The sequence below is a fragment of the Phaseolus vulgaris genome, chromosome 2 (assembly GCF_051622355.1).
Source record: "Phaseolus vulgaris cultivar YP4 chromosome 2, ASM5162235v1, whole genome shotgun sequence".
NCBI lineage: Eukaryota > Viridiplantae > Streptophyta > Magnoliopsida > Fabales > Fabaceae > Phaseolus > Phaseolus vulgaris.
The window spans coordinates 6,651,138-6,712,085 of record NC_143499.1 but is presented as its reverse complement, the minus strand read 5'-3'; the positions used below and the strand labels follow the sequence as shown (position 1 = coordinate 6,712,085).

At 37.4% G+C, this 60,948-nt stretch overlaps 1 protein-coding gene, 1 long non-coding RNA gene, 1 other non-coding gene and 1 pseudogene across 4 annotated transcripts; all 4 read right to left on the bottom strand.

Moving 5' to 3' along the window:
* Positions 1 to 17,780: 17,780 nt before the first annotated feature.
* Positions 17,781 to 17,932, bottom strand: LOC137813155 (U2 spliceosomal RNA; annotated as a pseudogene).
* Positions 17,933 to 21,085: 3,153 nt separating this feature from the next.
* Positions 21,086 to 22,234, bottom strand: LOC137809599 (uncharacterized). The gene is made up of 2 exons (XR_011080784.2): positions 22,046 to 22,234; positions 21,086 to 21,521 (listed from the first exon to the last, which is right to left on the bottom strand). It is a non-coding gene; the product is annotated as an uncharacterized LOC137809599 (long non-coding RNA).
* On the bottom strand, positions 22,051 to 22,245 carry LOC137813146 (U2 spliceosomal RNA). The gene has a single exon (XR_011081380.1). It is a non-coding gene; the product is annotated as a U2 spliceosomal RNA (small nuclear RNA).
* Positions 22,246 to 27,110: 4,865 nt separating this feature from the next.
* LOC137810507 (uncharacterized) lies at positions 27,111 to 30,867 on the bottom strand. Of its 2 annotated transcripts, none has more exons than XM_068611837.2 (8): positions 29,901 to 30,867; positions 29,690 to 29,784; positions 29,453 to 29,556; positions 29,253 to 29,353; positions 29,023 to 29,126; positions 28,232 to 28,669; positions 27,987 to 28,118; positions 27,111 to 27,526 (listed from the first exon to the last, which is right to left on the bottom strand). In XM_068611837.2, exons 1-8 carry the CDS (start codon positions 30,141 to 30,143, stop codon positions 27,367 to 27,369), a joined length of 1,377 nt encoding a protein of 458 aa, XP_068467938.1. In that variant the 5' UTR covers positions 30,144 to 30,867; the 3' UTR covers positions 27,111 to 27,366. The 2 variants fall into 2 exon arrangements, with proteins under 2 accessions (XP_068467938.1, XP_068467939.1); XM_068611838.2 differs by having other exon boundaries at positions 29,677 to 29,784; positions 29,901 to 30,721.
* Positions 30,868 to 60,948: the final 30,081 nt, after the last annotated feature.

Sequence of the window (60,948 nt, the reverse complement as noted above, 5' to 3'; positions counted from 1 at the left end):
ATATGCGTGGAGATGCTTGGTCATGGATCTAGTGATAGGTCCTAGACGCTCTAGTCTTCCTCCTAGACGCTCCCTTGCTAGACGCCCTTCATCTTGGGGTAGACGCTCTTCATCTTGGAGTAGACGCTCCCCACTTGGCTCTAGACGCTCCCCACTTGGCTCTAGACGGTCTAGGCTTGGCTCTCTTCCATCATCCCCTCCCTATTGAAAAGGATTTGTCCTCAAATCCAATGTTTTTGCTTCCTAGGGGGGATGGTTGTGGCTGTATGGTGTCCATCATCTCCTCCTTCTTGAGAAGATCTATCCTCAGATCTACAGGCTTGATTTCGAATAGCAGCCTCTTGCTTCGTCAAGGTGTGTCCTCCCGGATCAAATGTCAATCTATGGGAATCTTGAAACAAAGCAAAGGAGTTAGTGTGAGCATTTGGAGAAAACTTAATTGTGTGAAGTTTCCATTTTTGTTTTTCTTTTGTTTTTGGCAACTTCTCACAATATTTCCCTTTTGATGGTTGTATGTGTCCTCTAATCCTCTTATGTTTTCTAAAAGTTCCAATAGTAGTTACTTTTCCCTTAGGCATAATTCCTTTAGGAGGTGGTAACAACTTTAAAAGGCCAAGAGGACTATGTTCACATACAACTTCAAATGTAGAAATATGAGTAATCTTGTGGACTACTCCATTGTATGCATGCTCAATAGGAAAAAGATTCTTATCCCAAGAATTGTGGGTGTCCCTCATGATTTCGTGAAGCATGGAAGGAAGAGCTATGTTTTCAAATTTTGGAGCTCTATCCATCAATATTTTTTAAGATAAATCATGGAGACTTGTCACTTTTCTTAGGAAGAGTTTATCCACATCCATGAAGAAGAAATCAAAACCTTTTGTTGTCCTAGGAAGCTCTAATATGAAATTTGTGTCTTCCCAAGGATCATTTACAAAAGGTGAAGGAGTATAGAGTTCTTGAGACTTTGCCTTAGGTGTAGTTTGAAAACAAGAATTGTACCTAAAGTAATGTCTTTAAACCTCTTTTCTCAAGGGTGACAAAAGTTTTCCTTTTAAAAGCTCTAGAGTTTTATCAACTCTAATTTGGCCCATGAGTTCTCCTTCATGTAGACTTTTTCTCTTATGTGTAAAGATAGTCTCGTTGTTACAACCATTGTTTATGGAATTTTGTACACTTTGCAATGGTTGTCTCAATAAGACATGACAAGTTGCTCTAGGCACTACTTTACACAAAAATTTGTTTTTGTAGATGCTTATAGATAACTTGACATTCTCTTGGTGATATCCTAGCACATATGAGAAATAGTCTTTATCTATGCAAGCTTCTTTTAAAGACTCTTCTTTTTTGCTTATGCTTGCAAGTGTTCCTTTACAAGAGGTAAGGCTAGGTTGTTCAACAAGAAGCATGTTTTCAAGGGTATTTTCAATGTGCTTGTCTTGTTGAATGACCTTGTGGGAAGGAACACTCTTCTCCCACGCCTTTTGTTTCCCAAAAGTTTTCTCTTTTTCTATTTTCTCTTCATCCCTCTTATGTTTCATTTTTATTTGGTCTTTTACCACTTGGGAATGTGGTAAAGGGCTAAGTACAAACTTTTTGTGCTTGTGGATGAAGGAAATCTCGTTAGTTAGACCATCATGCAAGGTTTTCTTATCAAATTGTCATGGTCTACCTAATAAGATGTGGCAAGCTTCCATACGTACTACATCACATAAAACATTGTCTTTGTAGTTACCTATAGAAAACTTGATTTCCACTTGTTTGTCTACACGTAGTTCCCCATTCTCATTGATCCATTGTAAATTGTAAGGTTTTGGATGAGGAACTACTTGTAGATTTAGTTTCTCAATCAATCTAGTGCTACAAAAATTGCAGCATGATCCACCATCCACAATAAGAGAGCATATATTTTCTAAAACGTTGCATCTAGTATGAAAGATGTTCTCTCGTTGTGTCTCGATGGATGCACTAGGTTGATTGTGGAGGATTCTTTGAATCATCAATAAGTCCCCCTCCAAAGGATTTATCCTCTCTCCTTCCCCCTTTTCTTGTGTACTAGGTTCATCCTCACCACTAGTGTACTCATCTTTTCCTTTTAAGAACAAAGCCCTTTGGTTTGGACATTGCGCTTGCACATGCCCTCTTCCAAAACACTTAAAACACTTGGTGTCCCTAGCACGGATGGATGGGGTGGAGGCATCTTTCACTAAAGGTTTGGTAGTTTCCTCGGGTTCGTCTCTAGATGTGCTACCTTCCCTTTTAAAGTCTTTCTTAGGATAAAAGTTGGAGTAAGAACCCACCTTTTGACTTGAAGTTTTGCGCAAATTTTGTTGTTCAACTTTAATGCAAAGTTGAACCAAGTCATTCAAGTCTTGGTAGGGTAGAAGTTCTACTCTATCCCTTATCTCAAGGTTGAGCCCACTTAGAAACCTAGATATGGTGGTGATCTCTTCCTCTCTAATGGATGCTCTCATCATGTAGAGCTCCATTTTCTACCTATACTCTTCCACACTCATGTTCTTTTGTTGGAGTCTTTGGAGCTTGTCCATTAACTCCCTATGGTAGTAGGAAGGTATGTGGCGACGTCTTAGGGCTCCCCTAAGGTCATTCCAATATTCTATGGGAGGCTCCCTATGAAGACGTCAGTCTCTCTCTAGAGAGGTCCACCAATACATGGCATTACTTTGGAAACTAAGGGTTGTTAAGGGTACCTTCCTTTCTTCACTCACCCTATGGCAAGCAAAGAGTTGCTCTACTTTCATCTCCCAATCTAGGTATACCTCTACATCTTCCTTACCATAGAAATGGGGTAGGTCTACCCTTACTTCCCTTGGGCTCTCTTCCTCTCCTCTTCTATTTCTCCTAGGGGGTGGTTGGTAGTAATCATGGATTCTAAGGCTTCCCTCACCTAGAGACTCATTACTTTTAGAATGGGATGTATGAGTATGAGATTTTTTTTATTTTTGAGACTTCTCTTCCTTGGCTTTAGTCAACTCATTGATTTTAGTCACATTCTCCAATTGTCTAAATGAAATCATTTGCACAGCTTGTGAAACTTCTTTCAAAAGAGTTTTTAAAGATTTTACTTCACTTTCAATAGACTTTGCAGAATGAGAAGAAGAAGACATGACTAGAGCTTTGTGTGTAGAAGTATTTTACTTTGAGAAAATTTAAGGAAGTCAAAGAAGGTAGTCTTCCAGGTAAGGGAGGTGAGTCACAGTGGACTACTTAAATACCAAGTCTTGCCTTAGCCAAAAACTATCCCTCAATGTCTTCACTCAAAGCTTTCTCTTGGTAAACCACTTAAAACACAATTAAGTTGGAGAAATCAAATTTTAATGCAAGAAAACAATGCAAACTATCTAATCAACCAAGCAGATTTAACAAAGCTTAAACAATACAAAACAGTTTGATAAGTGTAGCTAATTAAGGCAAAAAGATGCAATTAAAGACAATTAACAAAACTAGGCTAGATAGGTCTAACTAGTCGGCCCTAGGTGAGGCTTCTTGGACACTTGGAGCCCTTGAAGACACACTCACCGTCTAATTACGTAATTAAAGAAGTAATTAACAAAAGTTAAGTTGCAAAGAAAATAAATGAAACTCCCTTTGTTGATTTTTTTTGTCTATTGGCACTTCCTTGGTTGTCTCTTCTTTGTTGGGCCTTCCAATGTATGTGGTGTTTTTGGTAGGTGTTTGTTTCTGCCCTTGCCTTTGTTCCTCTTGGAATTAGGGAATTAATTCTCCAATCCAGCACCTATCAAGCAAACTAGACCTCACTCAAGTCAATTTCCACTCAAATAAGCACCAATTGAGAATCAATCCACCACCAAACTTAGAGGTCAAAGAATTAAAGCAAGAAACAAATTAATTTGAAAAACAGTACCACACAAAAGGAATTAAATGTGACAACTAGAAAGAGTTCCAAAGAAATTAGACAAGCAAATAAAAGGTACTCAAAGAAAAGATGGCACACAAAATGGAACCTATAGAATAGCACTAGATTTGATTTCAAAATAAAAAACAGCACCATTGAAATAATTGTTGTGGTCCAGAGAGCGTGATTTTCACTGATTTATGTTGAGTTGGCCTTTTAGAATTTGCTTCTGAAAATTTATATGCAAATAAATCAAGATCTTAACAAAATTCTGGCGTTGGTTTCACTCCAAACGCATGCACCATTTTTTTTAATAAATTTTCTAAAATCAGTGTTCAGTTACGCCAGTTGTAGCGTCAAGATTGCACACTGTTTTTATAATATTTATCATTTTTTTCTATTGATTTTTTTGAACTGATTCTTTTTTTGTCTTTTCCCTAACACCTCAATCTTGCAAAATCCAGAGGATTCTTATGTGGGAAAATAATTTTCTTAAGCAAAACAGCTAGCACAGAGTTATGCAAAACAGGGGATTCTGTAAATCTGGAAAAAACAGCAAGATATACCAAAAGAAAAACACAATGGAATTGGTGAAATGGAATTTGTGTAGATCTAAACACAAATATGAACTCAAGCTAAAAATAAAAAGCACCAAAGGATCAAAAACACAGCAGATTTAGATCAAGCATTTATACCAAAAACAAGAAACAAATAAGCCAAACAAAGTACTACTATGATTTGATGACATTTTGGAAGAACATGACTAGACAAAACACATAGATTCAGAAATTAAAAGACTCAAATGAACACAAAATGAACCAAATAAAATTGCAATAAGGACTCAAATACCTAAAATAAAACAGCAACACAAACTATATGGAATCCTACCAAAAATTGCACAAAGATTGCTCAAGAACAATTGAACAAGATGCATCGATTGGAATTTCCAAACAGCACAACAATTCAAAACAAAAATTAAAAAGCAGCAAGACAAATATGGAAGATGAAGAACAACACGGATTCAAGAAGAACTCAAAAAGAAAATGATAAAGAGATACTCATCTTTGAAGAACCATAGCTCATGATACCAAATGATGGCATTCTCAAGGAGCTCTTCTTGGATGTTCGGTAATATGGTGCGGAAGCTCAGTGTAGGAGATGGGCAAGGTCCTCCTAGGAGTTGTGGTGACCTTGAAGGTGCATGAAGAGTGTGGAAAGAGGGGATGTTCGGCCAGCCCCTTGATAGATGGTGAAAGGAAGATTAAAACCTAGAAGCTAGGCAAGGAGCAAAGTATGGCTCTAAATGGGCAGCATAACATTACTCAATTTAATCTTGCAATACAAGTGATAGGCTTCTCCTTTTATAGACTAAGGAGGCCATAAATGTTAAGCTAATAGAAGATGAAATGCTAGCTAAATGTAATGTAAATGTGAAGCACATGGGCCACATGGAGCACATGGGTGCACATGGTCCTCCAACCTTCACATGCCGAACTTGATTAGTGAAGGCTTCTAGAAACCTTTAGCTAATCAAGGTTAACTCTTCCTTAATTCTAATGTGCAGAAAAATAATCAAAAGGTTCATAAAGCTAGGCTAATTACACCACAAAAATACTAAGCTACACGGAGTGGGCCTTTATGCAACATGTACAAGTTCCTTTCTCTACCATCCGTAGCTTGACCCAAATATGCGTGGAGATGCTTGGTCATGGACCTAGTGATAGGTCCTAGACGCTCTAGTCTTCCTCCTAGACGCTCCCTTGCTAGACGCCCTTCATCTTGGGGTAGACGCTCTTCATCTTGGAGTAGACGCTCCCCACTTGGCTCTAGACGCTCCCCACTTGGTTCTAGACTGATATGATTCCAATAGCACAATATGAATGATTCTTGACATTCCTAGGAATCATCTTGAGTTGGATATGAGATAGGCACTTTAAGATAGAATTGGATCAATGTTCTATAATCAAGAACTCACCAAAACTAGTACCAAAACCCAAACTCATATGGAAGTTCCTTGTATTGTCAAATTGAATCGATTAAATTGGAAGAAAAGGCAAATGCACCGAAAAAAATGTATAAGAACTGAATTGCACCGAACATATAAGCTAGAAAATGAAAAGGAAGCAAAGATGAATCGGCATAAATCAAAAGACCGAAGCAAAAACAGCAAGAACACTATGAAACCGAACTGAAAAACACAAGGAAACAAGCTATGACATGAACATAAAAAGAGAAGGAAGGAAGGAGAAGAGAAAGCTCATGAAGATGGAGAAATGGTTGGATGATCACGCCACTTAGAGGATGGTGACTCCAAGATGAGTGTGCAAGCCGCCACTTGAGGTAACCATGGAAACTCTCAAGATAAGACTAGTGAGGAAGGCACAAATCTCTCCAATGCTCTCTCAAAAATTGAGTATAGTTTCTCTAATCAAATTTCAAATCTGAATTGTACAAGCTAAGCACCTTTATTTATAGCCTAGAGGTGCTGAAAAATAGGTGGGAAAATTCAAATAAACTCATTTGAAATTCCCACCAAAAACAAGTCACATGGGAGGTGTGACCTTTTTCTACTATGACACCTCCTAAAAACTACACCTACACCACTCTCCTAAGTCACATGGACAATGAGGTTGGATATCAAAACTATCAACAGACGTTTTAGCCGAATGAAAGATACACTTCACCAGTTTCAAGACAATGAAGAACATTGATTGTATTTTTATTGTGTTATTATTATTTTTAATGTTGAACTTATTTTGATTATCAGTTAAATTTAATGTGTTATTGGACATTATTATGTTTGTCATTTTTTTAAATTATGGCACAACATCATTTAGGATTCTAATGTAATGACTTCATCTATTTATTGCAATCACCGACTATTTCATGTTCATCCAATGTGTATTAATGATAAGCGAAAAAAATTATTTTACTTTCTTTATTTTATTGGATACAAATTGAAATAAAAAAAATATACATCAAAAACTTCATATATATATATATATATATATATATATATATAATTCAAAGAAACTTATATTAAAGTTATACTCAAGAAATCAACTAAAGAAAAATTTGAAAGAGAATATCAATGAACACAAAAAATGGTTATTATCTATTGTAAAAATTCATATACTATAAGAAAAATATTAAATAAAAATTAATTTTAAAAATAAAGAATAATTAATTATTATATTAAATAAATCAAATACTAATTTAGAATCTAAACAAATTAATAATATTTAAATTAATTTATATTATATATGATTGAATTCGTTGTTACACTTTTTTTATCTTTGATATTATAAAAATAATTTAATATAATATTTGAGTATTTAAGAAAACATAATACAGATTTCATATCTGGAAGTATAAAAAAAAAGTATGAATGTGATTTTTTTGTTGAATATAATAAATAAAGAAGTATATTGATAGACATAATTTGAGTGTTGTATTAGTAAATATTAAATGAGGGGAGTGTAGGTTTTGTCGTGTCTTAAGATTGTCCCCCACCCAACATACACATTGCTCTATCTGTCTTTTCTCTTTCTCACTCTTTCTCTCTCACTCTAAATCCAAAACCCACATTGCCTTTTCATATAACTTTTTTAGAACAATTAATTCATCTCAGTGATTCCTCCTTTCCTTTGCCATTTTATCATCACTGTTATTGTTCATGCTTCTCCACCACATTTACTTTATCAATGATGGAGTCACATGCTTGTGTTCGGTTTCAAAAGCCCTCAGAATTTGAGAACGAGCTCTTTCTATCTGCTTCAACTTCAATGGAAGATAGAACAAGTTTTAAAAGACAACAAAAATCACAACATTCACAATAATTTTTTCTATTAAATATTGACTTGTTCTTTTAATCTAAAGATTGTATTGTTTATTTTTAAAATGAAATAATTTTAATCATTGGTAAATAATTATTGGAGTAATTTTATTACCTCGAATAATCGTAACGTATTAAATTTATTAATTTAAAAATTGAATATTTTCATTACTCATAAAAAAAAACAATTGAATGTTTTGATATTATTATTAACATACTACAAGAAAATTATTAAAATAAAATCAATTTTAAATAAAAATAATAATAATTTATCATTATATTGACTAAATTAAATACTATTTTAGAGACTAAAAAATTATTGATATCTAAAATAATTCTATTATTAATAAAATTTATAAAATAATTTTTAAATTAATATCTAATTAATTAAGTTTTATAAACCAACTTTAAAATCTAAATTAATTATTAACTAAAATTTTGGTAATTAAAACTAAATACTCATTTAAAAACTAATTTATAAATTTTGCTAATAATAAAAACTACTTTACATAATTTAGAATCTAAATATTAACTAATAACTAAGTCAATTAGATATCAAATTAAAAATTAGTTTATAAATTTTTTTTTTTAATAATAAAAACTCCTTTATATACTAATAATTTTTATAATCTCTACAATATTATATAGTTTAATTAATATAATAAATAATTATTTTTTTATCTAATTTTAGTTATTATTTAATGATTTTCTTGGAGTATATATACTTTATTACCGAAAATCATTAGGTGAATTTTGATTAATTTATTATTATATTATTTAATATATAAATAAAAGTTATATTATCTTGACAACGTATTTATTCTGAACTACCATCATATAATCCATTTAAATTTTAAATATTTTATTAGTTTATTAGTTTACTTGTTAACTAACTCATGTATATAATATTTCATTATTAGTGATGTTGTCTTGGGAAAAAGGATAATTATCCTATAAATAATTTATCCAATATATCATTTTCTTCATTGAGTTATTAAAATATTTCTTTATTTTTTTAATATTTTGCTGTTTGATGTTTGATTTTAATTGTTAATGAGATTATATTATCACTGCTTTTATTTTTTGTCTTCAGTTCATAGTTCTGTGTTATGTTGGCATAAAGAAATATAATGAAGCTGAAATTCTTTAATAGAGAGATGAAAGTTGTACTCTAAAGATAAAAGATTCCATTAAATATAAGTGTAGGAAGAAGAAATGTAGGAGTTCAAGTTTTTTGTCTGCTTGAGATGGTTTTAAGAACATTCTTATAGGAGGATGCAATGTATAGACAAATTGCAAGCACTAAGCAATTTCATGTTGTGGAAACCAAAACTTTGAAAATTGGAGTTCTAATTAATTTGGGAAAACTATACTTATAGATGAAGTACACAAGCCAAGGCATGAATGTCCTTTCGTTTTAAAAAAAGTATTTTCATGTTTATTTAAATCTATTATGATACTATTTTTTCTTAATTATACCATTGACAAAGTATTCAGCATTGATGACTAGTTCTTGTCCAAAATCTTATTACTTTTAATAAAATATTTTCTTATTCACAAAAATTAAATAACTAATTTGATTATTTTTTTATTGGTATCGACTATGGGTTTCAACCTTTGAGAATAATATTTCGTCATAAAGTTTTGAATATCTATTCAGTTGAGAATTTAATGATATATATAGATGACATAAAAAAGATACCATGTTAATGAGATAACATTCACTTTTGGTTATCTATTTTCCGAAATTAAAAAATAAAATTTAAATTTTTTTACTAAAGAAAACATTAAATAAAAAATAATTTTAAAAATTAATAATTAGTTGTTATATTTACTAAACTAAATATTATTTTTAGACATAAAAAATTATTAATATCTAAATTAATTTTTATTATTGATAAATAATTTTTAAATTAATATTTAATTAATTATTAAGATTTTATTTACTAATTTTAAAATTTAAATAATTAGTAATTAAAATTTTGATAGTACCAATTTAAAATATATTTATCAATAGTAAAAAATAATTTAGATATAATAATATCTAATTTTTTAATATAATAATTAATTATTTTTATTTTCAAAATTCTTTTAATGTTATTTTAGTAGTGTTTAATGAAATATGCCTTTCAATCATATATTCCATAAACGTTATTCTATAAATTTCATGAATCAGTGATTCTCAAATATCACTATTTTGGAATATATTTTTGGAAGTCAAAACTAATATTCTGAATATTCTAATTTAAACAGAGTTCTTTTCAGTAAACGGAGTTCTTTTTAGTAAATATCTTGCAGAATGTGTTCTGGAAATTTCTAACAGAAATTAGACGAATATTTTAAAATTATGGGAATACAATTAGTAATTATGGAAGTGCAAGAAAGAAAAAGCCAGATATTGTTATAGTTTCAAAAACAAAAAGGCTTTTCTCACACCAAAGTTTCTTTATTTAGGATAAAATGAACTTTGTTTCCTTGAAAATAACGGTGTAGGTAAAACTTTACTTATATATAATGGTCCTAACATAATGTTAATTATACATCTAACCAAAACTACTATATGAATAATGAAATTGTATTTGACGGAAGCTTTCTATCAATTTTCATTATTATTAACAAAAACCTAAAAATATATCTAATTTTTAAAGAAATGAATATAAATATAAAAAAAATAGAAGACGTATTTAATATATTTAAATTGTCAGGAACACAAATGCATTTTACACTTAAATACATTATTAGTTCCATCCTTTAAATATTACTCTTTCACAACAAAGTACTTCTAAAAATAAAATAAAAATATTATATAAACGATCTCCAATGTATAAAAGAATGTGTATGGGTTGTTTATATAATTTTATTATTTTAGAGACTGTTTCGAAAAATAAAAGAATAAGACTTTAAAAATTATCGAATTGGATCACGATGGACATTGAAAATCATTTTAAAAAAATAGAGTTCTCATCATAGTTTTTTCAAAGAAAAATATGATTTTATTTATTTTTTTAAAAGAAAATGGTCATCGTAGTTTTTTAAAGAAAACTGTGATTTTTTTTTTTTGAAAAAGAGAATGGTTGTGAAAACTGAATTTGAATATGGGAGTAACTGGGTGGAAGAGGTATTATACCTTTGGGTTCTAAACTGATTCCATCATCACAAGCCAACTCTGGAGGCAGTTTATCTCATGCATATACCACCTTTCTGTTGTAATTACAATCTTTAATAATATTTTGCTGTTATATCGTTTATGCTGTCTTACTTTTTTTTTATTGTTTTTATCCAAATTTATTATGAATTTTATCATATCATAATATATTTGTTAGTTCTTTATTATCATCAAAATATGTAGAACGCTGGTATCATGAAATCGGATTATTAATACACTTTTTTTCTCTCATCTTCATGAGGCTTTCAGTACACTTTTTTTTCTCATTCTCATGAGGCTTTCAGTATATTAGGTCCATCTTGTCAGTCCTATCAATGTCTTTCTTCTATTATCGTTTTGAAATACATCCCACTCAGGGTAATGTATTAATTGCTGGAAGTCACTATCACCATTCTGTGACAGAGAGCATCTTCCTTATCTTCCAAACTTTTGGCTTATCTGTTCCCTTATTTTCCAAACTTGGCTTATACTCAATATCAAATTGACAACCCAATAACTTTCCAGCCCAGTTCTGTTGATCCACAGTAGTGACTCTTTGTAAAGCAATGGTGATGGAAGAGGTCCAAGCACAAGTTCACATGCAAGCCCACCAAAGGGTAGATTTGGGTCAACCATATAGTTATGGCCAAGAGGATCCAAGAAGACGTTCTTTTACATGTTCAAATGCCATAAACTCTAGTGTAGAGTAGACTTTAATTTCTTGTCAAAATTAGCATAGGAACTTTATTTGTAATTTTCTTAAAATTAATTTTGGCACCTAAAACACCAACCTAGGTAAACTTAGAGTTTCTAAAAAAACCTCTAAATTTACCAAGGCCGGTCTAGAAAGCCCATGGAGGGGGTGAGCATAAAAACTAGACACACCCCTCCCCATGTGCTCATTTGTGCACCCATGTGCCATGTGCACCCATGTGCTTCACTTTTACATTTCATTTGGCTAGCATTAGGGTTGCATTATGGTCCTCCTTAGCCTATAAAAGGAGGAGCCTACACCTTGTATTTTCAAGTTTATTGTGAGTAAAGTTATGCTGCCATTTTGTGACAAGCTTTGCTTCTCCCTAGAACTCTAGGCTCTAAACTTCACATCCTTCACCTCTCCTTGGGCTGGCCGAACCTCCCAATATTCATACACATCATGCACCTTCAAGATCAACACCACTCTTAGGAGGATCTTGCACACACACATCCATAGCTTCCGCACCATATCTTACATGATTCAAGAAGACCTTCATGAAATTTGCCATCAAATTGTCTCAACTTTTCTTTATCAGTACTCACTATGAACTTCCATCCCAACAAATATGGTCTCCAATGCTAAATAGCTAAGGCCACAACGATGGCATTCCTATGAGTTCTTCTTGGATTTTTGTTGATGGTGGTGCGAAAGCTTAATGGATGAGAGTGGACAAGGTCCTCCTAAGAGGTGTGGTGACCTTGAAGGTGCATGAGAGGTAGTGAAGATTGGAGTGGTTCGGCCATCTCCATTTGGAGGTGTAGTTTGAAGACTAAAAACCTAATTCTAGAGAGAATTGGCTAAGGAGTAATTTGAATGGCACTTGGACAACATTTCATTACTCAAAATAGTCTTTCAAATACATGAGCCAAACCCTTTTATTTATAGTGTTTAGAGGGCTGGAAATTAAAAAGAAAGTGGAGGGAAATTCAAATGAGAAGTATTTGAATTTGGAGTCAATTCCTAGTCACAAGAAAAGTGTGACTTGGTTTCATTTTTTAGGCACCTCTAAATCTATACCTACACCTTCTTTTTATGTCACATGGAAGGTGTGGCTTAGCTTTATACATTTGAACCTCTTATATTTATATCTACACCTCCCTTTATGTTCTACTAAAAATACTCAAAAGTAATTACAAAAGAAACACATCCAATGATGCTTAGTTGGCCCATATCTTCTATTTGTTGGGCTTGAGCTGAAGCTTGAACTTGTATTTGGGCTTGGGCTTGGGCTTTTTCTATCATGGGCTTGGGCCTCTTCCATCATCCCCTCCCTCTTGAAAAGGATTTGTCCTCAAATCCAATGCTTCTTCTTCATCATCATTATGTGGATGTATGTGGCTGGATGGTTTCCATCATCCCCTCCTTCTTGAAAGAATTTGTCCTCAGATCTACAGGTTTGATCTCGAACAACAGTCTTATTCTTATTTTGAAAACTAGGCTCGTCCTCCAGGATCAAATGTCCATCTATTGGAATCCTGAAACAAAGCAAAGGAGTTAGTGTGAGCAATTGGAGAAAACTTAATTGTATGAAGTTGCCATTTTTGTTTTTCTTTTGTTTTTGGCAACTTTTCACAATATTTCCCTTTTGATGGTTGTATGTATCCTCTAATCCTCTTATGTTTTATAAAATTTCCAATAGTAGTTACTTTTCCCTTAGGCATAATTCCTTTAGGAGGTGGTAACAACTTTAAAAGGGAAAGAGGACTATGTTCACATACAACTTCAAATGTAGAAATATAAGTAATCTTGTGGACTACTCCATTGTATGCATGCTCAATAGGAAAAGGATACTCATCCCAAGAATTGTGGTTGTCTCTCATTATTTCTCGAAGCATAGTAGAAAGAGCTATGTTTTCAATTTTATTTTGACCATTCTTTTGAGGATGATAAAAATTTGAAGAGAATAATTTAGTTGCAAGTTTTCCCAAGAGAATCCTCAAATCATGGTTTGTGAAATTTGGAGCTCTATCCAACACTATGGTTGAGGATAAACCATGAAGATGTATCACTTCTCTAGAGAAGAGTTTATCCATATCCATGAAAATGGAATGAAAACCTTTTGTTGTCATAGGAAGCTCTAATATGAAATTTAGGCTTGTGTCTTCCCAAGGATCATTTGCAAAAGGTGAAGGAGTATAGAGTTCATGAGACAATGCCTTAGGTGTAGTTTTAAAACAATAAATGTATTTAGGGTAATGTCTTTGAACCTCCTTTCTCATGGGTGACAAAAGTTTTTCTTTTAAAAGCTCTAGAGTTTTATCAACTCTAATTTGGCCCATGAGTTCTCCTTCATGAAGAATTTTTCTCTTATGTGTAAAGGTAGTCTTGTTGTTACAACCATTGTTTATGAGAATTTGTACATTTTGCAATGGTTGTCTCAATAAGTCATGACAAGTTTCTTTAGGCACTAGCTCACATAAAAATTTGTCTTTGTAGATGCCTATAGATAACTTGTCCTTCACTTGGTGATATCTTAGCACATATGAGAAATAATCTACTTCATCTTTATCTATGCAAGCCTCTTTCAAGGATTCTTCTTTTTTGACTAGGCTTGCAAGTGTTCCTTTACAAAAGGTAAGGCTAGGTTGTTCAACAAGAAGCATATTTTCAAAGGTATTTTCAACTTTTACTTCTTGTTGAATGACCTTGTGGGAAGGAACACTCTTTTCCCACGCCTTTTGTTCTTCAAGGGTTTTCTCTTGATTTTCTATTTTTAATATGCTTGTAAGGGGTGTTATAAGATATTCCTCATTCTTTCTAGATTCACACCACCCCTCACTTGGTTTTTCTTTTTCTTTTTCTTTAGTTTCCCTTTCGTCTTCCTCTCTTTTCTTTTGTATCTTTCTTTCCTTCTTTTCTTTATGGGAAGCAAACAATTTTTCTACCCTCATTTCCCAATCTAAGCAAGCTTCTACATTTTCTTTTCCATGAAAATGGGATAGGTCTACCCTAGCCTCTCTTGGGCTTTCTTGTTCTCTTCTATCTCTTCTATATCTTCTAGGGGGTGCTTGATAATAATCTTTTATTCTAAGGCTTCCCTCCCCAAAAGAATCATGATATTTAGAGATAGATGCATGAGAAGGTAATTTTTTTGAAATTTGAGACTTCTCATCCTTTGCTTTAGTCAATTCATTAGTTTTGGTCTCATTCTCCAATTGTTTAGATGAAATTGATTGAATTGGAAAGTTGTTTTAAAAGAGATTTCAAGGATTTCACATCACTTTTAAGAGATTTAGAGGAGTGAGAAGACATGACTAAAATTTTGTGTTTAGAAATGTTTTACTTTAAGAAAGATGAAGGAAGTTAATGAAGGTAGTTTTCCAGGTAAGAGAGGTGAGTCACAATTGACTACTTAAATACCAAGTCTTTGCCTTAGGCAAAAACTATCCCTCAAGATCTTCACACAAATCTTTCTTTAGGTAAATCACTTAAAACACAATGAGGATGTAGAAATCAAATTTTTAATGCAAGAAACAATGCAAGCTATCTAGCAAATTATCAAAGCTTTAAACAAGGCTAAACAAAAGCAATTAAGCGAAACTAAACAAAAGCAAAGCAAATAAGCGTAGCTAACTAAAGCAATTGATGTAATTAAAACAATTAACAAAAGCTAAGCTAGATAGTTTTAAGCTAGTCGGCCCTAGGTGAGGCTTCTTGGACACTTGGAGCCCTTGAAGACACATTAACCGTCTAATTGCGTAATTAACAAGTAATTAACAAGAGTTAAGTTGCAAAGAAATTAGATGGAACTCCCTTTGTTGATTTTCTATTTTCACTTCCTTGTTGTCTCTTCTTTGTTGGGCCTTCCAATGTGTGTGGTGTATTTAGTATGTGTTTGTTGTTGCCCTTGCCTTTGTTCCTCTTGGAATTAGGTACTTAAAATCTTCAATCCAGCACCTATCAAGCAAAGCTAGACTCCTCTTAAGTCAATTCCCACTCAACAAGCACCAATTGATATTTAATCCACCACAAAGCTTAGAGGTCAAAGAATGAAAGCAAGAAACAAATTAATTTGAAAAACAGTACCACACAAATGGAATTAAATGTGACAACTAGAAAGAGTTTCAATGAAATTAGACAAGAAAAAAAAGGTACTCAAAGAAAGGATGGCACACAAAATGGAACCTATGGAATAGCACTAGATTTGATTTCAAAATCAAAAAACAGCACCACTGAAACAAATTGTTATGGTCCAGAATGCGTGATTTTCACAGATTTATGATGAGCTGGCCTTTTAATATTTTCTTCTGAAAATTTATATTCAAACAGTTCAAGATCTCAACAAATTTTTGGTGTTGGTTTCACTCCAAACGCATGCACCATTTGTTTTTAATAATTTTTCTAAAATCAGTGCTCAAAACCGCCAGTTGTAGCGTCAGGATTGCAAACTGTTTTTGTAATATTTATCTTTTTTTTCTATTTAATTTTTGAACTGATTCTTTTTTTGTCCTTTCTCTAACACCTCAATCTTTCAAAATTCAGAGGCTCAGAAATTTCTTATGTGTAAATTAATTTTCATAAGCAAAATCAGCCAAAACAGAATGGTGGAAAACAGAGGATTCTGTAAATCTGGAAATAAAAACAGAAAGATATACCAAAAGAAACACAATGGAATTAGTGTAAGGAATTTGTGTGGATCTAACACACAAATATGAACTCAAACTAAAAAATAAAAAGCACCAAAGGATCAAAACACAACAGATTTCAGATCAAGCATTTATACCGAAAACAAGAAACAAATAAGCCAAAAAAAGTACTACTAGGATTTGATGACAAATATGGAAACACAAGACTTGACAAAACTTATAGATTCATAAAACTAAAATAACTCAAGCATTAATATGAACCAAATGAAAATTGCAATCAAGACTCAAATGCCTAAAAATAAAAACACCAACACAAAATATCAAGAATCCTACACAATTGAAATAAGATCTTCAAGCACAATTTGAACAAAAACTACCGATTGAATTGAATAGAAAAGCATTCAAATCATATTAAAAACAGAAAAACAGCAAGACAACTTGGAAACAAGATGAACAACTAGGAAATAAGAAGAACTCAAAAGAAAAGACACAAAGAGAGATACTCATCTTTGAAGAACCATAGCTCATGATACCAAATGATGGCATTCCTATGAGCTCTTCTTGGATTTTTGTTGATGGTGGTGCGGAAGCTTAATGTATGAGAGTGGACAAGGTCCTCCTAATAGGTGTGGTGACCTTGAAGGTGCATGAGAGGTAGTGAAGATTGGAGTGGTTCGGCCATCTCCATTTGGGGGTGTAGTTTGAAGACTAAAAACCTAATTCTAGAGAGAATTGGCTAGGGAGTAATTTGAATGGCACTTGGGCAGCATTTCATTACTCAAAATAGTCTTTCAAATACATGAGCCAAGCCCTCTTATTTATAGTGTTTAGAGGGCTGGAAATTAAAAAGAAAGTGGAGGAAAATTCAAATGAGAAGCATTTGAAGTCAATTCCTAGTCACAAGGAAAGTGTGACTTGGTTTCATTTTTTTGGCATCTCTAAATCTACACCTACACCTTCTTTTTATGTCACATGGAAGGTGTGGCTTAGCTTTATACATTTGCACCTCTTATATTTATATGTACACCTCCCTTTATGTTCTACTAAAAATACTCAAAAGTAATTACAAAAGAAACACATCCAATGATGCTTAGTTGGCCCATATCTTCTATTTGTTGGACTTACGCTGAAGCTTGAACTTGTATTTGGATTTGGGTTTTTTCCATCATGGGCTTGGGCCTCTTCCATCACACAACCCTTAATTTCTTCTTGCTGACTTGACAAACTTCTCTCCCAAAGATTTGCTGAAATAAACAATTGGTATCCCATCTTGAATGAGAATGGCCTTAGAAATAATAAATTCCTCAAACATCACTTTCAATTAGAAAAACTTACACAGAAACAACAAGGAATTGACTAGGATCCACTTCAGGAAAAGTGGAAATACAAGTTACATGGGATAGAAGAGAGAAATCTTGAATTATAACAGTGTCATTTAAAAAAACAGTAAGTCCTACTACAATAAGACAGTTAATCTTACTATTGAATTTTTCAAATTTGCAAAATCTAACAGTAAAAATGAAACATTATTCATAAAATGAATCAGAATCAAGAGAAGGACAAATAATTAAACTGTTTGAGTGGGATGCACCGACCAAGTAGCAAGCTACTCTGATGGGCCTCTCCCTCAAAAAAATTAATTATCGTGTGAACTAATAGTCCACATATCAGATATTAAACTGATAAGAACAGATACTACACTTGATCTTAGCCAAAAGGTCGAGGAAGGTATGCTTACAGATTACCACGTGTTCAGCTTTCATATTACAAGTTTCAGCTGCTTGTCAATCCTGACAAGTGTGGGACTTCATAACTGAGTAAAACTAATTTACTTTAAAACTTAGAACTATAATTGGGTTCATGTAATTTCTGATGAAACTTGAAACTAATTATAGTCAATTCCAAATATTTGTTACTTATATTACCAACAATACTGTTCCTTCTCCATAGCACTGGTGATACCTAATTAAGGTTTAACAAAGTATTTCTTATATATAATTGTCTTTCATGTTAATTATTTTCTAACAATGGAAATATATATTAATAGAAAAAAAAACTCAGAAAACTATATATGTTGTGGTAAGACCATACAAATCTCTTAAGCTTTTGACCTGCCAAGTTCAAAAGTTAAAACTAATATTCTAAATATTCTAATTTAAAAAGAATGTTTTTAATAAATATCTTGCAGAATGTGTTATGGAAATTTCTAACAGAAACTAGACGAATATTTTAAAAATTATGGGAATACAATTAGTAATTATGGAAGTGCAAGAATGAAAAAGCCAGATATTGTTATAATTCAAAACAAAAAAGCCTTTCTAACACCATAGTTTCGTTATTTAGGATAAAATGAACTTTGTGTACTTCAAACATTACTAAAATATTAAATATATCTTTTAAAAAACTGTATTACTTTTTTCTTTTAAAATTTAAATATATATATATATATATTTAGGATTCTTGTTAATAATAACTGTATAGGTAAAACTTTACTTATATCTAATGGTCCTAAAATAATGTTAATTATACATCTAATCAAAACTACTATATGAATAATGAAATTACTATATGAATAATGAAATTGTATTTGACGGAAGCTTTTTCTATCAATTTTCATTATTAACAAAAACCTAAAAATATATATAAGTTTTAAATAAATGAATATAAATATAAAAAAATTAGAAGACGTATTTAATATATTTAAAATTTGTCAGGAACACAAAATGCATTTTACACTTGAATACATTATTAATTCCATCCTTTAAATATTGCTCTTTCACAACAAAATACATATTAAAATAAAAAATTATATAAACAATCTCCAATATTAGAAATAATATTGTTCCTGCCGGTGGACTGAAAAAGTCTTCGTGCGTGGTTCTAACTTGCGATCAAGGACTTCTTCAACTCAAATCTCCGCCTTACGCCGCCGTGAGTACCTGAAATGAAGTGAGCAAAGGGCGCCCTCGCGGCCGTTTGCACTCCGACGATCAAGTCAGCAAAGCAAGAAACATCAAAACCTCCGTATCGGAGCACCGTAACTGAATCGTAACTAACTTTGTTCTCTCTCTCCAACCACTCGTGCGTACGGTGAGTAAGCGAGCGAATGATCAGAAAGTGGGTGTGTAGAATGAGTAAAATGTGCAACTAATAAAACGTACCTTACTAAGCTTTCAGAGAAGCTTATATACCTTGATGTTTCAGTGCTTACTGCCATGTGTTCTTTTGACTTAACCGTGATTCCACGTGGAAGGCCTTACAACGTTGTAACCCAACTTAGGGAAACTCTAACGTGTAAGTCTTCCTTCTGCGGAGTGCATCTGACGCGAGGGGTGACTACCTGGGTGCCAACTCATGCGCCCAGCTTCTAGTCACTCGCTCTGGGAGTGTATTTGCCTTCCTCTCGTACCATGCACATGGTTCACCCCTAGGCATGCCCCTCTCCTGGGTCGTATCTGTCCCAGGGATTCTCCAGAGGTGGCGTGGGTACTTCACGAATCAGGTTACCCCCTACTGGTACTGGGACTATGGCCTTGAAGCCACCTTTCTCTTCTCTGTATTACTGTTCTGAGGTACCGGGACCCGAGGCCTCTTCGCCCGTACCGTGACCTCTGACTATGTCGCCCCCTCCACGGTCTTCCCTACCCGTGGGTATCGGGGGGTGACATCAACGATGCCTCAACATGGCGTCGCCCACACCTGGCAACGCCCAAAGTGGTCAACCTATTGACTTTCTCCCTTGAGCCCCTTGGCGGGTCCCACCACGTGTTCGACTTTGACTTTGACTTTGACTTTGATCAACGCTCGGGGACGGGACGGTACAAATACTAAATAGTCCATCAGTTATTTATAAAAGATTATTTATGGGTTGTCTATATAATTTTATTATTTTAGAGACTATTTCGAAAAACAAAAGTATAAGACTTCAATCACCCTTTTGCAAGACACTCCATAATATCTGCAATTAACTTAGGATTCATACTAAGTGTCCATGCGGTCAACGCTCAGGGAGCACAAAATTTCCTACTATGAATGAATTCATGCTCTATCTTCTTACTCGCTTCATTTATCATTTTGTTTTGACCTCGCTGCAATTCATACTTCACTTCCTAATAACCTCATCTCCTTTTTTATTGCCACCACCCTCAGTTCTCCAGGCACAAAACAAGTGAGTGTTGGAGGTTTTCTATCATAAACAACTTCAAACAATGTGTCCTTATGGAAGCATGGAAATTGGTGTTGTACCAATATTTAGCCATGACAACTCTGCACCGATGTCCTCTTTTAATATTTTAAACATTTAAAGTATTTCTTTAGTATAGACACAAAGGTTGAATCGTGTGAGGTTCTTCTGTTGGAAGCATATGTCATTGTTTTGTTTAACAACATTCTGTTCTTTGTATCGTCTATAGAGTCTTGTTCATCTTTTTTTATTGTTTTTGTCTATATTTATTCTTTGTCTCCTAGGACCCACTCTCTTTCTTCTAGTGTAGATCTGTCATGATTTCAGTATCACCATTCTATGTGAGGGCTTATACTCAATATCAAATCGACAACCCAAGAACTTCCCAGCCCAGTTCTGTTGATTCATCATAGTTACTATTTCTAAGAACAATTGTCTCAAACTTTTCTTATCAGTCCTCACTGTGAACTTCCACCCCAACAAATACAATTTGCTGAAATAAACAATTGGTTTACCATCTTGAATGAGAATGGCCTTAGTATCTTGTCCTGAAACATCACTTTCAATAATAAATTCCTTTTGAAAGTCTGGTAACAAGTGATCATTTAAACGTTCAGGAGTTGCACATTGAGCTTGTAAGTGTCCTCATACCAACAAACTTGAATTGCATAAGCTTTTTCTGATTTGGATCATAGTATTGAATATGGTAATCTGATGTGATATATATTATACAGAATGCATATCACTCAAATAAAGTGAAACTTTCATTAACGGATAAAAGGAATCCTCTTTACAGTAGGGCCACTTCACAAGAAGGAAAAACAACAAAATATAAGTTACATGAGATAAAAGAGAGAAATATTGAATAATAGTGTCTTGAAATATTTCCTCATTCCTGGATATCAACCAACATGTCACAGCAAAGACAATGCCTTTGCGTAGTATGATGCTGCAACCAAGAGATGTTTTCTGCATTATTATTGACATGAACATTATACTGTAACATACTGATGCTGCAACCAAGACATGCTTTCTGCATTATTATTGACCTGAACATTATATTGTAACATACTACAAAATCCTTTTGCTTTTTGGGTAGTCCCTTAGCAAATGGAGGATAGTTTCTTCACTTCTACACCTGAAACAAACAGTATCAACTATAATGAAATAGTAAGTTTGCAGATCTTATGAGGGAAAACAATAACAAATAAAGAAAAACTGACACAAAAATATTATCAGAAAGCAGAATAACCAGACCAACTGATAAAAGGTATCCTCTTTACAGACGTGTCACTTCACAAAAAGGAAAAACAACAAAATATAAATTATAACACTATCCCACAAGCTATAATGATGCTGCATGTTTTCTGCATTAACATAACATTAAATTGCAACCTATCATAAAATTCTTTTACTTTATGGGTAGTCCCTAAGCAAAAGGAGGATAGTTTTACACTCAACATCTGGAATATAAAGGTTCAACTATAATGGAATATAAAGTACTGAACTTAATAACAATTTAAGAAAAACAATTACTAACAATTTACTAAAAACCAGATAAGGACAAATATAGAAAACACAAAAGACCTGAACAATTGACAGCCATTTATTAATTAATGAAGAAAACTAAAAAGCTTAAGTTATCAAAAAAATTTGAACTACTTTGGTTGGGATGCACCAGATCCTTGCAAAAGTGCAACACAAGGACGATGCTTGAGAGACCAAGTAGCAAGCTACTTTGATGGCCCTCTCCCTCAAAAAATTAATTTAATATCGTGTGAACTAATAGTCCACATATCAGATATTAAACTGATAAGAACAGATACTACACTTGATCTTAGCCAAAAGGCCGAGAAAGGTATGCTTAAACACAAAGAAGTATTTGACTTTTATAATCAAAGCTTCAGCTGCCTTTTAGTATTCTGATGAATGTGGGACTTTATAACTTCAGTCAGATGCTCTCGAACTCAGTACCTAAGATCAAATGACTTCAAAATTTAGAACAACAATTGAGTTCATTTGATAAAACTTAAAACTACTTATTACAGTCATTCAATTCTTTTTTACTTGATATAACCAACTATGTTGATCCTTCTCCAATCGTACTGGTTCATGTCTAATTATCTTTTATGCTTGTGAAGATATGCTGGTAGTAGTAATTCATCTACCCGTTTATTCCTCCTGAGTGTATTCAACTATATTCTTCTCTCTCCATTTACAACTTTTCTTAGTAAGAGTTTATTCTTGCAACTATGTATTGGAATTTAAGGTCACAAAAAGTTCTTTGTGTATTGTTTATATAACTCGATGGTGATCCCCTAGAGTTAGTGCTCTAGACTAGTCGGTGGGGGAAAACATTAGATGCGTGTTTGAAGTTTTTTTAGCATAAAATTGTTAGTATTAACAATTAGATTCATTAAGAACTGAGTATCAAAATCTGTATGTGTATGTATATTAAGTGTGGAAAAAAAATCCAAATTACAAAATTCAATTCATAATGATCCAAATCCATATTAGTTTTAATCCATTTAAATGGATTTATATTAAATCTAAATCCATATTTTTGGATTTTAAATCCAATCCATTTAGTTGGATATGAATTAGATATGGATTGGATACATTTTTGGATTATCCAAATTGCATTTTTGGTTGAGTTTTGAATTGGCACGATCCAAGTTGAACCAAGAATATTCGGGTTGATGTCGAGCAGAGCAGACCCGAATCGATGTCGAGTCGTTCGGGCCTGGGTTGTTGTCGAGTGTCTGGGCCCAGACCGATGTCGAGTCATCTGGGCCGAGGCCAATTTCGAGCTGAGCGGGCCAAGGCCGATATTGAGCCGAATGGGTCCAGGCTGATGTCGAGTCGAGCGGGGTTGGCCCGTTGTCAAGTCCAGTGGGCTCAGGTCGTTGTCACGGACCCAAACTGATGTTGAGTCGAGCGCGCCCGGGCCGATGTCGAGTCGTATGGGCTCGGACCGATGTCGAGTCGTACGGGCCCGGGACGATGTCAAGTCGTACGGGCCTAAGCCGATGTCGAGTCGTACAGGCCGGGGCCGATGTCGAGTTGTACGGGCCCGGGCAGATGTCGAGTTGTACGGGCCCGGGCCGATGTCGAGTCGTACGACCCCGGCCGATGTCGAGTCGTATGGCCCCGGGCCGATGTCGAGTCGTACGGGCCCGGACCGATGTCGAGTCGTACGGGCCTAAGCCGATGTCGAGTCGTACGGGCCTAAGCCGATGTCGAGTCGTACGGGCCTGGACCAATGTCGAGTCGTACGGGCCTGGACTAATGTCGAGTCGTACGGGCCCGGGCCGATGGGCCTGGGCCGATGTCGAGTCGTACGGCCCCGGCCGATGTCGAGTCGTACGGTCCCGGGCCGATGTCGAGTCGTACGGCCCCGGACCGATGTCGAGTCGTACGGGCCCGGACCGATGTCGAGTCGTACGGGCCTAAGCCGATGTCGAGTCGTACGGGCCCGAACCGATATCGAGTCGTACGGGCCCGGGTCGATGTCGAGTCGTACGGGCCCGGACCGATGTCGAGTCGTACGGGCCCGGACCGATGTCGAGTCGTACGGCCCCGGCCGATGTCGAGTCGTACGGCCCCGGGCCGATGTCGAGTCGTACGGGCCCAGACCGATGTCGAGTCGTACGGGCCTAAGCCGATGTCGAGTCGTACGGGCCTGGACCAATGTTGAGTCGTACGGGCCTGGACCAATGTCGAGTCGTACGGGCCTGGACCAATGTCGAGTCGTATGGGCCCGGGCTGATGGGGCTGGGCCGATGTCGAGTCGTACGGGCCCGGGTCGATGTCGAGTCCCGATGTCGAGTCGTACGGGCCCGGGTCGATGTCGAGTCATACGGGCCCGGACCGATGTCGAGTCGTACGGGCCTAAGCCGATGTCGAGTCGTACGGGCCTGGACCAATGTCGAGTCGTACGGGCCTGGACCGATGTCGAGTCGTACGGGCCTAAGCCGATGTCGAGTCGTACGGGCCTGGACCAATGTCGAGTCGTACGGGCCTGGACCAATGTCGAGTCGTACGGGCCTGGACCAATGTCGAGTCGTACGGGCCTGGACCAATGTCGAGTCGTATGGGCTCGGGCTGATGGGCCCGGGCCGATGTCGAGTCGTACGGGCCCGGACCGATGTCGAGTCGTACGGGCCCGGGCCGATGTCGAGTCGTACGGGCCCGGGTCGATGTCGAGTCCCGATGTCGAGTCGTACGGGCCCGGACCGATATCGAGTCGTACGGGCCCGGGTCGATGTCGAGTCGTACGGGCCCGGACCGATGTCGACCACCATCTCTCCTAATGATGCCAACCAAGCCCCAAAATCAAATTAGTTCCATCCAGATCGAACAACACAGTTTCCATAGTAAATGTCAGTACTCCAATCTCTAACTCCACTAATTGATAAATCCCCTAAGTCATCGTTTTGTACCATTCCTTAATTTGATATCCATGGGTTTAATGTTTTCTACCTTCCACTACATGCACACTAGTTTCTTTGAAATGAAATTGTGTGTAGCTTCACTATCTACCCATATAAGGATTGGAACTCCATTGATTTGAGCCTTAACCTTCCCAGTTTGAGGTTTTAAATAAAGTTTTTGTATGTTCCTCTTATAGTGTTGCCCTGGCAAAATACATTACACTCCTATGAAGCACAGATACGAATACGACACGGACACCGACATATGATTAAATTGAAAATTATAGGATACGAGACACGGCTATACATCTAAATTAAAATGTAGTAATATATTTTGTTATATGAAAAAATCAAGAGAAACATCTATAAAAATAGTTCAAAAAAAGATGTACTTATGTAAACCATAATGTTTGACTTTACATTTGTTCATCTTCATTAAAAAATACAACTCTTAATTTTGGTTCATCAAGAGATAAGTTAGCAATATCAAGAATTCAATTGTCATCCAATGAAAAATCATCTCCTGCAATATCCCATAATTTAGTTTTTTCTTCTTTTAGGTTTCATCTTATTTCTTTTTAAAGAATGTATAAAGAAGTAGATACTCCAATTCCTCTCACAATAACAAGAAGAACATGGTTGTTCAAGTAGTTTAAAAGTTATCTTCTAAAGTATTGGTGCATGAACTCCATGAACAATCCACCATGATTTTGCATCCATTTTACCTTTATCCTTAAAGAGCCAACATTGGCAAAATTTTCTCTTCCATCTGAAAAGTTTGCAAACTCTATATTTACCTTTCTCCTTACATCCGCATCATCAAAGTACCTCATAAAACATGTCTTCCTTTAATAAGTTACTTATCTTGATGTGGGGACAAGTATGTGAAATTTCATTTAACCATTCGTGATTATAATATCTACATAAAAGGTGGTTACACTTTGCAAACCACCTTGTCACAGGTTTTACCTTGACAACTGAGCCATATGCTTTTTGTATCAACCACATGCATTGGTTTCAAACTGTGTCACACCCCTACCCCTACGTAGTTAGGGGTGCATGTGAAGATCCGAAATATTACAAAAAAGCAATTTTAGAATACAAAAGTTTATGTAGATAAGAGAATAACATATGGAGGTGCAAGAAGAAGCAGTCTACTATCTATCATGCGTGGTAATAACAACTCCATCTTCTTCACACTTGATCCAAACTCATAAACTAAACCATTATTTGGAGGCAATTGCTTCCTGCACCATATCAATGCACCCAATTTTAGTGAAAAAGACGAAAAGGCCCTTCGATAAATGGGGTACATATAAAAATACATTCCATACCCCTAAAATATATTTTTGGATTTTTTTTTTCTGGAATGAATTTTTTGTATTACGGATTTTCTTATCCGAAATTATTTTATTTTTTGTTTCCAGATTTTTATTTTTGAAAATTCTTCCAGATCTATTTTTCCATAATATATTATTTTCAATGACACAAATTCCAGAATAAAGGGCATTTTTGAAAATTTAAAATTGTGTTGGATGCAGGTTAAAAAAATTGGATGTAAGAAGCAATTGCCTTGTTTGGATCATGGTAGGCCCTTGTAGCCCAGCCATTTTTGTTTGTCATTCCACTATTTCCCGACAATAACTCCATCAGTTTCTCGTGGTTGGAATCAACATTGAGTTGCATAACCTGCAATGCATTTTTCATATCACTCACTTCTATCTCGACTGATATAACCTTAGCCTCCATTTTTTTCCATCGCATTTGCTACCAACGTTTTCTAGTATCCGACAGATCGAACCAAATGTTTGGGATCCAAAAAAAGAACAAAGAGAATAACAAAAGGGATGAGATAAATCCAGTATTATTACTCAAAAGTATGAGAAATACAATAGGCTTCATTATCCTACTTCCTCATAGCAAGCTCCAACAAGGAAAAAAACATTCTCTCCTCCCCGCCTGTAATTTTCCGATCTAAATCAGTTTAGTTTGCTTTGATATCACCATTGTAATGATTCTCCAGTACAATCTAGTTCCTGATTAATCAACTGAAACCAATTTATTTTTTTTTCTATATTTACGTGGGGCAAAGTATCCACCGCATAAAGAAAGGAAATTATGCTGATAAAAAAAAAAGAGGAAATTATAGACTTTGCGTTGCACACAAAAAGCCCTTCCTTTTTTTTCCTTTCAGGAATACATTTGTTTGAAAAAAGGACATTATACTAGTGACATTGAAGAGGTTCCAGGTTCGTGACAATCCACTTTCAATAGCTCAACTGCAAAGCTCAAAATTAAAATTTCAACAATTTGTGGTATTCATATTGAGACAATAATTGTGTACACTATAGTGATTGTGACATTCTATTGACTATGGCCTCTGATATCTCTCACAATCCTACAAAATACAGAATAGTGGTATAAAATTGGGGAGAAAACTGGGAAAATATTTACATTTACAAAGGTGAAGGGGCACCAACGGAAATGAATACCCTATTTTCTTTTTATATATCTCTTTTAGTTGAATGAAGGAGAGTAAAGAATGGTGTTCTAGTGATGGATTTCATTCGGCATTGTTGGAGGCTTCTTCCTAAAAACGTGTTTCCTACAGCGTTGGAAAATACTGTCATAGATTAAGTCAAACTGCACTCCTGCTCTCTCCCGATTAATAATGAATAGTATGTGATCACCCTCCACATATTTGTAGTACCTGTTTCATAAAAATACCATGAATTGATCAATACAGAACATCTTCTCAGAACAAAATGTGCTAATTTCATGGACAAATTTTCAAAATTAAGAATGCGCCCAGCTATTAAGAATTTCCAAATACCAGATTAGAAACTAGATGGTTTAGTAGCATCTTCAATGGAAATTACTTACAAAAGTTGTTATTTTAATGCGAGTCTCATATGCATGCATTCTCTTTTATTTTAAAGAACTCATATACTTGAGACCCACAATAAAATAATATTTTTATTCATTAAAAATTCCTATTAAAGATGTTCTTGAAGCAGCTTATAAAAAGAGGTCATTGCACTATACTGATATCCTGTGAACCAATTTAGTAGACCATATAGTTTTAGATATAAGGAAATAATGCAACGCTAAGCCAGACAGGGTTGACTATGCTATGAATTATTATGGGAAAAAATTATATTTTTACGGACCAGATGCCAGGTTGTAAAGGTTTGCAATCTGATTCCTTTTCAACCAAGCAGTTGGGGTGTTCAATTGGCAGGAGAGGATGAGTCATGGATATTGTGTTTAGTGCTCCATCATTGTCTTGCCAGTCCTCATCCCTGCACAAGAAAAAGTAACATTTGTGGTTTGATTGATCAAGCTTAATCCAAATTGCAAACTAGTACTGTCAAAGGAAGCAAAAATAGTTTATCTATTGCATTTAAAAACCAACCTATATCCCTTATAAGGGGGAGGAACATCTGAAGGATAACACCACTGGCTCATCTGCAAAACTCTTATGAAAAGCATGGGGTGAATTCCAAGTATGCTTGAAGGAACTGTAACGCCCATGATCTTCGTTGTGCGCTTGGTAGCGTAGCTGAAGTAGTATGTGTTAGGAAATGTTTGTAGGTGGTAATTGAGTCTTATAGAGCCTTGAATTGTAAGATCAGGGAGGATCCAATCTCCTGAAGCAAATGGACCCGCATTCCCCAATAGACAGTCAACAAGACCCCATATGCCCATCTTTCTCCATGACATGTTAAAGTGATCAAACCCAAAATTATAGTAGTTCTTCAGCCAGGAAATGTCAAACCAATCATATATAATCACTCCAATGCGGCAAAGCTGTAGCAGGCAAATAGGTTTCAATGTTTTCCCATCTTCTGGCCTGAAACAATCTCAAATTATAGACAAGCTTAGCATTTTAGTTTGCTAAATGTAGCCAACACTAATAATTAGCGAGATATTGATTCTAATTATCATGTTTGCGGGAGAGAGCTCATAAAATTTAGTTAAAAGCAAGAACGTTGATAATCTTCTGAAAAGAGTTGCATAGCCAGATAGCCTTTTACAAGTATCATTTATCTGTTTTTCAATCATTTCTCCTAGGAATTAATATTGCATGCTCTCTCAACCACCCCCCATTTGAAGACAATAAAATTAAATAAGACAGCTAATAAATATCAACAATTATAAAACAGTTATAAGTTTAATTATAAGGAAAAGCTGATAAGAACTCACTGCATGCCATCTGTGTAGGTTCTTGTAGTCCCATTAAATGCTCCAGATAAGGATGTGATGCTTAGTACCCAGTTCTCTGAACTGTTTTCATACCCCTTGAATTCCTGAATACAGTATGAACACCAAATTATAAAAAAATACGAAAACCACAACAAATACAAAAATGAATCAATAAAACCCTTTAGAATTAGAAGGAAAGGTGAAAAGCACGGGAAACCATCAGCACCAACCTTATCAGCAAGCATTTGTTGCAAGACACGAACAACTTGTGCACCCGCTGAGTGTCCAACAAAATGAATAGGGTGATCCTCGTCCCACTCGGGGTAATGCCCTGCATCCCAATAACAATAACAGACAATTTCATAAAACATCACAAACTACAAAAGCTAAAACAACAGCAACAACAAAGAGAACATTCAGATCTCCAAACCTTGTTCATAGATTCGTCCAAACTGCGAGTGTCCACAAGCCGTGCTATGCTCCTCACCGTAATCAACTTGCCCACCTTTTAAATAATAGAACAATTCTCGAGCCCTGAGGCAAAAGAAAAACAAGGGAACCCTTTTCAGAAATTTTGCAAAACAGAACAAGCGTAGAAGTGGTACACAAAACACAAACGTTTAATCGAAACCACCCAAAATCAAGCTCTTATACCTCAATAACCCACCTATCATAGACACTGGTGAGAGAGCCCAAATCAGGGACAAGAACCCTTTCATCTTTCTTCTCCGCCCCAGCAAAGTACGACAAAGCCCCCAATCTCTGAGAAAAACGACCGTATGAAAGACAAATCAACACCCGAGAAGAGAAAGAGAAGGATACCACGAAAAGGGTAAAACTTGAGAAGAAAAGAAGCGAATAAAAGCAATGGGGCTTACCCCTTTGCCAAATCCAAAAATGCCATGAACCAACACAATAGGAGGAAGATCATGAGCATTGGTCTTGGAAGTTCCATCTTTGACCTCAACATTGACGTTAGGCTTGCGAAAATATTCATTGAGAGCCTGTGACAGGTCCCCAGCAACAGCGGAGCTAAATATGTAAAATCCATAAAGCAAATGAACCAAGGAACTCACAATCAGCTCCAACAATTGCAGATAAGAAATCCATAACCGCATCATTTTCTTCTTCCTTCAGAACCAACAACAACAACAACAAAGAGCCTTCTCAAAAAGAAAAACCGTAAAGGAAGGCTCTTTGCAGGGTTAAAATCAAAAACCGTTTCAATTTCAACCCCTGATATTGCTGACAGAGACCCTCCTTTTTACATTAAAAAACATCAATCCCTTCCACGCTGAAACAATTCACAAGCTATATTATTGTGGCAATTGGAAACTTCACGAAAGCCCAACCCTCTCTTCTTATATTTATATATAGCAAACAAATACGCGCTCTTGCCTTGCTTCAGACTTTCAACGTCGTCTCTTCCCACATTTTCTTCCTTTTCTACCTCACATTTCTCAATTCATTTTCCTATTTTCTCTTCCTCCACGTGCCTCCCAAAACCAAAACAATAATATAACAAACACTAAACAAATTCGTTACAACAAAATAACGTATCAGACAATAAAAAAAAATGCTCGGTTGGGGATCTGACACTTGTCTTACAACCTGCTCTCACCCTCACCACTAAATTCAACAAAATCTATATCCAAAATAATTACTATATTTTCGCCAATAAATTAGGGGATAATGAACAGAGTATAATTTCTTACAATATTTATAAATTAAAAATTAGTGAATACAGTAATAAGTGTTGTTTGGAGGTGCAGTCTGTGTGCTGGAAGGTTCCTTGATTCGCCTTATCCATGACATGAGAATTCGAAATTAAAATGAAAGAAAATCGATCATAGTAAACGTTGATTGGTTGGTTGGTCGTTGGGCGATCTACCCAACGCGCTTTCTTGGGGGATTACATTGGTAGAATGTTAAGTTTTACTAGATCTTATCCTACCCAATTACAATTTATTTTACTTAATTTCTTTGGTTAAGAACCCTAAAAATGTTGTGAAACTTTTAGTGTACATGTCAATGTGAGTTATTTGGTGTCATCTGTGTTGTGTTATGTTAGTACATTATTGGTGTTTGCCTCGTTAATCTGTAATGTGTTAAAAATCATATTCTAATTAGTAACAATAAAACACGCTTAAAAGAGTGTTAAAAATAATGTTTCTAGCATAGTCATTTTAACCAAACTCTCCATCAAAATCGTATCATATTAATTACCGTCTAACACTTCAAATCAAAATCAAGTGATACTAAGCAATTGATAAGTTTAGACTCAGCAATCAGCAATCCAGACAAAGAAAACTGCATCAACAATGATTTTAATTTAACTTTTAAGAAGTTGCTTTTGAAATGAAGCATTAATTATCTTCTATAAGTTTTAATTTTTATTTTATTATTTTATGTGTTCGAGGTAGAACTACTTATTTGGATAAACTTTAGCTGAGGTTTACCAAAATGAGCATCTACATGTTCAGAAATTTGAGATCTTTGGAGATAGATGGATACTCCAACAAAGCCAAAACCATAAGTTACGAATTATCTAACACTTATATTGCCAACAATTTTTCTAGAATAAAATGTGTTATTTTTTATAAGAAAAGATAAATTTATGTTTATAAGTTTGATCTACATTGTAACATTAATTTGATTTCAAATGGAAAAATTCCTCAACAAAGGACAGAGCCTTCAAAGATAAATCTCTTCTATTTCAAGTAACAACAAAGTAACTCTAACAGTTGTATCTTTCAACTTATGAATATTGATCATTATTTTTTTTATCAGCAATATGAATTATAACATTTGCTTTAGACAACTCTTTCAAATACAGTTGAAACAATTCATTACAAAGCATAATCCAATATCATAAAGAAATACTCTGAAACAACATATAAGATATATTCTTTATTTGAATCAAGATGACATTTTTTCTCTATTCTTCTATAAAACATGTGACTAACATTTAAATGTAGAACCAAACATATATTTCTTCAGTACTCAGTAATAACAATAAAAACGAAACCTTACCTTACCTATAATATCTAAATCTCTCACAAATTGGCCAACTATAACCAAACTTCCCTACAAATAGACCTAAAATTTGGACATATAACCAAACATTATTAATTTGATATAGTTTTATAATATCTTCGCATGATATTTTATGTCATTTTAAGTGAATTTCATAGTATTATATTGTTTTTAAGATGTTGCATAAATTCTATTCAAATGATAAGACATTTTATAATTTTTATAATTTAATATTGAAAGACTTATATGATGATTGGGTGGCACATGCGTATTCATGAATCATTCCGTGTTGGTATTTCTGATGAGTGCACTGCAATTATAAACATTGCTTTTTCACAACAAACAAAAATACGTGCAAATGGAAGAAGCCCTGAGTTTGCACAGTCTCCTTTACTCATTTTTTATTAATAGTTTCATCATTCTTTGTGAATATTGTGTTAGTTATAAAATCAATTGGTTGAACTCACCACACATTTTTTTATAATTTTTATTTAAAAAAATCATTATATTTGTGTGGATAAACATGAAAACCTAATAATTACCTATATGAAGATAGGTTACAGTGTTGATTTGTAATTATGTGTAGTTTCCACGTATATTTTTTTCATCACATCGTGTAAGAGTAACAATAATAATAATTAATAATTAATAAAATAAAGGTGTAATTACAAATCAGATTTTGGAACTTTCAAACATTTTGACTTGCTTTGCTGTATAAACAAAGCTTAGCTGTTTAGTATTTTAAACACCCAAGATTCTGTTTCTTTGATATCAATTGTGTTGTTCGGTTTGGTTCTTTTTGCGATCCTTTTGAGGTTGAGAATTCAATGCATCTATGAATCATCTAGTATGGTCAAGTTTAGGTTACCAAATTTTAAATATCAAAGGATCCAATTCTATGGTCAATAACTCACTGTCACAGATTTGTGGCTTAAAAGCATTTAACAATTCTTCTTTTTCTCCTTATATGTATCGATTTATTGTGTAAAAATAGATCACCCAATTCTCATCTGCAGCTAATATTTTATTTTGTTTACTTTAGTTTTTTTATACAACATAATATCAACAAGCATTTCACTGTCAACTATTTTAACTAGAATTTATTTTTTAAATTAGATTTTCATTTTTTCGTTTTAGGAATCTATAAACAAAAGAATTAATTATAAGCGTTATTATTGTTCAAAAGTGACGTATTTGACGTAAGATGATGAGAGTGAGCCACGTGAAAGGAAAGGAGAGAAAAATATAAAAAAAAAGAGAAAAAAAAGAATCTGATGACTCAACACTCTAGAACTTCCCCTACCCTAATGCTGCCAATATATATTTTTTCTCTATATTAGACATCCACTGTTTATTTTATTTTATTTATGTCTTGGTAAAGTCTTTCGCCTATATATTCATTTTATTTCACTTTTTTGGAAAAAATTTATACTGTAATATAATATAATAATATAATAAAATGCATTATTATGTACACATTTTTTGTTTTCTTTTATTGTATTTAATTGATTATTAATCTTTGTAAATAAGTTTACATATATTTTTTAAAATTTTAATTATTTATATAAAAATGTTTATCTTTGATTTCTCGAAATTTAGCCATCCGTTTTAAAATTTTATAATTAATAGAAATGTTATCAAAATATACCCTGTCGTTGATTTATATTGATTCATTAAAATCGACTATTATAAAATAATTAAATAAAAATAGTAGAACAAGAAATACTTTGTATAATATTTTACACTTTTTATTGATTAATTTATATTCATCAATAATAAATAGCAAGGCTCTGTTTTATTTCAATTAATTATCTGAAATTTTTTAAGAGAGTTGTTAAATTAAAACAACTAAAACTAAATGAACTAAAATTGGCTACAAATTGTAATTCAACCATGGTATTTTTTCCCTACCTTATATGTAAATGTTTGTCATCGTCATAAAACAAGATAGATTATTAAATCTAAGAAAACATAAATCCTTAAATTTCAGTTAAAATAAAAGGAGAGCGCAAAAAACTATACTGTTCTTACAGGTTTGAATATTACTTGTTCGATCTCTTTCTCGGTATTAGGTTTATAATATTTGCATAATTTTTACTTTCTTGGATTTTTTTTATCTCACATGAATATTTATAATTGCACTCTATGCTCAAGTTAATATATGAGTTTAATGTGAGAGTAAGATTTTAGAATCAAAATTTTCATTACTTTCTATTATTGAGAAGGTTTACTCCTATATATTGATTATTTTAGAGTTGGTTGACTAAAGTCAATCCAATAAATTAAAGTGTTCATAAAGTTAAAGTTAAAGTTATGGGAGGTGTTTATCATGTGTTACTTGTTAATCAAATCAAATCATTAAATTAGGATTAATATGTGTAAGGTGATTCACAATGTTGAGAGGGTGTTGACCTCGTCTGTGACGTAGTCAGACCCGAACAATTTACTGACTCTCCAGACATAAGCGTGGGTGAAGAATCAACAAAGAATCTAACGGTACCAAGTTTCGAAAAGAAAAATTCATCTTTAACGTTATGTACCTAGTAGCCTCCCAAATTCGAGCGCGAGAGGCGAGTGAAGGGTCTAGAGTCAAATTAAAAATTCATTTCTTTAGCATTCCAACACATGATCGATATGTACGATATAGTGCCCCCTAAGCCCGAGTAAGGGGAGTGTGTGAAGGGTCTAGAAGGGGGTGAGGTCCAAAATTGTCAAAGAAGGTGCAATGTCGCGCGTTCGTGATTGTGGATGATGGCCAAAACCCACAGTCATGAAGATTGTGATGGTTTGTCTTCACATCAGAGGTGGCTATAAATAGGGGAGTTAGTGGGTTCCACCTTGCATCCCTTTATCCTAAACTTGCTCCGAGAGTGTTCCAGTTGAAGAAATTTAAGGTAAAGAATGTCTTCCTTTTCGTCTGACAACAGTTCCTCTTTGCCAAGGTTGGGTGGTGTTGGTAGAGGTGTTCCTAAGTATTTTTTGAACATCTCTAGTTCTGAGTCTATTAATTATGGGAGCATTAGTGGGTCGTCACATGCTAGCTATGTGCATAAGGGTCCTGGTGGAGAAGCCCAAAGAGTGGCCGAAGAGTCTGGTAAAAACGTCGTTGTGGTAACAAACTGCGATTGGGTGGATGCCCGTATTCGAGAGGTTTCCTCAAAGTATCGAACTACCTCTATGTTGCAATCCCTAACTGCAAATGTAGATATTTTAGAAAAAGATGTGTCATATGGCATCATCTCACTTAAGATATGTAAAATGTCAAATGTATTGTGCTCACATGGCATCATCTCACTTAAGATATGTAAAATGTAAAATGTACTGTGCCTCGAGAGAGAAGATTCGTCTGAGGATTTTTGCTATTTTTATTCTTGCTTAATAATAGATATTTACGTCTAATTCCCACTGGACAATTTTATTATGGAAGTCGTCCGCATATTGAACTTCGCGCCGAATCAACTGCACCTTAACAGTTGGACTTCCTTGCAAACGTTCTTGTTGTTGTGTGCATCAATGATCCTAAGGACGAAACCTAGGTCCTTTTTGCATTCTTACTGTACTAGGTCGAAGACCGAGTGGGCTGGCTATCCTTTATCAGTCAACCGATATCATGTCTGCTAACCTTATTTACATCCCTTATAAATACTTTAAGGAGGGATTTTTCAAGGTTGTTGTCGAGAAGGGAGGTCGTCCATATATTTATGATGACGCGACTCCCCGATTCTCTTTCTATTAGACTAAAAACCCGACACATTTTCATATGTAGTCGAGGTTCCTAATGATCTTAGAGGATTTGGAGGTTCTGTATGTCCTAGACCATCTTCCTCGTAAAATTTTTACTTGGTAACTTCTTAGAGATTATGTGTCCCCTCAACAACTTGTTAATGTAGATGGTACGCTCTTTTCTATCTCGACCATTTGTTTTAGTTTTAATATGCGTTGACTTGTGTTTTGTGCATATATCATGACCTTCACGGATCCTGAGAGAAACAAGAACTATTTACTGGACCTTTGGTCGAAGAGCCAAGCTCGGGCGGTCCAGAAGGAGAAAGATCGAGCTAGTGTCGAGGTCGTGATCCCTGTCCTTAAGGTTGCCAACGCCGAAAACCTCATGCTAGAAAAACCTAAGAAGGTTGGGAAAGAGGATCACGGGAAAATCACTTGCCGCCATTTTGATTGATCTTCATCATGTTGATCTCCAAAATGTCCCCATCGAGACACGCAAGGCCCAAGCTCGTCAAGTCGAGACTTACCCTACTATGACATTAATTTGAAGGATAAGGTATCTATCAGCCTGAATCCTCTCGAGCATGACGCCTTCCCGTCTACAAGGGGGTCTACAAGGGGGTGGCAAAGTGAGAGGAGTCGTGTGAGCCGGCCCGCAACCCGCTGAAAAAAATATGGGGCGGGTTACTTATTTCAACCTACTAGCTCGCATAACTCGCAGCCCGCACGGGCCAATGCAAGGCGGGACGGGTTGGCCCATATAACTTTAAAATGTAGAATTTTTTTTTTGCACCCCATATTTTCTTCATGTAGCCTCATATTTCACATTCTAAATTTTTTAATAAATCTTACTACGCATGTCTCGTGAAAATAATATTATGAGACCATTTACCTAATGCATCTAAATAAAATATCAAATTTTTTATTTAAAAAATTAGTGTTTTTAAAAAATATTTTTTATGCGGGCCAACCCTTATGCGAGACGAGCCTATTCAGGGCGAGCCAACCCGCATTGCCACCCCTACCTTGTGGCTGCAGAAGACAATATGCTTGATCAATACAAGCTCGTAGAAGCTCGGGTTCATGAAGGCTCTACGCCATGACGAGTAATTTTACAAAATCCCTCTAAAGTAGCGTAACTTTGATGCGGGGAAGAAATACCTAAAGCTGAGGATGTGTCAGCGCGACCTCCCACTCCAAATGTGAACAGGGTTGAGGCTCCTCGAATCAAGCTTGTTTTCGGTGTCTTATTTTTTCTTTTCATTGATTGTATACAAATATTTCTTACTCTATTTTGTAATATTTTGGCCCTGTTGGTCATTATCAATTAATTGATTATTAATAAACTTCAACCTTATGCGTTTATTTATTTCTCTTCTTGATGAAATCTTTTCCTTTTAAGTGATACTATTCTTGTACTTGTAATCTTATTTTAGTGAAAGTTATTATTCTTGGTATATATCATTTTTCGTTATTTAGGTCGTCGTTAGTTTGACCTTCCTTGTTCAAGAGGCAAGTTGTTAATTTTGCCAATTATTCTTGGGGGGATCTAATTGGGTGGAGTCTTCTACGACCAAAGTGTTAGTTATGCTCTCTTCTCGGTAGGGTTCACTTGGGCTTTTCTTCAGTGGAAAAAGTAATTTCTCTATTAATTCATTGTTCTCAACAAGATCCAATAATCTGGAATCTTACTTGATCGAGAAGGTCATCTTGGTAATTTGTCTTGTTCTTGACAAGGATCCATTAAAGTGAAATCTTCCTTAGTCACACTAGTACAAAATTCTTCAATAACGACACTCTTCAAAGACGGTTTGGAGACAACCATCGTTAAAAACGAGGCGGTGGCATTCTTGTAATCTTTTTGAAATTTTTTTAGACTTTTAACGACGGTTCCCCCAGAACCGTCGTTAAAAGATGGGAGGGAAAGATACGACGACGGTTCGCGCCAAGAACTGTCGTTAAAAGATGGGTTTCCGTTAAAACCCTTTTTCTCCCCATTTCAGTTTTTTAGACTATTTTTCAAACTCCCATTTTCATTCACAAACCTTGGCTTCTTACTCACAAACCGTGCCTCCACAAGACTCACCCTTCCAAACGCCAGACGACCAAGCTCCACTGCTGACTGACCACGAAGCTGTCACTAACCGAGCCTGCCGCGAACCTGCCGCCGACCGAGCGAGACCGACCCTCCCGCGAACCCCCTGCCGCGAACCTGCCAGGGACCGTCGCCGACCGACCCTCCCGCGAACCCCCGCTGACCGAGTCGCAACCTCCCCAGCCGCACGCGCGACCCCGCACCGCCGCCCACGCGACCCGCGACTGCCGCCCCTGCCCCCGACCCGCGACACTGACCCTGGACCGACCCGCGACTGCCGCCCCCTGCTGCCGACTAATTGTCCGCGCCCGACCCGCGACGCCACGACCGCGACTGCCGCCCGCATTCACCGTACTTGACGGCGCCTAGACAAACGCCGTTCGACACCTGCCTTCCAGCAATTAGTGACCTCCATGCCGCGCCACCTACCCTCAAAGCCGTGCCATTGTGACCACCGTGCCTTCTGAGCTGCATCGCTGTGCCCTCCGGGCGTCGCTACTAAGGTTAGTATATTTTTATATATTATTAACTATATTTTGAAAGTGTTTATTTTGAGTTAGATATTGATTATATATATTAAACGAACTGATTCTGAGTCCGAAGGTGTCCGACCTTCGGCAATTTGGATTTAATTTTCAATGATTATATATTGTTTTGAGATATTGAGCGCACTGATTCTGAGTCCGGAGGTATCCGACCTTCGGCAATTTTGATTTATTTTTCAATGGTTATATATTGTTTTGACATATTGAACTCACTGGTTCTGAATCCGGAGGTGTCCGACCTTCGGCAATATGCAAAGAAATATAGGAGTTATCTCGGAGTATTGTCTCGTGAAAGGATCTCTATCTTAACTCAGTCTGGGATCACGTGACTGACCACGAGAAAAACATGATTTGGCAAGATATTCTGGTATGTAACTATTTTTACTTTGCTCAATCTAAAGTATGAACTAATTCTTTCAAACAATGTAGACGCATTACAAGATCCCGAATGTGGAAACCTTGAAAGCGAAGGTTCTTTCAGATGTGGGTGTCAAGTTTCGTCAGTTCAAATCAAAATTGACAACAGATTATATATATGGGGAAAGGAAAGAAGAAAATCCTTGTGCAAAATATGCATCCATTGATGAAGAAACTTGGCAGCAGTTTGTGAATATTTGACAAACTGAAAAATGGCAGGTTAATATCACTTTTATATTTGAATATAGTTTATATTAACGTATTACTAAATTTTGAGTGTTATGATAGGAGGTTCGGAACAAAGAAAAAGCCAGTTAGGCACATAATGATTGATGGAAGAGGGCCAAACACAACTTCACAAGAAAGACAAAAGCCAAGACATGAGCATCCAAAGCCAAACCAAGAGCGTCTAGGGCTAAGGGAGGAGCGTCTAGGCCAAAGGGGAGGAGCGTCTAGCTCAAGGTGGAGAGCGTCTAGGCCAATGAAAGGAGCGTCTAGGACCAAATTGCTAAGCCCATGGCCAAGCGAATCCATGCAGATTTGTTTATGCTACATGAAGGCCCATTAGGGGTAGCTTAGTATTAGTTGTGGTGTAAATAGCATAAACTTGATTCCATGAGACTTGACCTAGATTTGCTAAAGATTTGGTCACTTTCTAGAAGGATTCTCCACATGGCCATGTGCTCCATGTGATGTAAATTTGCATTTCATTTTGATTAGCATTAGGGTTGCATTATGGTCCTCTTTAGCCTATAAAAAGAGGAGCCTACACCTTGTATTTTCAAGATTATTGTGAGTAAAGTTATGCTGCCAACATTGTGCCATGCTTTGCTTCTACCTAGTTTCTAGGCTCTAATCTTCATCTTCCTCACTTACCATAGGGCTGGCCGAACCTCCCTACTTCCATACATATCATGCACCTTCAAGATCACCATAGCTCCTAGGAGGATTTTGCACATACACATCCATGGCTTCCGACTTTCACATGATTCTAAGAAGAGCTTCATGAATTTGCCATCAATGATACCCCACACTTATTGTCTCGTGGTGGTTATAAGTTGATAGAGCAGAAGATGCCTGAAGAAAAGATTAAAGCACGTTCTACTTCCATTGAGGAAATGAATAATGTAGATTCTTTAAGACCTCCATCCCCACCACAACGACATGAGATGTGGAAGGGTGCCCGTATAAACCCATTAGGGACATGGAGTTCTAAGTCTACAGAACAAACAGTTGAACGCATTGTAAGAAATATGTTTTCTATGTGTTATTTTAAATTCAATGTGTTGAAGTTTGAAAATTTCTTTTCATTTGTTTTAGGATTCTCTTAATGAGCAATCAACACAGGGGACTTTTAAACCATGTGGTTGCAATGATATTCTTAATGTTGCTCTTGGACGACCTGAACACCCTGGACGTGTTCGTGTAGCTGGATATGGGGTTGGGAATCGGTCATACTTTGGACCTCCATCACACAGCAAGGAACAATTGTCCAATGAACCTAGCCAAGAGTATTTACTACAACTACATGAGCAGTTAAAGGCTGAGGTAACTCAAGAGCTTAAAGAAAGCTTCATGGAGGAGTTTAGTGCGCGAATGGAAATGGAGTTCAAAAAGCGGTGGGAGGGTTTAAGACTCTCACAGCAACCACCTACTATGGTAGAAGATGAACCACCTCCACCTCCTATTAAGAAAGTCAGCACTAAAGGGAGTTGTTCGGCAGTTGATCTATCAGGGGATGACTTTGGCTCAACTAGCCAATGCGAATTATATGTTGAGTGTAATTCTTTGACCCGACTCGTTGCCTTGGGTAAGTGTTATGAAGGGGTCACAATGTTACTCAATGTGCCTCTTCCTTCTAATTTCATGAAGGTCACGGTGGAGAAGGTCCTTTATGGTGATCTTGCAGTTCCTGTGCCGACATCAGAGGTCACAATTGTAGCAGAGGCTTTACATACTTTCGTTGCCTGGCCTAGACATCTCGTTAGATCTATAAACTCTATGGTATATCTTTGCACTAATACTAATAGAATTATATATCAGATACATTGCATTCTAACTAATTTAAGTATTTGTTTGTTTTGATGAGTAGCAGGAACCTAAGACAAATCTGCCTCTGGGAAAGAAGAAAATTGTCTCCATTGATGATCCTCTGGCGGCATTGGTGGAAGTTGCTACAGCTTTAGATACAACCGTCTTAGAGGTTCCATGGGATGCCAATGTTTTTGGAAGGCATAGTAATCTACCGTTGTACGTTCACATGTCTGATTTGTTAGACCTTGCATATGGAGATCAAAAGATTAACATAACAATTCTGTAATTATGGATGATGTAAGTTCAAATTTTAAAATCTTTATACTTTTGATTTATTAAATATATTAGCTAGTACTAACTTATTGAAATTTAGGTATCTTTCTAGATTATGCTTTGATGAGGGGAAACACAATATATATGGGTTTTTAGACCCTCAAATCACTCAATCAATTGGAAACGAGAAGTCGGAAACACAAACATACATCACCACTGCCTTAAAGAATGGTGGAAAACACATTTATTTTGCTCCGTACATCCATGAGTAAGTTCTTATTTATTAAATAAGTTTTAATAAATGATTGAAATAAGAGAAACTAATTAACTGATTTGTTATACAGGCGTCATTGGCAACTATTGATCATATCTGTTCAAGATCATACCGCTACATGGTTTTGCTCTTTGCATAAAAAACCTCCTGCCTATTTTAAGAACATTATAGATAGGTACGACAATTTCATTTAACATTTATTATTACTTATATATTGTATAATGTTATGTATTCTAACATGAAATCTTATTATTTTAGTGCTTACTCTGGATATAATATGTAGTGTGGGAGGAGAACTTCAAACGCACAAAAACTCACTTGGATGTATCTTAAGGTATTTAAAGTATATTTGTTCACTTAATTTAATGCGTTTCACTCATTCATTTAATACATTTATTTTCACATGCAGTTCAACAGGCAACCTGAAAATTATGAGTGCGGTTATTATGTTATGCAGTGGATGTTGACTATTTTGCAAGCTGAAATTAAGAAAGGTTGGGATAAGGTAATACCTCAATACAATAAACACTTTAAAATTTGAGATTTATTATTCATGCACTGATGGAGGAGGGCCAAGCACACCTACCCAAGGAAGCCACGGCCCAAGCCAAGGAGAGCGTCTAGACCAAGACCAAGGTGAGCGTCTAGGACGTGAAGGTGAGCGTCTAGGACGTGAAGGAGGGAGGCTATCCATGGAGCTAGACCGTCTAGGCCCCCTTACAAGATCAATGGCCAAACATGCTCAAACACAAGTAAATGAAGCCACGGATGGAAGAGAGAAGGCTTTGTATATGTTTGCATAAAGGCCCATTAGGGGTACTTATAGATAGGATAGTGTAGAAAGCACTTTTGGATGGAAACATTCTAGAATCTAGGGTTGTGTGGCCGGTCATTGCACATGGCACATGGCACATGGCTTAGAATTTAGATTTAATTTTGGTTTTCTTTTCCTTAGAATTCAGCTTAACATTTACGTCCAAGATAGCCTATAAATAGGAAGGCTATCTCATTGTATTTTTCAAGTTTAATTGAGTAAGGTTATGCTGCCATTTTTGTGCGCAAGCTTTACTTCTCCTAGAAATCTAGGCTCTAAACTTCAATCCTTTCACCTTCTCCCTTGAGCTGGCTGAACCACTCAAACACCATACTCATCATGCACCTACAAGGCCAACACAACTCCTAGGAGGGTCTTGATCATCTCACCCATTGCTTCCGCACCTTATTTTCTACTTTGATTCAAGAAGAACACATGAAAATGCCATCATTTGGTATCAGAGCTTTGGTTCTTCAAGATGAGTAGCTCCTTGTCTTTTAAATTTTAGTTCTTCTTTATTTCATATTGTCATCTACTTTCCTTACTTGTCTTGCTGTTTTTTACATTTTAATTTGTTCTTGGTGTGCTTTGTGGAAGATCCAACCGAAGCACTCTTGTTCATTTGATCTTGAACAAGTTCTTGTGCAATTTGTGATAGGATTCCATACACCTTTGTGTTGCTATTTTGTTTTAGGCTTTGAGTCTTTATTGCTTTCATTATTTTGGTTCATATTATGCTTTGAGTCTTTAATTTTCTGAATCTATAAATGTTGTGTCAAGTCATGTGAATCCATATTTGTCAACAATTCTTAGTAGTCCTATTATTGGCTTGATTGTTTCTTGCTTTTGGGTCTCTTTAAATTGTTTGAATCTGCTGTTCTTTGATCCTTTGGTGCCTTTTTAATTTTAGTTTGAGTTCCATTTGTGTTTAGATCATACACAAATTCTATTTCACAAATTTCCATTGTGTCTAAACTTTGGTATCTTGCTGTTTTTGTTTCCAGTTTTCAGATTCCCCTGTTTACACCTTCTCTGTTTTGGCTGTTTTAACCCAGAAAAATATTTCCACCCATAGGAAAATTCTGATTTTCTGGAAAATGCAAGTTTAAAGTGTTATAGAAAAGACAAAAAAAGAATTAGGTCAAAAGAAGCAACAGAAAAAAAATGATAAATCTTTTAAGATCAGAGTGCAAATCTGAAGCGCTCCAGCTGGCCTAACCGAACACCAATTTTGCAAAATTTATTAAAAAACAATGGTGCATCCGTTTTGAGTGAATCCAAAGCCAGATTTTAGATAAGATCCTGAATATCTTGCATAACAAATTTCAGAGCCAAATTCCAAAAATACAGATCAGCATAAATCGGGGAACAAACACGTTTTCTGGCCTACAACATTTTCCAGTGGTGCTGTTTTTTTTATTTGGTCATCTAATCTAGTGCTTTTCTTTAGGAATTCTTTTTGTGTGCCAACCTTTAATTGAGTACCTTTAATTGTTTGCTTTAATTTCTTGAATCTCTTTCTAAGTTGTCATATTATAAATCCTTTTGGTGGTACTGTTTTCTTTCAATTAAATTTGTTTCTTGCTTTTGTTCCTTGACCTCTCTTTTTGGGTGCTGGAATTTAATTTCTCCCTTGGTGCTTATGTGCATGGAATTTGACTTGGTTTAAGGTTTAGCCCTTGTGAATAGGTGCTGGAAATTGGAGAATTAAAGCCAACATTCTAAGGAGGAGACAAAGCCAAAGCCGAAACAAGCTTTCTTGAAACAAACACTACAAACACTTAGGAGATCAACAATCAAGACAACAAAGAAGTGCACTAACCAAAAGGAGGAACAACAAAGGGAGTTTTCTCTTATTTCCTTTGCAACTTGGTTTATTGTTAATTACCTTGTTAATTACGTTTAGACGGTGAGTGTGTCTTCAAGGGCTCAAAGTGTCCAAGAAGCCTCACCTAGGGCCGAATAGTATAGCATTCTTGATTAGTAATTGTTACTTGTTTGTAATTGCTTTTCTTTTGCTTTCATAGCTACGTTTTGCATGTTTATTTTTCTTTAATTTGTGTGCTAAACCGACTAGCTTTGATTGCATAGTTAGCTTGCATTGTTTTCTTGCATTTATTTCTCAACTTATTTGTGTTCTAAGTGTTTCACTAAGAGAAAGTCTTGTGTGAAGATATTGGGGGATAGTTTTTGGCAAGGAAAAGGCTTGGTACTTAAGTAGTCCTTTGTGACTCACCTCCCTTACCTGGAAAACTACCTTCTTTAACTTTCCTAAACTTTCTCAAAGTAAAACACCTATATACACAAAGTTTTAGCCATGTCTTCTTCTTCTCACTCTCCAAAGTCTATAGAAAGTGAAGTAAAATCTTTGAAAACTCTTTTAAAAGAAGTATCCCAAGCGGTACAATTGATATCTTTTAGACAATTGGAGAATGAGAACAAAATCAATGAGTTGGCTAAAGCTCAAGAAGAGAAATCACAAAAATCACAAAAATAAAAAAAAACTCATGCATCCCATTCTCAAAGTATTGAGTCTCTAGGGGAGGGAAGCCGTAGACTCAATGATTATTACCAACCACCCCCTAGAAGAACTAGGCAAAGGGAACAAGAGGTGCCAAGGGAAACAAGAGTAGACCTACCTCATTTTCATGGAAAGGAAAATGTAGAAGTATATCTAGATTGGGAGATGAAGGTAGAGCAACTCTTTGCTTGCCATAGGGTAAGTGAGGAACGAAAAGTACCCTTAGCCACCCTTAGTTTCCAAGGGAATGCCATGTATTGGTGGACCTCTCTCGAAAGAGATAGACGTCTTCATAGGGAACCTTCCATTACATATTGGAATGACCTTAGGGGAGCCCTAAGACGTTGACATATACCTTCCTACTACCATAGGGAGTTGATGGACAAGCTCCAAAGACTCCAACAAAAGAACATGAGTGTGGAAGAGTATAGGCAAAAAATGGAGCTCTACATGATGAGAGCATCCATTAGAGAAGAGGAGGAAACCACCATAGCTAGGTTCCTTAGTGGCCTATCACTTGAGATAAGAGATAGAGTAGAGCTCTTACCTTATCAAGACTTGAATGATTTGGTTCAACTTTGCATTAAAGTTGAGCAACAAAACTTGCGCAAAACCTCAAGTCAAAAGGTGAGCCCCTATTCTAGCTTTTATCCCAAGAAAGAGTTTAGAAGGGAGGGTAGTACATCCAAGGAAAAACCAAAAGAGCCTACCAAGCCCTTCACCAAAGAAACCTCAACCCCACCCATCCGAGCTAGAGATGTTAAATGTTTTAAGTGCTATGGTAGGGGGCATGTGCAAGCACAATGTCCAAACCAAAGGACTTTGTTTCTTAAAGGTGTAGATGAGTACACTAGTGGCGAGGATGAGCCTAGTGAGAGAGAGGAAGGGGGAGAGGATGAGAGGGTAGCTCCACTAGAGGGAGAATTGCTTATGATTAGGAGAACCCTCAACAATCACCCTAGCACATCCATTGAAACACAAAGGGAGAACATATTTCATACAAGATGCAATGTTTTAGAAAATATATGTTCCCTCATTGTGGATAGTGGATCTAGTTGTAATTGTTGTAGTGTTAGGATGGTTGAAAAGCTTAAGCTACAAGTAGTTCCTCACCCAAAACCTTACAAACTTCAATGGCTTAATGAAAATGGGGAACTACATTTAGACAAGCAAGTGGAAATCAAGTTTTCCATAGGGAACTACAAAGACAAAGTTGTATGTGATGTAGTGCCTATGGAAGCTTGCCATATCTTATTAGGGAGACCATGGCAATTTGATAAGAAAACCTTGCATGATGGTCTCACTAACGAGATTTCCTTCACCCATAAGTATAAAAAGTTTGTACTTAGTCCTTTACCACATTCTCAAGTGGTGAAAGACCAAATACAAATGAAACAAAAGAGGGATGAGGAAAACAAAAAAAAAAAGAGCTAGAAAAAGAGAAAATCCTTAGGGATAGAAAGGCGTGGGAGAAGAGTGTTCCTTCCCACAAGGTTGGTCAACAAGAAAAACCTCTTGAAAATGTTTTTGAAAACTTGCTTCTTGTTGAACAACCAAGCCTTATCTTTTGTAAAGGAGCACTTACATGCACTGCCACAAGTAGTGAACTCATGGTTTTACCTCCTCAAGTAGAAAACCTTTTGAGTGAATTTGAAGATCTATTCTCCCAAGAAGGACCCATTGGGCTTCCTCCTCTTAGGGGGATAGAACATCAAATTGACTTTATACCGAGGGCAAGCCTACCAAATAGGCCTGCTTATAGAACCAACCCCGAGGAAACAAAGGAGATAGAATCACAAGTTCAAGACTTGTTGGAGAAGGGTTGGGTTCAAAAGAGCCTAAGCCCTTGTGCTGTACCTGTCTTGTTGGTGCCCAAAAAGGATGGAAAATGGCGTATGTGTTGTGATTGTAGAGCAATCAACAACATCACCATCAAGTATAGGCATCCAATCCCGAGGCTTGATGATATGCTTGATGAATTGCATGGGTCAACTCTATTCTCCAAGATTGACCTTAAAAGTGGATATCACCAAATTCGAATCAAGGAGGGTGATGAGTGGAAAACCGCTTTTAAGACCAAATTTGGATTATATGAGTGGTTGGTGATGCCCTTTGGGCTTACTAACGCTCCAAGCACATTCATGAGGCTTATGAATCACACCTTGAGGGATTGTATAGGTAAATATGTAGTAGTTTACTTTGATGATATCTTAGTATATAGTAAAACCCTAGAAGACCATCTAAGCCACCTTAGGGAAGTTCTTCTAGTCCTTAGGAAAAATAGTCTTTTTGCCAATAGGGATAAGTGTACCTTTTGTGTAGATAGTGTAGTCTTCTTAGGCTTTATAGTAAACAAAAAGGGGGTGCATGTAGATCCCGAGAAAATCAAAGCCATCCGCGAGTGGCCAACTCCACAAAATGTAAGTGATGTACGAAGTTTTCATGGGTTAGCTAGCTTCTATAGAAGGTTTGTGCCTAATTTTTCTAGCCTAGCTTCTCCTTTGAATGAACTTGTAAAAAAAGATGTTGCTTTTTGTTGGAATGAAAAGCATGAGCAAGCCTTTCAAAGGCTAAAAGCTCAACTCACCAATGCACCCATCCTATCTCTCCCAAATTTTTCCAAAACTTTTGAGATAGAGTGTGATGCATCGGGGGTAGGCATAGGTGCGGTTTTGTTGCAAGGTGGACACCCCATTGCTTATTTTAGTGAAAAACTCCATGGTGCCACCCTCAACTACCCCACCTATGACAAAGAGCTCTATGCTCTTGTGCGAGCCCTAAAGACTTGGGAACACTACCTTGTGTCCAAAGAATTTGTTATCCATAGTGATCACGAGTCTTTAAAATATTTAAAGGGCCAACACAAGCTCAACAAGAGACATGCTAAATGGATGGAATTTCTTGAACAATTTCCTTATGTAATCAAATACAAGAAAGGGAGCACCAATATAGTGGCCGATGCTCTTTCAAGACGGCACACACTCTTTTCAAAACTAGGTGCCCAAATTCTTGGATTTGACCACATAAGAGAGCTTTACCAAGAAGATCAAGAACTCTCATCCATCTATGCCCAATGTCTACATAGAGCACAAAGAGGTTACTATGTGTCCGAGGGATATCTTTTTAAAGAAGGAAAACTTTGCATTCCCCAAGGAACACATAGAAAACTCCTTGTCAAAGAATCACATGAAGGGGGACTCATGGGCCATTTTGGAGTTGATAAGACTCTAGATCTTTTAAAAGAAAAATTTTGTTGGCCACACATGAGGAAAGATGTCCAACGACATTGTTCTAGATGTATCTCATGTTTAAAAGCAAAGTCTAGAACAATGCCGCATGGACTCTACACCCCTTTGCCGATTGCAAATGCGCCTTGGGAAGACATTAGCATGGACTTCATTTTAGGACTTCCTAGGACTGCAAGAGGCCATGACTCTATCTTTGTGGTAGTGGACCGTTTTAGCAAAATGTCCCACTTTATTCCATGCCACAAAGTAGATGATGCTCAAAATATTTCTAAACTCTTCTTTAGAGAAGTGGTGAGACTCCATGGTCTCCCTAGAAGTATAGTGTCCGATAGAGATCCCAAGTTTATAAGCCACTTTTGGAAAACTCTTTGGGGTAAACTTGGAACAAGACTACAATTTTCAACTTCTTGTCATCCTCAAACAGATGGGCAAACCGAAGTAGTCAATAGATCTCTTGGAACTATGCTTAGGGCTATCATGAAGGCAACCACAAATCTTGGGATGAGTACCTTCCCCACATTGAATTTGCTTACAATAGAGTAGTTCACAAGACTACTAATGCTTCTCCTTTTGAGGTAGTATATGGTTTTAATCCTCTCACGCCCATGGATTTGATACCCCTTCCTAATCCACAAGATTTTGTGCATAAGGAAGGAGTACTCAAAGCTGATTTTGTCAAGAAAATGCATGAGAAGATTAAAATTCAAATACAACAACAAAATGAGAAGTACACAAAATACAACAACAAAGGGAAGAGAGAAATAATTTTTGAGGAAGGAGACTTAGTTTGGCTTCACCTTCGCAAAGATAGATTTCCAAATCAAAGGAAGTCCAAACTAAGTCCCCGAGGTGATGGACCTTTCCAAGTTCTCAAGCGAGTCAACAACAATGCATATAAGTTGGACCTACCTCTTGAATATGGAGTACATGACACTTTTAATGTAATTGATCTTTCTCCATTTGTAGGTACCAATGACGATGACGAGCTGGATTTGAGGACAAATCCTTTCCAAAGGGGAGGGGATGATGGAGGAGGGCCAAGCACACCTACCCAAGGAAGCCACGGCCCAAGCCAAGGAGAGCGTCTAGACCAAGACCAAGGTGAGCGTCTAGGACGTGAAGGTGAGCGTCTAGGACGTGAAGGAGGGAGGCTATCCATGGAGCTAGACCGTCTAGGCCCCCTTACAAGATCAATGGCCAAACATGCTCAAACACAAGTAAATGAAGCCACGGATGGAAGAGAGAAGGCTTTGTATATGTTTGCATAAAGGCCCATTAGGGGTACTTAGTAGATAGGATAGTGTAGAAAGCACTTTTGGATGGAAACATTCTAGAATCTAGGGTTGTGTGGCCGGTCATTGCACATGGCACATGGCTTAGAATTTAGATTTAATTTTGGTTTTCTTTTCCTTAGAATTCAGCTTAACATTTACGTCCAAGATAGCCTATAAATAGGAAGGCTATCTCATTGTATTTTTCAAGCTTAATTGAGTAAGGTTATGCTGCCATTTTTGTGCGCAAGCTTTACTTCTCCTAGAAATCTAGGCTCTAAACTTCAATCCTTTCACCTTCTCCCTTGAGCTGGCCGAACCACTCAAACACCATACTCATCATGCACCTACAAGGCCAACACAACTCCTAGGAGGGTCTTGATCATCTCACCCATTGCTTCCGCACCTTATTTTCTACTTTGATTGAAGAAGAACACATGAAAATGCCATCATGCACTAATTCAAAAAATTTCAAATGTCACAGTTCTTCAATTACCAACACCCGCTAGATTTAGAAACATTGGAGTATGTGAGAACAACATAGTAAAAGTATTTTGTAACCATGTATAACACTCTAGTATAGATAAATCATTACAATGACAAATTTTTTCATATATTAGCAAAACATTTTTGTATAATGTTATAATTTGTTGTATGTGTTCCCGCCGGTTGACCAGGGTCGTCTTTGCGCGTGGCTTGTCTTTGTGAGCTAGGGCACCTTCGTTATGCTCCGTCTACGATACCTGAAAAGAAGCGAACAAAGGGGCGCCCTCGTGGCCGTTTGCACTCCGACGATCAAGTCAGCTAGCGAGAAACATCAAAGGGGACACACCTCCGTATTGGAACACCGTAAACGAATGCTCTGAAGGTGGTCGAAAACTATACCGAATGACTAAAACTGTGTTGCCCTAATCGTCTTGTGCACACAGTGGGTGCGCCGCGAAAAAAACTAGGGTTTGTGCTCTGTGTAAAGCTGCGAGAATTAGGTCAAAAAACCCGGATCCCTTTCAAATGTCCCAAGGCCCCCTTTTATACACCTTCTGCATTTAAAGCGCATTGAAAGTGTATAAAAATATTCCTTGGAACGTTCAAATCTTAACTGAATTAACGCGTACCTTAGCGAACTTTTAGGAAAGCCTTGATGTTTTCAACGCTTATTGCCACATGTTCTTCTGACTTGATCGCGACTCTTCGTGGGGGGCCCTACAGTGCCGTAACCCAACTTTAGGGTTAATCCATCGTGCAAACCCTCATTTCTCGAAGTGCCTTTGGTGCAAGGGGGTGACTTTCTGGGTGCCAACTCATGCGCCCCAACTTCCAGTCACTCACCTTGGGAGTGTATCTACCTCTCTCTCGTACCATGCACGTGGTTCTCCCCTGGGCGTGGCCCCCTCATGGGTCGTATCTGTCCCAGGGTTTCCCAGCGGTGGCGTGGGTACTTCACGAGTTAGGTTACTCCCTACTGGTACTAGAACTCATGGCCTTGAAGCCACCTTTTTCCTTCTCTTTGTCGTCACTCTGAGCTGTCAAGGAGGCCCGAGCCCTCCTTGTGATGTCTTGACTCGGCTATGTCTTATTTTGGTGATGCCTTTACCTGGCGACGCCTTTGCGAGGTGACGCCTTTCTTGGGCGACGCCTTTCTTAGGCGACGCCTTCGTGAGGCGACGCCCTAACCTGGCGATGCCTCAAGCGGTCAACCTGTTGACTTTCTTTCCTTTCTTTGGGGCCCTCGAGCGGTCCCACCACGTGTTGACTTTGACTTTGACTTTTGGTCAACGCCCCGGGACGGTACACAAGCCCCCCAGTCTTGAGCTGATAACTTGTTTTCAGCGAAAAGACTAAGGCCTCGCCCTATTGTCCACGTGGCATTCTGATGACGTGTCATTCTCTAATCAGTTGACGTGACATTCTCCGTACCGCTGATGTGACGTACCTTCTGATGGCAAATTTCATGAAGGTCTTCTTGAATCATGTAAGAAAATGGTGCGGAAGCTATGGAGGTGTGTGTGCAAGATCCTCCTAAGAGTGATGTTGATCTTGAAGGTGCATGATAGGTATGAACATAGGGAGGTTCGGCCAGCCCAAGGAAAGGTGAAGGATGTGAAGTTTAGAGCCTAGAGTTCTAGGGAGAAGCAAAGCTTGGCACAAAACGGCAACATAACTTTACTCACAATAAACTTGAAAATACAAGGTGTAGGCTCCTCCTTTTATAGGCTAAGGAGGACCATAATGCAACCCTAATGCTAGCCAAATGAAATGTAAATGTGAAGCACATGGGTGCACATGGCACATGGGTGCACAAATGAGCACATGGGGAGGGGTGTGTCTAGTTTTTATGCTCACCCCCTCCATGGGCTTTCTAGACCGGCCTTGGTAAATTTAGAGGTTATTTTAGAAACTCTAAGTTTACCTAGGTTGGTGTTTTAGGTGCCAAAATTAATTCTAAGAAAATTACAAATAAAGTTCCTATGCTAATTTTGACAAGAAATTAAAGTCTACTCTACACTAGAGTTTATGGCATTTGAACATGTAAAAGAACGTCTTCTTGGATCCTCTTGGCCATAACTCTATGGTTGGCCCAAATCTACCCTTTGGTGGGCTTGCATGTGGGCTTGTGCTTGGGCCTCTTCCATCACCTTCGAGTGCTTCTGATGATGTGACATTCTATGAGCAAGAAAGGTGACGCTTTGGGTCATGTTCTAATCTCGTCACACGTGGCTCAATCGCACGGTCAGCGCTTGGTGCCCTTTGCGCTTCAAGTTAGCGCCCGATCCTTCGACACATGTGCGATCCAACGGCTGAGGGTGCACGTCGTTAGCGCTTCTTGAGTTAACGTTATAACTTTTGAAAACGCGCGCTCGAGGCACTGTTTCATTCGCATTCTCTTCCACTATTCATCTTCTCAGAGCTCTCTTCTGCAACTTGCGATTCTCATGTTCTTTTTCTCCGCGAAGGCTCTCGCCTTTCTACGTACCAACCTCAAAGGTATGGTTTTTCTTTCTTGTTCACTCTTGCTTCTTGCTGCTTTAACCTTATAACTGCCTGGGTATGCTTTCATTTCTGCATTCTCTGTGTTTTTCTTATTTCTTCGTTTTTCCCCGTTCTTCTCTTTTCCGCGTGGGTAGGATTTTTCTAGGGTTTTCTCCCCCCTTTGCTTCTTCAAGCCCTCTTTGCTGAACCTTTGCCTTTTCTTCTTTCTTCAGCTCTTCATCCATCCATGGCGCGAACAAAAATAACACCCTATCCCCCTCCCCTAAGTGCTCACTACAAGGACCTCTATTCATGGGCTTCCGAAGAGCTATTGAACGAATGCACCAAACTTACCACCGTTTAAGACATAGAGAATCACCTGGGTGACTTTTGGTTGTACAACTTTAACTCCTTCTGCAAAACCCACGATTCTCATATCTTTATTCGTCATGGCAGCCCTGGGGAGCCAGTTTGTGTGGACGACAGGTCCAATGGGGGAAAGCCTTTCTTTTTCCTCTACCAAGCGGTATTCAAACACATTGGTCTGTGCCTCCCATTCACACCCTTCGAGAGGGAGCTGCTCACAGAGGTCAACGTAGCCCCTGCCCAACTACATCCGAACGGCTGGGCCTTCGTAAGGGCCTTCCAAATCTTGTGTGGGTACCTGGGCATCCCACCATCAGTGGATGTTTTCCTCCACTTCTTTGAAGTAAAAAAGCAAGGGAAAAGTCTCTGGGTGAGCTTTTCCGGGGTTGCTGGCAGGATCCTCTTCACCCTCTTCCAAAACTTCTTCAAAGGTTGGAAGGGCAACTTCTTCAGGGTCTGTTGCGCCAAGCACGACCCTACAACCCTGGATGGCTTTCCCCTATATTGGACGGAGAAGCCCAATCCCACCAAACCTAAGTCTCTGGATGAGTTGGCCTCTGTTGACAGGGAGGTCTGCGTGGCGTTGGTTGGCCTGAAAGTCATCTTCCACACACCAACATTGATTTCACGCGAATTTAAGGCCAACGCCCTCTCTGCATACTTTGGTAGGGAGTCTCGTCCTTTACTTGTCTTCTTCATATCTGATTCTTAGTCGTGCTTCTCTCCAATTATTGTGATCAATGTTTGTCTGTTCTAATCTCCATGCGTGCTGTTGCTATGTAAATTTACTTTAGTAGTAGAATTGAATCATGTGCCTGGTTCTGAGTTCAAATATTGATTCCATGCTTTTATGCATCGCCATATACATTTGATACTTCCCCCCTAACTAACCTTTGTTGCTTGTTTGCCTTGGTGCAGCATCGGTGATGGATTCTGCAACAAGGGCTGAATTGGCTAGGTCCTTGAAGGATCGCCTTGGCACGCAGTCTACAAAGGGTGGCGCCTCCAGCACCTCCCCCCTTAAGTCCAATCCACCGGCATCATCACTACCATCCCACTCTGCCGAATCTCCCGATTCCCCCCATTCCCACCAAACACCAAACTCCCCCCTCACATCACAAACACCTTCCATAGCCCAAACACCTCACTCTCCTCCAACACTTCAAACACCTTCCTCACCTCTTCCCATTGCTACAGTCCCACTGGCTGCAGCTAGTGCACCCTCCATAGCCCCTCCCGACAAAGGCAAGAGGGTGCTTGTGGTGTCTTCTGAGGACGACGATTCTGATTGGGGCCTGCATATAAGAGAAGGAGGACCAATCGAGTCGTCCACTCGCGCTCTCCTTCGCCTCCGCACGGGGGGTGCATGAGGGACAACCCCCCTAGCGCCACGTCTCCCCCATGCCCCACAGTCCAAGATGAAGGGGTGGTGGAGTCTATACCTTCATCAACACCAACGCCAGCAACAATCCCAACATCAACAACACCAACGCCGGCCGCCCCAACAACCACCCCAGGACTCATAGCAATTCCCCCTCCCATCATGCAACTGATGAGGGGCTTTAATGATAAGATGTCGCCAGGTGAACCTTCCGGGGTCCCACGGTCAGAGGGCATGCCTTACTACATGGGTGCCTTCTTGGCCGTGGCCCTTGAGTGGCGTGCCCAAGCTAAGTCCAAAGCTGTCGAGGCACGTGCGCTTCAATCCCTCCGACAGGAAGTGGCTGCCCTGAAGGAAGAGAAGGAGAACTTGTGCCGCAGCTGGGCGTGCTAGGAAGAGGTCTACAAAGCCTCTTTGAGAGATGCCCGAGAGTCCAACGCTGAAGCCTGCAAACGGCTCACTGAGCTCCTTGAGCAGGTAACCTCTCTTCAGTCCAAGATCGTCGCCCTTGAAGCGGCGATGCGAACCTTCGAGGCACAACAGAAACTACTTGCTGATCAATGTGCTGCCTGGGGGCAATCGCTGGAGAAGATCGAGGGGGAGCTAGCTGAGAAGATGGAAAAGCTCAACCTTCTTCAAACCGAGCATGATCAGTTTCAGACTGAACTGAACAGGATTCAAGTGGAGAAGGAATCTCTTGAGAAGAAGCTAGCCTCTGGCGACTCCACGATTGAAGAGCTGGAGAAGGCCAAGAAGGAGCTCATTGCCGAGAGGGAAGCCCGAGACTCCACCATTGAAAATCTGGAGCGAGCTAAGGGAAAGCTTATTGACAACATGGCTGATATCTTTGCAGAGGGATTCAAGGAGGCCTTAGCCCAAGCCGCCTGCGAAAATCCAGGAGTTGACACCTCCAACTGCAACCCTATCAACCATATTGTTGATGGGAAGGTCGTTCCCCTCGACCTTGGGGATTGAACCTCACTTAATTAGTCTTCATCTGTAAATTTGTATTTTCTAACTTTTGCTTTGTTATTCTGACACTCAACCTTATTTAAATGTTTATTCGAGCTTTAGCTTCACATCCTCGTGTACTTTTAGCTTCTCTGTTTTACTGCTTGCTTTGCTAAATCAAGGGCGTAACTGGTACTTACTTTCGATGCATCGCTTCTTCGCCTTGTCTTTAACTCTTTAGGTAGCACGTGACCTTTTCTTTCCGTTCTTCCCTTCTGAGTAGCGGAGCATACCCTTCTTCTGATCTTTTCACTTAGAACTTCCCTTGGCCTTCACATCTGCGAGGAATCTTCCCCTTGAAGGCGTCGCCTGCCTCGTCATTGCCCAAGGGTAAAGGAGAATTTAACTTCGCGTATTTTTCTTGTCTCTGATAACTCGTGTTTTTATGCTTCTCCTTCTTGCTCTTCACTTACTTGTTCTTGACCCTCAAAGCGCTTACTACCAAGGGCATCGCTGACTTTACCATTGCTTTGGGGCAAAAGGGATCTCGTATTTTTCTTTCTGGCCTCGACATCGCTCAATGGCGAGGACGACTTAGCTGTTCTCTTGTGGCCTCGACATCGCTCGAGGGCGAGGAGGGCTTATCTCAACTGTACTAGGTGCCTATGCTCGAGGAGGGACCTACTCTGGGTGTCCTCAGCGTATCTAGACACTTTGGGACAAAAGTCGCGCTCTAGTGCCCACGCCCATGGAAAGGCCCATACAACAGTACCGTATCCTCCATGGGGTGTCTAAAACACCAAGGCAACTTAGCCCCTGATGCCCACGCTCGAAGGAAACGCCCCCCGCCACTTCCTCGCGAGGTGTCTAAACATCAGACACCGGGGCTAGCTATTCATACCTGAGGAGGGGGCGTCCCGAAGGAATCCCTTAACCCCTGCTCAGGGACTAGGCACCCGGATTTCAACTTATATATTAACATCTGACATCGAGGCTAGCTATTCATACCAGAGGAGGGGGCATCCCGAAGTAATCCTCTAACCCCTGCTCAAGGACTAGACACTCGGTTTTCAACTTACTCTGATATCTGGTACTGGGGCCCGGTATTCATACTTGAGGAGGGGGCGTCCCGAAGGAATCCCTTAACCCCTGCTTAAGGACTAGGCTCCCGAATTTTAACTTGTACTGACATACCTGTTATCTTGTTCTGCGTCTGACTCCCTGATGGCAAATTCATGAAGCTCTTCTTAGAATCATGTGAAAGATGGTGCGGAAGCCATGGATGTGTATGTGCAAGATCCTCCTAGGAGCTATGGTGATCTTGAAGGTGCATGATATGTATGGGATTAGGGAGGTTCGGCCAGCCCTATGGTAAGTGAGGAAGATGAAGATTAGAGCCTAGAAACTAGGTAGAAGCAAAGCATGGCACAATGTTGGCAGCATAACTTTACTCACAATAATCTTGAAAAATACAAGAGATGGCCTTCCCTTTTATAGGCTAATGGGCCGTGAAAGCTAAGCTAATTACACATGAAATTGGAGCAGAATGAAATGCAAATGACAAGGCACATGGCACATGGCCGGTCATGTGTGCTAAGGTTCTAGAAAGTGCACAAATCTAGGGTAAATCACATATAAGACAAACTTGTGCTTTCTAACACTATCCTAATTACTAAGCCACCCCTAATGGGCCCATGTAACATATACAAGGTCTTCTGATGGAAGAGGGCCAAGCACAACTTCACAAGAAAGACAAAAGCCAAGACATGAGCATCCAAAGCCAAACCAAGAGCGTCTAGGGCTAAGGGAGGAGCGTCTAGGCCAAAGGGGAGGAGCGTCTAGCTCAAGGTGGAGAGCGTCTAGGCGAATGAAAGGAGCGTCTAGGACCAAATTGCTAAGCCCATGGCCAAGCGAATCCATGCAGATTTGTTTATGCTACATGAAGGCCCATTAGGGGTAGCTTAGTATTAGTTGTGGTGTAAATAGCATAAACTTGATTCCATGAGACTTGACCTAGATTTGCTAAAGATTTGGTCACTTTCTAGAAGGATTCAACACATGGCCATGTGCTCCATGTGATGTAAATTTGCATTTCATTTTGATTAGCATTAGGGTTGCATTATGGTCCTCTTTAGCCTATAAAAAGAGGAGCCTACACCTTGTATTTTCAAGTTTATTGTGAGTAAAGTTATGCTGCCATTTTGTGCCAAGCTTTGCTTCTCCCTAGAACTCTAGGCTCTAAACTTCACATCCTTCACCTTTCCTTGGGCTGGCCGAACCTCCCTATGTTCATACCTATCATGCACCTTCAAGATCAACATCACTCTTAGGAGGATCTTGCACACACTCATCCATTGCTTCCGCACCATCTCTTACATGATTCAAGAAGACCTTCATGAAATTTGCCATCATTTGGTATCATGAGCTTGGGTTGTTCAAGATGAGTTGCTTTTGGTCTTTTCATTTCTAGTTCTTCTTTATTTCATGTTGTTCATCTTATTTCCATAATTGTCTTGCTGTTTTTTGCATTTTAATTTGTTTTGGTGTGCTATTTGGAAGATCCAACCAAAGCACTTTTGTTCAATTGATCTTGAACAATTTCTTGTGCAAATTGTGATAGGATTCCATACACCTTTGAGTTGTTGTTTTCTTTTAGGCTTCTGAGTCTTTATTGCACTTTTAATTTGGTTCATATTATGCTTTTGGGTCTTTAATTTCTGAATCCATATATGTTTTGTCAAGTCATGTTCATCCACAATGTCAACAATTCTTAGTAGTCCTTTATTTGGCTTGACTGTTTCTTGATTTTGGGTATCTTTAATTGCTTTGAATCTGCTGTTCTTTGATCTTTTGGTGCCTTTTTAATTTTAGTTTGAGTTCCTATTTGTGTTTAGATCCTACACAAATTCTATTTCACAAATTCTATTGTGTTTAAATTTTGGTATCTTGCTGTTTTTGTTTCCAGTTTCCAGAATCCCCTGTTTCAAATTTTCTGTACTGGCTGTTTTGTTCAGAAAAATATTTTCACTCATAGGAAAATTTTGATTCTCTGGAATACGCAAGTTTGAAGTGTTATAGAAAGGACAAAAAAAGAGTTAGTCCAAAAGAATCAACAGAAAAAAAAATGATAAATCTTTTAAAATCAGTGTGCAAATCTGAGGCGCTACAACTGGCGTAACTGAACACCAAAATTGCAAAATTTATTAAAAAAAATTGGTGCATGCGTTTCGAGTGATTCCAAAGCCAGATTTTAGCTAAGATCTTCAATATCTTGCATATCAAATTTCAGAATCATATCTTAAAAACACAGCTCAGAATAAATTGGGGAAAAACACGTTTCTGGCCCACAACATTTTCCAGTGGTGCTGTTTTTTTATTTGGTCATCTAATTCTAGTGCCATTCTTAGGATTCTTTTGTGTGCCTACCTTTATTTTGGTACCTTTTATTTGCTTTCTTAATATTTCTTGGACCTCTTTCTAGTTGTCATAATCTAACTCCTTTTGGTGGTACTGTTTTATTCAATTAAATTGTTTCTTGCTTTTGTTCTTTGACCTCTAATTTGGTGCTGAAATTTATTTCTCCTTTGGTGCTTAATTGAATGGAAACTTGACTTGGGTAAGGTCTAGTCTTTTGATAGGTGCTGGAATTGGAGAATTAAAACCTTCATTCTAAGGGGAAACAAAGCCAAGGCCGAAACAAGCTTTCTTGAAAAACACTACAAACACTTGGAGGGCCAACAAGCAAAGACAACAAGGAAGTGCAATTAGCAAAAAGAGGATCAACAAAGGGAGTTTTCTTAATTTCCTTGCAACTTAATTTGTGTTAATTACCTCTTAATTACGATTTAGACGGTGAGTGTGTCTTCAAGGGCTCAAAGTGTCCAAGAAGCCTCACCTAGGGCCGACTAGTATAGAATTCTTAATTAACAATTGTTAATTGTTTGTAATTGCGTTTTCTTTTGCTTAGTTAGTGACGCTTTGCATGATTATTTCGTTAAGTTTGTGTTAAACCGTCTAGCTTTGTTAATTAGTTAGCATACATTGTTTTCTTGCATTGAAAAAAAAAAGTTTTGATTTCTCAACTTAATTGTGTTCTAAGTAGTTTACTAAGAGGAAGTTTTGTGTGAAGACATTGGGGGATAGTTTTTGGCTAAGGCAAAGGCTTGGTACTTAAGTAGTCCTTTGTGACTCACCTCCCTTACCTGGAAAACTACCTTCTTTGACTTTCCTAAATTTTCTCAAGGTAAAATACTTGTATACACAAAGCTTTAGCCATGTCTTCTTCTTCTCATTCTACAAAGTCTATTGGAAGTGAATTAAAATCTTTAAAAACTCTTTTGAAAGAAGTTTCACAAACTGTGCAATCAATTGCATATAGACAATTGGAGAGTGAGACTAAACTTAATGTTTTGACTAAAGCAAAGGATGAGAAGTCTCACATTCTAAAAAAATTACCTTCTCATGCATATATCTCTAAAGATCATGATTCTTTTGGGGAGGGAAGAATTAGAGTAAATGATTATTATCAAGCACCCCCTAGAAGACATAGAAGAGATAGAAAAGAACAAGAAAACCCAAGAGAGGTTAGGGTAGACCAACCCCATTTCCATGGAAAAGAAAATATAGAAGCTTGCCTAGAATGGGAAATGAGGGTAGAAAAATTGTTTGCTTCCCATAAAGAAAGAAAGGAAAGAAAAATACAAAAGAAGAGAGGGGAAGTCAAAAGGGAAGCTAAAGAAAAAGAAGAAAAAGAAAAGCATGAGAAGACCCTTGAAGAACAAAAGGCGAGGGAGAAGAGTGTTCCTTCCCACAAGGTCATTCAACAAGACCAAAGATTTAAAAATACCTTTGAAAATATGTGTCTTGTTGAACAACCTCAAAGCCTTACCTTTTGTAAAGGAACACTTGCAAGCCTAAGCAAAAAAGAAGAGTCTTTAAAAGCATAGATAAAAATGAAATAGATTATTTCTCATATGTGCTAGGATATCACCAAGTGAATGTCAAGTTTTCTATAAGCATCTACAAAAACAAATTTTTATGTGAAGTAGTGCCTAAAGAAACTTGTCATGTCTTATTGAGACAACCATTGCAAAGTGTACAAATTCTCATAAACAATGGTTGTAACAACAAGACTATCTTGACACATAAGAGAAAAAGTCTTCAAGAAGGAGAACTCATGGGTCAAATTGGAGTTGATAAAACTCTAGAGCTTTTAAAAGGAAAACTTTTGTCCCCCATGAGAAAAGAGGTTCAAAGACATTACCTTAGGTACAATTCTTGTTTTCAAACTACACCCAAGGCAATGTCTCATGAACTCTATACTCCTTCACCTTTTGCAAATGATCCTTGGGAAGATACTAATTTCATATTAAAACTCCCAAGGACAACAAAAGGTTTTGATTCAATCTTCATGGTTATGGATAAACTCTTCTCTAGAGAAGTGATACATCTTCATGGTTTATCCTCAAGCATAGTGTTGAATAGAGCTCCAAATTTTGCAAACCATGATTTGAGGATTTCCTTTGGAAAACTTGCAACTAAGTTACACACTTTAAATTCTTATCATCCTCAAACGCATGGTCAAAATACATTTGAAAATCTAGCTCTTTCTACTATGCCTAGAATAATCATGAAGTGCACACACAACTCTAGAGATGAGCATACATACCATAAAGTAGTTCACAAAACTACTTATATTTCTACTTTTAAGGTTATATGTGGGCTAAATCATCTTTCTCCTTTTAAGTTGTTACCATCTCCTATAGGATTTATGCCTAAAGAGAAAGTAACCACAAATGCACATTTCAAAATGCATAAGATGATTAGAGAACACATACAACAATCAAAAGAGAAACATTGTCCACAGTTGCCAAAACCAAAACAAAAACAAAAATGGCAACATAGTAAAATTGATTTTCAAACTAACACCTATGCTTTATTTGATGATTTCTATAGGTGGACGTTTGATCCAGGAGGACAAGCTTTGGCGAAGCAAGAGGCTGCT

What these genes read in the sequence shown, in the direction of transcription:
- LOC137810507 (XM_068611837.2), bottom strand. Translation starts at nt 30,143, where the DNA reads ATGATGCGGTTATGGATTTCTTATCTGCAATTGTTGGAGCTGATTGTG. An exon ending in TTTTTGGATTTGGCAAAGGG is followed by an intron (nt 29,785 to 29,900) that starts GTAAGCCCCATT and finishes CGTTTTTCTCAG; the next exon opens with AGATTGGGGGCTTTGTCGTA. An exon ending in CTCACCAGTGTCTATGATAG is followed by an intron (nt 29,557 to 29,689) that starts GTGGGTTATTGA and finishes CTTTTGCCTCAG; the next exon opens with GGCTCGAGAATTGTTCTATT.